Genomic DNA, 50,598 nt, shown 5'->3' with positions numbered 1-50,598 from the left:
TATAGGTTTAAATAAAATTAGTTAGCATTTAATTCATAATACAACATTTGGTAAGAAACAAGACTACATAGAAAAATGATTTTTTACCTTGTACATCTCTTTGCTAATACAGAGTAATCTTTATGTTTATATTTTTCTCAACTTAACTAAATATATTATTAGTCTACTTTTTGTAACAATTTTCAAAATAAGAAAAGTGTAAAAACTTTAAAAATAGAAACAAACCTCCTTTGACAGTTTTGTCATAACGATATAGAAATTAAAATCTCTTAATGATGTTCTTTTAGTCTCAATCGTTTGTAGATTAAATAAGGCATACATAACCATTCCTGTCTGCTATGATCTGTTATGATTGTTAAAGCTTAAAACTTTTGGAATAAAAAAAACATCGGCAAAAATATAACAGAGCCGAAGCCAAGTTAACATACTAAGAAAAAGGAAATAGTGTACCAAATTTCAACTATTTGAATGAAAATTATAGAAACAAAAACTTTTAATATTGAAATTTAGATCAATTAGATTAAAAACCTAAAAATTGCTTTATGGTGCAAACAGACTATTGTAAAGATTACTTCGAAGTACATTTTTTATTGTTAAAACTATTATTTATTACATCTAATCAACAAAGTTATGTATTTTAGTTTAACATAAGAAACATATTTTTAATTATTGGGAATATAAAAAAAATATTACATGTGGATTACTTAGAATAATTTTGCAGCTTGATGTACTAGTTATATTAAGTTTAATAATATGTATTAAACACAATTTTTTTTCTGTAAAAAAAATAAAAATAATGATGTAAGAATTAGTTATATACTTAAAATATTGCTCTTCAAAGATCAAACAACACAATTTTTCAGTAAGATTGTTAGGATTTTGTTATTATTTTAGAAATAAACAAAAAAATTAAGTTGGAATGGACAAATAGAAGCATTCACTTGTTTTCTAATAGAAAAAATATTGTAAGAGTAAAATATATGCTAAAAATGTATGAAATCAATTATTATCATACTTAAAATAATTAAAACAGAAATAAAATTTATTTTGAACTTGTATAAAATTGTTTAAAACCTATTTAAGCCAAAATAAAAAATAATCAAAAGAAGCTAGATAATAAATTAATGAGCTGTTTTTGATTTTCCGTAGTTAAAGAAGAAGATTATTAAAAAAATATTAGCAAGTTTTTATATAAAATTTGTTAAAAATCTTTAAGAAACAAACCTATTTTTGGCAATAGCGAAACTACTAAGCTTTGTCTTTTTGTTTTTCTTCTTCTGTGAATGTGCTTTTGACCAGTTTTTGGTGGTAAAATAATGGGTACTGGGAACAACAGCTATCAGAATTTTACCTGAAAAAAAATCAGAGTTTTGAAATTTTGGCTTACAAGTCAATTAGGTGAGCTATATAGTGAAAATTGCTTCATCTGACACTATTACTATTATAAAATACAGGGTTGCCACTCGTTTTTTTCCAAATTTTTTCCAGGTTTTCCAAATTTCTTTAAGGTTTTTAAAAGTACATATTTATGGGTCTATTTTTAGTTTAAAGTTAATATTAAGGTAAGAAACTGTGTTAAGTAGTAAAAAACATTGAAAAGATACTTTAAAGTAGGGGTGGGCAACGTACGGCCCGCGGGCCGGATCCGGCCCGCAGAGTGAAAATGACCGGCCCCCAAACCTTTTTTAATTTTAAATGGAATCCGGCCCGCGGACAACATTGATCCGGCCCGCAAGTAGATGATCCGGCCCGCTAAGCATTTTCAAAATTTATATAAAATCCGGCCAGCCAATTTTATTATCACAAAACTTGTACAAAACTTTTTTTGAACTATTTCATTAAACAAAACTGTAAGACTTTGACCCTGAAAACGTTTGTTAAAATGGCTTATTATTTTATGGTGATAAAACACTACTTTGTTATAGTATCTCGTTCTGTTTCAAGTCAGTTGAAGTAATCCTTTCTCAAATTATACAAAAGCAATTGTTTACTGAAGTAACTTTGATGATCATACCTACCATAATGTTTTCATAAAAAATAGACGTGTAAAAAATTGCTGTCTTTTCCAGATAAGTATTGAGTTGTTTTTTAAATGTTTAAAATAGTAAAAAAAATATCCTTTAAACATCGACAACTTTTTTAAGTCAAACTGCTCAAGTTTAATTTTTTGTCAAATGTTTTAAGTTTAGACTACAATTTGAACTTTTTCTGCTATTGTTTTTTCATTAAGGACTTTTTTATTAAATATATGGTTAAGTTTAGTGATGACCATTTGATGACAATAGTTTCACTTGATAATAAGCACAGTTGCCAGAATTTTATAGCTATTTTTGCCCTTATATAATTTTTAATGAAAACTTGACATACAAAATATTTTAACCGTTTGGTATCTCCCAAGAGCTAAGTTTGACTTACTTTGAATATCAATGAATGTTTAGTTTACTATTAAAAAGTTATAGTATAGTGCTTTTCTCACAAATTTAAAGTTTATGAAAGTAAACTTTTTCATTACTAAATACTTAAACTAAAGCCTTTGCATCAGAGCAGAGCAAATTCCTATACTGTTTTTTAGATGATTGAAAAGCAACTTTCAAAAATTATAATTTTTTGTTTATAAAACTAATAATTATTTCTAAATGGAGAATTTTGCGAGTTCGTACATTCGGTTAAATGTGCAAGTTATGAGTTTGAACTGCTGCTTAAATTTGCATTTTAAGAAATTGTGTTAATAAGTATTTTTTCTTTTTTTTGCTAAGTAAATTAAACTTGAAAACTTTTTTTTAAATGTAGTTAATTTTAATTCATTAACTTCTATTTAATATACTTGAACGAAATATATTAAAAATATTATGATACAATGCAAAAATTAATTAACATTAAATGGTCTAATCAACAAAAACCATTCGCTAGTTTGCAGTTTTAGCGATATTTTAAAACTAAATTTATATAAGTAATTAAAACTTATGCTTTTAAAAACAAAAAATTCCCTAAACACTTTTGTTTCTTTATTAAAAACTTACCTTATTTGTAAAAAATATTGCATTCAATGTTTACATTTTTATCAATACCTAAACTATTTTATATTACCTTTAACATTTATAAGCTCTCAGTAAAAAAAAATAAGGCTTTTTCATAGTTAACATTTTTATAACATGTGAAAGTCATGTAAAAGTTTTAAATGGTTAACTTTAATAAAAAAAATGTAAATTAACCCTATAGACAGTAAAATATATTTAACAACAACAGTATACATAGAAGAATTTTTAATTAAATTTAAGCTGGTCTTATAATATTTTTTGTTCATCATAACAATGAAAAATATAAGGATTAACGCTATTAAAAAAAGATACTTTTATTAGTACTTGTTAAAACTGAATCATAGAAAATAGAATTTCCGATTAACGGTTATTTTTTATTAATTATTTTTTAGATTCGAAAAAAAAAATTCAAATGGTATAAGTTAATCTACAAAAAACGCTTTAAAAAAGACTAATAAAAACTAAAGCTTTTTTACAAATAAAAATGAAAGAAAAATTAAATGTCAATATATAAACTGAAAAAGTTTAGAAACAGTTTATTATTTGTAACTTAGCAAACTAAAAGTGTGAATACACCCTAAAAACAGTAAAATCTATTAAACAATAAAAGATACATATAAGCTTTATTTTTAATTTGAAGCTGGTCTTATAATCCTTTATGTTCATCATAAAAATGAGAAAACATATGAATTAAAGCTATTTTAAAAATTACTTACATTGGTATTTATTAAAATTATAAAAAAAAATATATGTTATTTACATTCTTGTTCTAACAGTTTTATGTCATTAACTAAGTGAAAATGAAAAAAAATCAAACAACATCAGTAAATATACTTTGAAATGTAAAAAAGTTGATTAAGAATAGTATTTACACTGGTAATCATAATAGTTAAATTCTAATCAAAATGTAGAGCTTAAAATTACAGTTTTAAAAACTCAATTAAAAACTTTCAGTGTGTAATAAAAAAACTAACTTTTATCCATACTTTTAAAAATAAATAAAATCGATGGGAAGATATAGCTTAAAATACTTTGTACACTCATATAAAATTGAATATCAAAAACTACAACATTTATTGAAAGATTACACACTTAACCTCCAATGTACAAGGTAAAAAGTGTAATTAGTTTAAAGCATTCAAATATTACCAATGATGTTACAAAAAAAACAGAGATTAAAAAAAAAACAAATTTAATATTAAATGTTTTAATACATTACATGAGCTTACTTATATACAATAATTAACAATAAGGTATGTTCCTTTAATCTAACTAATTTAAAATTTACTACACAACATTTTTGATCATATAGTATGTATGAATTCTGTTTTAAAAGTTTTTTTGTTTTGAGATTAAAAAAATTAAACTACATGTTTCAAATAACTTACTACAATACAACTTTCAAATAAGCTTTGAATAACTAAGCTTTAAAAATCATTTTATATTGCAAGCTTGAGTAATTTTGTTTGTTCTACATAAATATGAAAATCAATTAAAACAAAGCATTTTGAAATCAATTTTTAATAATAAGCTTAATTAAATTTAGTTTAATAAAAAAAAGTATAAAAAAACACTAAATAATAGCCTTTTTGTCGATATTAAAGTTGACTTAAAAAGTAAAGAAACTTTTAATGCAATCAAAAACTAAATTGCTTTAAACAGTTACTTTTTTTTAGAGTCACCTACTTCTTTAAAAAAGCTTAAAGTAGCATCAAACTTAAAAGAAAATTCACACAAGTAGGAACTTTCTTTTGAAAATTTTACCTTTTCAACATAAAACTCGTTAAAATGTTATATGTTTGATTTGTTATTAACATGTAGAAAACAAAAAACAGCAAAAATATATTGTTTTGTTCAACTTAAAGTAGATTAACACACTCTTATAGTTTAATACAACAAAAAAATAGAATTAAACAGGAGATTTTAAGCACATTTTAAGTTAAAAAACAATACTTTATCTAATTGTTAAGATTTTTACACAAATCAGTGATTGATAAAACTATAATTCTAATAAAATGATAAAACAATAGAAGAACATGTTCTTTGTTTAAAAATAAATTAAGTTTAACTTTTTAGAAAAAAACTGTGAGTGATAAAACTACAAATATGTACTAAACTTATTAATAAAAAACATATCTAAAAAGTTTTCATTTCCTAAAAACTCAGATGAAATAAAACATTAAGAACAAACTATTTCAATATATCAAATATATTTGGCTCTGAAGTTTGTGATTTTACATTTAAATCTTAATAAAGATTGCTAAACCTCTAGGAAACACATTAACTTGTTCATAATAATACATACTGTTATCTTTATTTACAAGACATGTATAAAGGTAATTTAACTTTTTTTACAGAGTTTAAACTTTCAGCTTAACCATTTAAAAATTATTTTAGCATTGAAACATATTCTAAAAAAACGTTCAAACCTTTTGAATTATATTATTTGGTAGTTGAAGCATCTAATGTGGGTCTGCTGTTTTTTGAATTGAACTTTTTAATTTCGGACAAAGTAGCTTATTTGAGGTTTCTATCCAACCACTTTCATTGGTAGTATTTTTCATATCAACCTACAGAAAATAAAAAGTAATTATGCTCCCTTTAATATATATACTTGTTATGAAAAGTGCATGAACAAGGGCATTCAAGTAGACCAACTAAAGTCAAAAATAAAAGTCAAGCTATATACAATTTATTCATATAATTTTTGAATTTGTGATTTAAATAAATTTTTATAATAATGTTTAAATGTTCGAGATGATCAACAGAACTAGAATTGACTAATTTCTAAAATTATTTCATAAGAAAAGCGTTACAATTTATATGTATAATTTTTGTAGCTTGTTTTACTTAATTTGCTTTAAACAACTTTTACTGCTTTTTAATTTAGGGTAAATTAACAATTTATAATAACAAGCTTTTGTTGTAAAAAAAACTGTTACTTGGTTAAACCCATTCATATTACATAAGACTCTAAAAATAATTTTCAAAATGATTACAAACAAATAAAAACTATATATAATATTATTACAAACTTAGAAATTAAAAGCTGAAAAATTAAATAAGAAATTAAAACCTTTCTACTAAATAACTAGAAGAACTTAATTAAAATCTAAAAATAATAACTCATTACAAGCAGAACCAATATTACATAATGTTAATAAATTTGGTATGTAAAAAATAGTTACAACTTTTGGATGCTTACCAAAATAGCTGATTTCGCCAGCCTTAACAGTAGCCTTGTCAACAAAAAAGGGAATTATAAGTCATCTCCAGTTTTCTTTTTGAGTAATCCTTGCACATGGGCCAAAGGTCATGTTTTATTACAGCTGTGCACTCGGTACGCCTCAAACGAGCAACTCGTACTTTATCATCAAACATTTAAGCAAGCAGCTGTTTATGCCCAGTATTGCCTCAAGCATCTTAGCTTGAGTTGTAACGTTTATGACAGCTATTGTGAATGATGAGGGAGCCTGGTGTAGATTTGTTTTTAAGCCTCCACTACAAATAATTGATTGTAACTTAATAGTAATTATAATTTCAGAAATCTACTCAAATTCTCTTTATTGAAATTTAAAAAAGTCATACTACAATAACTTTTGTGAAAAAGTCTTAGAGGCCAAAAAAAAATCAGTAAGTTTAAAAAATGATCTTTGCACTTTTTCCAAGTATACTTATAATTTAGTTAATTTAAATTTAATTTACTTTTTTGAATTAAGTTTTTATATTCTAAGTTTAATTAATTTTGTGTTTACAAATTAAGCAACAATTACAACACTATTACATAATTAAGTTACAAAAATATTTTTAGAGTACTTTAAAGTTTCTGTAGGGTGAGGTTTGATTTACATTTAATAAACTTTTAATAAATAAAAACTCAATTATGTCAAATGAACACTCATAGTTAATAACACCATATTAAAGAAGGCGAATTCAACTAACGCAGTTTTACAAATGTACAAAAAATAACTTTACATAATAGTTATATTTTTATGAAATGTTTTTAGCTCAAAGTAATTAAGCTATAATTAATTTAGAAACTCAGATTCAAATCAATAACTATATAGATAATTTTATATTTTTTAAAGCTAACCAAAGTAGCTGTTGCGACCAGCCTTATCTGTAGCTTCATCAACAAAAATTGAAAATGGTCTACAGCCAATATCTTCTAACAGTTGTTTTTTGCACATTGGCATGAGAACGCTCTTCACAACCGCAGTGCATTTTGTTCTTGCAAGATGTGCAGACTGAACGTCCTCATGCCTTAAACAACTTTTAAAGCACTTTACCAGGCATGTGCTAGTTGCCATGTTTCCATGTATAGCAAGATGCATGGCAATTCTAGCTTCTATTACAGATGTTTGCGTAACTGATGTTGAAGAAGTAGAAGGAACCTGTTATAGATGTATTAAGATTTCTTTAAGCAGAAACTTGAAGTATATAAAGACTTTTTTTAATTGGGTCAATTTTTTTTTCCTTGCAACACAGAAATTTAAAGTATACAGTTTTTGTATTTAAAAAACAGCAAACGTCAATTTTTGTGATTTAAGAACTGGGCTTTTTAACGCCTTAATGAAAAATATATATTGTTAATTTAATATCAAAATATTGTAACAATTTGTTAAAAACTTTCACTTTAAATTTTATATTAGACATTTAACAAAAAAAAACTTTTTTTTATAAGTGATAAACATTAATTAATGAATATTTTTTTTCAAAAAGTGTTCCTGATATTTAAATATTTAATTATGTTTTTAGTGTTTTTAGTGGTGTACAAAGTGGAACAATAACTATATAACATCTAGATACATCATCTAATCAACTAACATTTGCTAAGTGCTTGGCAGATTTTGCATGAGTTTTTAAGCAATGTGATTTTGCTCTAAGGCGTTTCATGCAAAACTTACATTTTGCAAAATAAATGCTTGTGGGATCCGGTAAAATCCAACCTAGGATGAAAATAAGTAGAATATGTATATAAAATTTAAATAGAGTCAATAATTAAAATTACTTTTAAACTCTGGATTACTTTTCCATTTATTGGAAAATTTTTGCTTTTTAATCCAGCTAGGATCACTTATTTGTACAGTTATCATTTTACAACTAAAATGAGCTAAAAAAAAATAACACTGTAGTTAGTACAAAAATCTTTAAATTTATATATAATTTAAACATGATTATTATAGGTTTTAAAGTATTAAATATTTAATTCTACAAATGAGTTGGTCACTAGTTTTTGAGAAATTTCTTCCAGATATTGAAAGTACACAGTCTGTTTTTAAACTAAAGTTAAGGTTAAAAACTGTGTTAAGTAGATAACATCATTAAAAAGATACTGTTAAGCTATTTAAAATGTGTTAAAAAAAATTATGAGAGATTCTTCATGTCAAACCAAAATTTTACTACTTAATATGTAAAAATTGTTAACAATTACATGTTTTCTAGTAATTGGTTTTGAATATTCAAGGTTTTTACAGGATTCTAGATTTTTTTACCACTCTGTCAAAAGTTTATCTTTATGTTTTACGTAATTTCTATAATAATTCATTAATTGGGTTGTTGTACATTCCATACCACTTGTTAAAATATTTATATTAAACATGGTAGCCAGTGATTTTAAAAAAATTTCTTCCTGGTTATCTGATTTCGTTCTACATTTTAGTTTTTAAGTACAAGTTTAGTTGTTTTTTTAAGTATAAAATTAAACTAAAGGTAAAAAAATAATGAACAGATACTATACAGCTACTTGATATAAATGGGTTTTTTATTAAACAAAAATATGAAAAATATTTAAACATATTATCAGTATATAATAGTTCATTTTATAAAGAACTTGTTTAAATTTTTAGTTTAAAATTCAAGGTAAAATGGGGAACTAAATAAGTTTTCTTTTAAAATTTTTTGAGAAAATTTTATAAAGTGTGTAGTACTTTTATAATCAAATTGAAAAGTATTTTAAAAAACAGTGTATAATTAAGTGCAGGAGCACAAATATAGAAAATCAATATAGTATGACAAAGTGTTAGTAGCCTCCTAAAACAGATCAAACTTATTTTTAGTCTGGAACTATTTAAAAAATCATCAAAGTAAATTGTATATATAAAAATATAACAACTAGTCCAACACTATGCAAAATAATTAAATCTATTGTTTCAATCAATATTTTCCATTCACCATATAAAACAACTAACCGAACAAATAAGTTGCAAATGTTTAAAAATGACATTTAAAAATCAAGAAGTGGTTTTTGTATTTTTTTTGAAAATAATTTAAGGGCATAGGGCATATAATCATAAAACACTTAATTTCACAATTTAATATTATTTTATATATTTTTACTAAGCTACAAAATGCTTTTTACAGCTTTTAAAAATTCAAAATAATTTTTGAGATATAGCCAGTCAAAGTAAGAGGTAAAAATAGGTTCCTTTCAGGAGTTGCAGACTAAAACTGCAAAAATAGGCTATTTCACTAAAAATTTATCTTCTCCTACGTTTTTGAGGTTAATTATTTTAAAAATCTGGGCCAGAGAGAACCTTGTATACACTAAACAAATTTAATTTCGATTATAAAAACTAAAATGTGCAATATTATATCTACAGGTAGAATTTAAAAAACAAATTTATCACTTCTGTATCAAAACAGATCCTTTCTAATTTTTTTTATAAAAATATCCTTTAAAGACTATCCTTTTAAAACAGTTAATATTTTATAATCTTTAACTAATATATCTACCAAAAATTCAACTTCACAAACTTCATACAAATTTTGTCTTAAATATAAGTCCATTAGCAACCAGAGAAAAAGCACATTTTCAATTTATAACTTAAAATTAATTTAAAAAAGAAAAAGAAAACATGTGAGGCTCACAACTAAGGTCGATGGATTGGTGTGGTAAAAAACAATGGTAAGCACTTTTTTTTAACCCATTACTGCCAATATTGACCATGGAAACTATAGTCTACCATGGGCTCCACCCACACTGTCTCCTACCCTAGATTTTGATTCTTACATCATTTAAATTTTACTTTTCTCTTTCTACAAGAGCAACCAAAAAAATGCAATAAATAACTCAAAAATAAATAAAAGGAAAGAATTGGTAAATTCACTACAATAAAATATTTAGTATAATCATAATACTTAAGAGCACCATGTATTTTAAACATTGTCTAGAAAAGTTTTGTATATGTATGTAGGTAAAAATTTTAAATATTTGCTTAACTGTTTTATTGATTTGTAAACTTGTTTTATTGAATAAAACAATTAACATGCCCAACCAGCATAAAGTTTGTTTTAATTTAAGTAAATTAAATGAAAAAGGTAAAAAAATGTCTAAGTGCAAAAAAGAGTTAAAAAATTTACTTTTTCACATTGCTTATGTTTACTTATAGACCAATATTCAAGAAATTTTTGTTTGAAGTTTATAAAGTTAATTTTTAAGATATAATATGTATAAAATGAAATAATAAAATACTTTCTATCAAAAGGAATAGACATTTTTTAACTAATATACTATGAATTGAGCTGTTTGATTTTTTTCTATATGGTGAATAACCATCAGCCTCAAACTCTACTCCTTATTTTATTCGAACAATGAAATTATTTTAACTATCTTAAACTAACAAACAAGATTATTATTAACTTAACCTTTTTTATGACAGTTTTTAATTAGACTTCTAAAAATTTTTTAAGGAAAGAACTGATTGTTATAACTTTACTTTTATCATTCAACAAGAGTTTGTAAACAAAATTAAAAGCTAAAATTTAAGTTAATTTAAAACTCATTTTGACAAAAAATTTCATTATCATACATTAATTTCATTTTACTTATTATTTATGCTGTTTTACTCTTTATAAAAGGTTACTTTAGAGCAAAAAGCTATTACTAGATGAGCTAAATGTTAGAGTCATCAGAAACTAATTTTTTTTTTTAAAAAGGGGGTTTTATTTATTCAAACGGCAATTTTTTTATCAAAACGGCAATATTTTTTTTCCATAAGCTTATAGTGTAAAATCACTTATCGCAATTATTTAAGGGCTAAAAGCTAATTTATTACCACCTTCCAAAAAAGCAATTTTTTTACTAAGATTTATAGCTTTATAGCTACTTATGGTAACTGTGATAATAAGTTTGGTCGTCGTTTTGCAGACTTTTAACAATTAAGTAGAGAATTTGACATTGTTTCATCACCGTTGACGTTTGACACCGAAAATGTACTTAGTAATATTGTTAGAACTGTTAAACTTCAATGTGGCAGTACACAAAAAGAAAAGTTCAAAACTGAAAAATTGACAGATTTATGACTTACTTAACAAGTCAAAATTTGTTAATTTAATAAAGATGACAATGAAGTAATTTGTTATATTTTGGTCTACATATATTTTTGCAAACAAATATTCTTAACCATGTATATAAACAAAAGTAAGCTGCGTTCAAATCTTACTGATACCAATTTGCAGTCATTACTGAGAATATCTACTTCAAATAAACTTCCAGATTTTAAACAACTTGTTAAAAACTTTTATGATCCATAAATGTCTCATTGACTTCTTTTTAGTGTAATTATTCTTGCTAAATTCTTTAAACTAAATATTTAAAGTATAATGTGACAGTTTTATCATTGCGAAATCAATCTTAATTTAAAAGTCTATTAAACTAAAACATTTTTTATGCTAAAAATACATATTAATTTATTTTTTGTTTCAATATTTTGTTATTTTATGTTAGTACTCTTATTAAAGTATTTTAGGTGCACTGTTTGATAATAATATTTTTAAAGTACATAACTTAGTTAAATTTCGCAGGTTAATTATAACTATTTGATATTTTGAAAGTAAACGTGTTAAAATTTCAAGCCAAAGTAATTTTTTATCTAGGCTTAACTGCTTTTTAAATAAGTTAATAAGAAAATTTGAAACCAAACATATAATTTTTGTTGCTTTTATAAGATTTTTAGATACATTTTATGTATATTTGATCGAGCCAAAATTTTTCAACTTCTAAAGATGACCATGGAACTAGTTGTGTTGTTCGATACTTCATACATTTGAAAACAAACATTTCCGACCACAAGCATTAACAAGGATAAGCTAACTTCAAACCTAATCGGTATTTCAGTGCACTTGCAGATTTTCCAAAACTGTCATGCAACTAGATTTAAACAACTCTAATACATGATCAACCTTAAGTGTTTCATCGAGATCTTTAATTCATTTTTTTTGCTTTTATGGTAAAACTGTTTATTATATCAGAATTATTTTTGTTTTGTTTCTTTTATACATGCAAAAAATGTATTGAATCTTCTTTAGCTTAATTAAATTAAATAATAGTAGTTTAATAATGTATTGTTTAATAATTTTTGAACAAATATTATCAATATAAACTCCAGATAAGGATTTCCAAAATTACTTCATTTCGAATAGTTAGCAATTTTTTTATGTTTTAGCTTGAAATGTTAGGCTCGAGTAATTTTTAGTAACCAAATTATAATTTTTTTAGGACTAACTAGTATTAATTCTGTCCAGCGTTATAATATATATAGAATTATGAATACTTAACTAAATTTAACATAAAATTTCATACTTGACAACCTTGGTAATTAATATATTGATTCAAAATTCTAAAATACCCGATCAATAAGCATCTAACCGGATTCGAATCTTTTTGAAATTAGTTTCCATTCGGATCAAGATCTTTGTCTAAAATTAGTATTTAGGCGGATCCGGATAATATGTTTAAAATGGGATCCGGATCTAAAAAAAGGATCCAGCTGAATCCAAAAGATCACTAACTTGAAATGATCCGGCCCGCTGAGGACTATATTTTTCTGGATCCGGCCCGTCAAAAATTTACGTTGCCCACCCCTACTTTAAAGCTACTTTTAATGTGTTTTTAAATAAGAAAAAAATTTGAAGATTAAAAGTTTTTTTATTTATATGATAGATTTTTCGAGTCAAATCTCAATTTTTCTACTAAACATGTTAAAATTGTTAAAATTACAGGTTTTTCCATGTTTTTTTAGTGATTTTTGTTCAAAATTCCAGGTTTTTCCAGATTATTTTGCCTAAATTGTCAAATTCCAGGTTGTTCAAGGTTATTCCAGATGAAGTGGCAACCCTGTAAAATACCTACATAAATTAATTACCTACATTTTAAAAAGTAAGATTAAATCCCTAACGAATTCACATGGTAGTTTTAAAAACCATATAAAATTAGACTGCACAAAATCAAACATGTTAATAAATGATTAAAATAAATAGAATAGTTTTAAATTTCTATACATTTTGTTCTATCTTATTTAACTTGCGCCTTTTTAACCAGCTCATGAACAGAAATCAACATACTTTATGGTTTGTCGTTATTTCAAACAAAAAAGCCAGCCTATGTGACTAAAACCTAGCTTAAGTTACATCACAAACTGTTATATGTTCATGGTTATAACAAAACTATTCATAATCATGATTCAATACTTGAAAAATTATGTTAATAACAAACAAACTTGATATTATATAGGAAAAACACAGTTTTAAGAATAAAATTTGATATGTAAGCCTTGAAACAAACGTCAAACTGGCAAAATAAAAACACTAGCCTAAACTTTGGAGGAAAAATTTCAAAATATTTAAAAAAATTTCAAGTCTATATGACATTCCTGTTCGTCATTTAGAATTCAAAAACAAGCAGTAAAAAATAACTAATTTTTTAAGTAAAAAAAAACTTACCTGTTAAAAAACAATTAAAACACATGCTATAAGTTTCACATTAACCTTAATATTAATATTTTAATAGTTGAAAATAAATCTAAACTATGTTTTATATAAGAAATATTAACTTCAACATCTTAAACTTTCACATGGCATAACTTAACTAACATATATACAGTTTTGAAACAAAGCAATATTACAGTAAATTTGTTTCAAAGCTATATTCTCCTCTATCTTTGTAATGTATTATTGTCATTTGTTAATTTAATTTTCATTAGTTTGAATCGCTTGTTGGCTTAAATTGTAGTCTTTGGCAAATTACAGCTCAACTTTTTTATTTGTTTGAAAAGTTTACCTTACAAACCTAATGATTAGAAGTTTCTGCTGTAACCAATGATGTACCTCTGGAGATGTTATGCACAAATGACTTGCACTACTGAAGCCCTGTAGAAAAACTTCTGGTAATTTTTTGAAACTTTAAAAGAGATAAATAAAGTATTAAATTTACGATCATAACTTGTTTTCAAAACATTTTTACTTCAATGATAAACAATTGTCAAAATTATAATTTAAATATTAATGTTTATTTGATGTTAGAAACCATCCAATCATCTTTTGAATATTTCTTTAATCAAATATACTGATGTATTCAAAATATTACAATGTTTTGTAAAAGTTTAAACAAAACATCAAGATTTTTTGAACTTAATTTTGATAATTTACATTGAAATAGTTAAGATTCGCCTTTTTTACTATAATCATTTAATAAATATTTTAAACACTTACACAATAAATAAAAATAAAAATTATTTTACCTGTACACACACACAATGTTTAAACCGCATAAGGCTACCTTGTTACAGTGGCATATCTATAAAATGAGAATAAATAAATATAGTTTTAAACTTGGGATGAAAAATTAAAACATATGTTTAGTAAGTAAACAATGATACTGTTTTCACAAAACTATCAAAAAAAAGAAATCACTTTAAAAAGTCATATAGATAGTTTTAAAAAAATATTTAAAATAAACAACTATTATACCTTTATGTAATAATTCTCATCTGGAAGTTAAAAAACATGCCCATTCTGTAACAAAGTATTAGTTTAAAAAAACTTACTGTAAAATTTATTTTAATAATTTTTTTAAATAAAATCAGTTCAAGTGTAGTGAGAATCACTGTTAGCATTTATGCTTTGTAAATCAAAAAAAAAAAGTTAAAAACATTAAAACTTAGTACAAAGCTACCAACTCAATGAAACATTTTTACATCATTTTTTATTAACTACATTTTCTATACAAATATTTAAAACTTACAAAACATGATGTTTAGTGTTGCTGTGAGTTGTGAAATTCCAAATCTCATCAGGAAATTCTGTTTATTTTTTTGTTGTTTTCTTTCTTTGTAGTTAAAAAAAACATAAAAATTAAGTATTTAGTATACTATCATAGTTTTTTTTTTAACATTTTTACTCCAATGGTAAACAATAATTAAAATTGTAATTTAAACTTTAATGTTTATTTGATGTTAGAAACTATTCAATTATCTTTTGAGTTTTTCATTTATCAAATACATTGATGTATTCAAAATATTACAATGTTTTGTAGCATTTTAAACAAAACACCAAGATTTTTTAAATTTACTTTTGACAATTTACATTGAAATATTTCAGATTCGCCTTTTTATTATAATCATTTAATTAACTTTATACTAATATTTCAGTCTATGCAATATTAAAATCATATATTTTATACCTTTCACAATAGATGTTGAAAACTTAGCCAGGTCAATTTTGATTCATCAAATATTTCAAATTTCAGTCCTTAAAATTATAATACATGTATAAATATACTATACTACATACGATATTAAAAGTTAATTAAAAATACATAAACAAAATAAAAAATGTCACAGTTTTCTTTAAACTATCGAAGATTTTTCTTTATATTACTTTCATAAAAAACTATAAAAATTTTGAACTCAACAAATACATTTCATTTAAACAACTATTAATATTTATATTTACCTTCACACATTGTTGCAGATAACTTGTCAACTAGAAGTTAAAAGGTGCTCTTTTTAAATTATTAGTTTATAATACACTTTTTTAAATTGTAGGTTTATTTTGACTTTTTAAAATAAAGTCAGCTCAAGTGTAGTGAGAATCGTTGTTAGTATTTATGCTTTATTAATCAAAAAAAAAAAGATAAAAAATATTTAATTTAAAAGTTAAAAACGTTAAGTTTAGTACAAAGCTACTAACTCAATGAAACATTTTTACACCATTTTTTTATTAACAATATTTTCTATATATATATTCAAAACTTACAAAATATTTAGTTTAGTGTTGCTTTTTTAGTTGGTATAATTCCGAATCTCATCAAGAAATTCTGAATTTTTTTTTTATTTAGTTATCTAGTATAAAAAAGTTAACAAAATTAATATGTAGTTTATTATCATAACTTTTCTTAAAACATTTTCATTCCAATGATAAACAATTTTCAAAATAGTAATTTAAATACAAATGTTTATTTGATGTAAGAAACTATTCAAATGCCTTGTGAATACTTTATTTATCTTATATTTTGATGTATTCAAAATTTTACAATGTTTTGTAAAAGTTTAAACTAAACATCAAGAAACTTTTGAATTTAAATTTCATTGAAATATATCAGATTCACCTTTTTATTATAATCATTTAACAAATATTTCGGTGGTTAAGATAATAAACAAAAAATAATTGTTTTATCACCTCTAAACTTTTAATGTAGAAACCCTCAAATCAAATTCTAAGAGTCGAATTGGTTTGATGTAATATTTACAATCAACATAAAATTACTTTGTCAAAGTGCCTGTTATATAACAATAAATATGCTTAAAAAATCGATATCACAAGCATTGTAAATCAATGTATATGGTGAATAAAATGTTCAGTTTTCAAACTAATGTGAAACTAACAATAAGTTTTATTACATTTATTTATAACTATAATGTGTTTAACCTTAACATGTACATTTTAACTGAACAACTGTATTACCTGTATGTCATGCTTCAGTCCAGAGAACTTGTTAACTTGAAGTCGAAAGTATTTCTACTCTGTATTTAAATAATGGTATAAAATAACTTACTATAACAATAAACACTTTTTTATTAAAAAAAATCAGCTCAAGTTTAGTGAGAATAATTGTTAGTATTTCTGCTTTGTAACTGATAAAAACTAATCAAAAACATTTAAGCTATTATTTAAAAAAATAAGTACTTGTACAAAGCTACCAACTCAATGAAATGTTTTTACTTCATGTTTTTTTCCTTAATACTTTTTTGTATTACATATTAATTTAAACTAACAAAGTTATAGTTCATGCTGCTTATTGTGAGTTGTATTGAGCTTAATTGATATCACCAAATTCCATGTAGAAGATCTGCTAAAATATCTGAGTTAGTTCTATGGAAATTTATATCCTCAAAAAAATTATTTCAATGATAAACAAATGTCAAAATTGTAATTTAAGTACAAATGTTTATTTGATATTAGATATTATTCAATTATCTTTTTGATTATATCATTAATCAAATATTTTGCTGTATTCAAAATATTACAATGTTTTGTAGCATTTTAAACAAAACATCAAGATTTTTTGAACCTATTTTTGACAATTTACATTGAAATATTTCAGATTCGCCTTTTTATTATAATCATTTAAATAAACATTTTAAATGAACACTGTGATATAAATTCAAGAAAAAATTTTATAACCTTTTAAAACTAATGTGTAAATGATGAGTTGGGACAAAATTTGATTCATTGAAATTCAAGTTGATTTGTTACCAAGAATAAACTAATATTTTTATAATTAAAAGTTTAATAGTACTTTTAATTCTTACACAATTCTTATATGCAATGTAGCTTACTTAAGCTCCTCAAAAAAAAACATCTTATTTTTTATAAAACACTATGAGCAAGAATCTAATACACTAAACAAAGAAGCCTTTTTAAAATGAGTATATTTTTATTATTTTATAAATTTCTAAAGGCAGTGAGAAAGTATTTTATACAAGTGTTGATACAATTTACTTAACATTTCAATGAAAAGTTAAGGCCATAGGGGGGTTAACACTTTTTTACAAAAATTAAATTTGGCTTTTGTATGAAAGCTTCAAGTACAAACTACATGCCAGTTTTTATAGAACTCAAAAATATCATTTAACTTTTGAGATGTTTTATTTTTTGTAAAAAGTATCCAATACAAACCTCTGGACCGCAAATTTTTCGGGATCAATTTTCTCAGAAACTTGAAATTTTACTAAAAATCTATCTCCTCCTTCCTTTTTTAAGCAATCTTCTTCAAATTTTCAGGAAATTTCCTTATATTAAAAGAAAAAAAAAACGTTACTTATGAAATTTTATATTTTAAAAAATAAAAATTTTATCACAAAATTTAAAAAAAAGTATTTTTTTTTAAATATATTTTTACAAATTTTTTTTTAAGTCCAAAGTAACACTTTTTTTGTAATTTAGTTTTATTTTTTTGCTGTTGTAGTTTTCCTTCCCATAGGGAGCCTATTATGTGGCCCTAATTTTGACTGGTATATATCTCAAAATATAAGTCAAATATTTTAAAACGATAATAAGCATCTTGAAGCTTAGAAAAAACTCTATATAATAAGATCAACTTGTAAAAAACATGGTAACCCCCCCTATGGCCTTAAATTAAGTTTTAATTCCTCGTAGTGATTTTTTACTTAAAATACAAAAAAAAGTATACTAGTACCATACAAATTAGTATACAGTTCTCTAACACTAAAACAAATTTTATTCTGCAACTGTTAATTTTATTTGTATATAATTTATTGAATCTTAAAGTATAAAAATTTAAGTTTACTGACTTTAACTTTTCTCTTAATATCTATACTTAAGGAATAACATAAACCTGTTACCTTTAATTGATATTCTACAGAATTTGACAACTAATACAAACTAATGTTGGAAGTATATTCATTCTACATGATCAAAACTTGCTGTAAATTTTAGCTTGTCTCGCAGCACATGAAAGTCGAGGCTTTGACTTTGATAGACTTTAGCAATTTTTTTCTTTGATCATTCTGTATTTAAATTGAGCTTAAAGTTTTGTGTTAAGAAATCAAAAAATTACTTAAACGAATTGATAAAATCAGATCAAGTGTAGTGATAACCATTGTCAGTATATTTTGCTTTGTAAAAAAATGAATTAAAGCTAAAAAATAAAAACTAATACAAAGCCACAAACTCAATAATTTAATTGCATCATATTTTATTTAATTTAGTAAATTATATAAGACTCCAACATTAACTTACTTATTAAAAGACAGTTTTAAGCAGCAAAACTGGTGTGATGGCTATAAACTAGTATGAAGTGTTCTTTTTGAAATTATACTACAATACAACTTTGAAAACCATTTATAATTGAACTACTATAACATAAATAACTTTATAAAATTTCTTAATAGTGAAAGTAAGCTAAAAATTAAAAACAATAAAATCAATGTAAAATAGCTTTCAAGATTTAGTTTAAAATATACATGTAAAACCTTAAAATGGGTAAAAAGAGTTTTATTTTAAACTGATATAAAATATTTAAAAATAGTTTTACAATAATACATTGTTTCTACATTATATTTCATACTGTATAACTATCCAAATTGTCCTATACATAAGTTAGTGGTTCTCACTAATACAAAAAAGCATCTAAAGTCATTTTCAACTGTTCTAATTACACTTTTATCTTTTTAGCTGAAGTCGAATCTGTCTTGCTACCATTTTTATTCTTCTTAGCCTTTTTGTCCTTTTTTACTTTTTCAAGGTCAACATCACAACTCTTCACGGCCTCTACAAAGCCCAATTCAAAATTCTCAACTTCATCCTCGTCATGATCCAGCATCTCAATCAGCAAGTTCTTCTTCCCTGCTTTACTTTTGATCACCATAGTGCAGTATCTACTAAGGGGAGTCCCCTCTTTTTGCATGTCCTGCTACCACATCCTCACCCCGTCCTGATCGGTCACCCGGAACGTGACTTTAGACCTCTCCTCGGTGACAAACTTTATCTGCTCCTTCACTTTTTTTCCACAAGCTTGCTGACAACTTTACAGTGTTGGGTCACGTGGCACTCTTGCGCGAAACTTTCAAGCCTCACCACAACAGGGTTGGCCATTTCGGGGAAGGCAATGGAGTAGTGGTTGGCGTTGAGCCACAGCAGCAAAAGTTCCAAAGCTTCCTTCAGTATCTCCAGCTTGCATGACTTGTTGCCCGTCTGCGCTTGGGTGAACTTCAAAGAGCACTTGATGTTGATCTGCTTGTTTGATTTATCAGAGCTGCTGTCTTCATACTTGAAAGAGTTGAGGTTCAACGGGTGAAGTATGAAGCATGGCAGGGGCATGTAGGCTTTAGTCTCCTCTGACATTTTGATCAGGCTCCTCATTACGTGAAACCTCAGCGGGTAGTACTTGGAGTTGGCGACCAAGTTGACAGTGTGCTTGCAAACCTCAAACAGGGGATGCCTCAGCGGTTTCAACTTTGGATGCCTGCACATGAAGGAGCTGGAGAGCACTTTGCACCACAGATCGATGCAGGTGACAAACTGCCAGTTGTACACCTTCTTCCTCGTTCCATCATACAAAAATAATTAATATACTGTAATTTACTGCAGGCTAACTGATGGCAGTGAGTTCAGTTTTCTGAGGCAAACACACGGTTGCCAATCTAGTCAAAAAGCCCAATTTGACTTTAAACCTAAGTCATCTTGAGTTCTTAATCTTTAAAAAAATATTTGACTTTGGCACAAACTACTTTTATCTCATGTTCTTTTTTCTATTTAATAATTAAAAGGAAGGCTATATGTGTAATTGTGTATGCTTCTGCATTAGACAGGGTTCCAACTAAAATTTCAAAAAAAATTATCTATAAAATATAGCAAATTTATAGCAAAATCATCAAAAAAAAATTTTTTATGTTACCAGCATATTTTTAAGGTACATAATATAAAATATGTCATTAACTATTTATAAGCAGTCTTAAAAGAAAATTTAAAAAGTTTGAGGCATTTTGAGCTCTAATTTTAGTTAAATTTGCAAACTTTGGATGAATTGAATTTATTATTAAAAATGGGGGAAATTTATCCGTTAGGCTGCGCCAGGGAGTCCGTTTTGTACTGGGGTTGCATAGATTTAGATTTTAAAAACAATTAAAACCTTTTTATGTCTTTTTCACCACTAATTACCACTGTTTTGGCTTTCAAATTTCAATCATCAACAAAAAAACGTAACTTACAGGGATTTCTAAGAATTTTCACTTATTTTTCAATTTTTTTTGAGATTTATAGAAGTTATAGGGATTTATAAGGAAGTGGGAACCCTGATTAAGATGTTCACTCAACTTATCAGAAATACTGTTTTTTAAGATTAAACAACATAATTGATACTAGGGGAGGTCAAATTCTAAATGTAGGGCCTGAACAGAAAAAATATTAGCTTTAGGCAGGCTGGTGCATTTTTAATTATTAATTTACTGGATCCAATATACTAATCTGATTGGATAATCTCTTTTTAGATCTATACTTGTATACTGGATCCTAATTAGAAATTATTATCCAGATCCTGGCAAGATATCTTTCTTTCCATTATAAACCCAGTTGAAGTGTGTTGATTTGTTAACACACAGAAACATATGTTGGTACAATAAAGGAAGATTGCAGTATAAAATGTTTTTATTTATTTTCCAGTGAACTTGTTTCACTAGGATCTTTTGTTAGCAAACGATTAAGTCTACACTTTGAGCAGTTAAAAAGTGTTATACAATTTTTGGTATATTGACCTTATGGGTCACTTTCATTGTGGCCGTACATTTTCACCCATATCTATATTCTTTCTTTACTGAAAACAACTACTAATAAGTTATAACTTTTTTTAAAAACTACAGACATATGAAGCAAAATGACTTAACTAAACACGAGCATTAACTCAACTAGCATTTTTTTCAATTTTTAAAAATGGTCTAAAATTTAGATCCAACTATTTCCTTATCTTTAAGCTGACTAAGTTTTTTTTTATTCTATGGAACGCTCCTTTGCTTTTAATTAAAAGAAGTCCATTGGATTGGGTTTGAATTTTTGATTGGGGCCCCTTAGAAAAAATGTTTTTTTTTGAATTTTTCTCAAACCAATATTTTAGCCAGAAGAAAATTTCTAACATTTTAGTAATATATGACTAAGCTGAAGTTGGATCGATATATAAATACACAATATATACGTTTTACATCTGTCTTCACCATCTTAGACGTTTAACTTTTGTTTTACGTCCTATCGTTTCGATACTTTGCAATTGTGTTCTAATAAGTTGTCTTAAAATGGGTGCCAAATTGCAGATCAAACAAACTAATATTACGTCATAATCAACATATTAAGACAAAAATCCCGTACAAATCGTAAATTTTACATCTTATCTTAGACGTTTAACTTTTATTTTACGTCCTATCGTTTTGATACTTTGCAATTGTGTTCTGATAAGTCGTCTTAAATGGGTGCCAAATTGCAGATCAAACAAACTAATGCTACGTCATAATTGTCATATAAAGATGAAAATCCCGTAAAAATCATAAATTTTACATCTTATCTTAGACTTTATTTTACGTCCTATCGTTTCGATACTTTGCAATTGTGTGCTGATTTGTCTTTAAATGGGTGCCAAATTGCAGATCTACCAAACTAATATTACGTCATAATCAACATATTAAGACAAAAATCCCGTACAAGTCGTAAATTTTACATCTTATCTTAGACGTTTAACTTTTAATTTACGTCCTATCGTTTTGATACTTTGCAATTGTGTTCTGATAAGTCGTCTTAAAATGGGTGCCAAATTTCAGATCAAACAAACTAATATTACGTCATAATTGACATATAAAGACGAAAATCCAGTATAAACTGTAAATTTACGTCTTTTCTTAGACACCAAATTTTTATTTTACATTTTAGGAGCATAAAAAAACGCGTGTCTCTGTTTTGTACTAAAGACCTTATCAAAAACACCTTAAGATATCATGGCGTTTTTTTTAAATGTTTTAAACTTAATAAACTTTTTTGTGTTGTTATTCTTATAATCTTCATGGAATCATAGCAATAAGTTTTATAATAGCTTTTTACTTAAAATACTTAAATAAGTAGAGACTAGAGAGCTTAAAAAAGGCGTTTTAGACTTACAGACTTTATCAAACCATTTAAGATTCTACTACGTTTTTCTTACTCTTTTTAACATAAACTTAATGATTTTATTTTTATTTTATATATCTAACCTTTATAAAACTATAGCAACAAAAAAATGTATAAAATAACAAGTTTTAAATAATTTTAATTGGTATGATACAACCTAAGATAAACAACAAGATGAACTTTGTTGACAAATTTAGTGAAATGAAACATAATGCAATAAAATATCTACTTGTAACTAATTTAAATTAAATCGAGTTAAATATAGTCAAAATTAAAAATAATATTTTTCATGAAAAGAATCTTCATCCTCATTTTTTTAATAACCGCAATGTCCACAAAACCACTTAAAATTCTTAAAAGACTCGAATGGAGAATCATTGTAAGGAAGGCAATTAAAATGGAACCACTTTCTACAGTTCTCACATCCCAACTAAAAATTAAAGTTTGAGTAGTTAATCAATAACAATTTGATGTGATTTCATCTAAATTATGGTTAGTATTAAAAAGTTACTACAATTAACTTGCTGCAATTAAATGAAAAATAAAATAGTGACTATGCCTTTTATAAATTTTGTAGTTAAATGTAGATTTATGGATTCACATTAAGTTATGGGCAGATTTGATTGCAGCAATTCTACCCATAAAATAGTATCCATAAAAAGAGCAACCCATCAGAACACAATTGCAAAGTATCGAAACAATAGGACGTAAAATAAAAGTTAAACGTTTAAGATAAGATGTAAAATTTACAATTTGTACGGGATTTTCGTCTTTATATGTTGATTAAGACGTAATATTAGCTTGTTTGATCTGCAATTTGGCACCCATTTTAAGACGACTTATCAGAACACAATTGCAAAGTATCAAAACGATAGGACATAAAATAAAATTTAAACGTCTAAGATAAGATGTAAAATTTACGATTTTTACTGGATTTTTGTCTTTATATGACAATTATGACGTAATATTAGTTTGTTTGATCTGCAATTTGGCACCCATTTTAAGACGACTTATCAGAACACAATTGCAAAGTATCAAAACAATAGGACGTAAAATAAAAGTTAAACGTCTAAGATAGTGAAGACAGATGTATAACGTATATATCGTGTATTTATATATTAATCAAACTTCAGCTTAGTTAATAAATGCTCGATTGTAAATTTCAAAAACCTTCAATTTTCTAATAGTCACTGTAGCAAAATAAAAACTTATTTTATTACCCTTAGTTATGACTATTTTAAATGGTCAACGCTTTTTTTTATCAAAACTGCTTTTATGTAAGAAATGACCCATGCACGTTTTACTACAATTATGATTAATTGTGCATGAAATCCCTCATATTTCATTTAGGAGAAAAAAAATTGGCCAAAATTAGGATTTGTTTTTAACTTTGTTTTCATGTTTGATTGGGATTAAAATATAAATTCTTTCAATGCTGCTAACATAGGTGAATGGCTTGCAGTGTGTGGCAACTTTGGGATTCTATTGAAGACTTTGAAAACTCTCATTGTTGTAAGATCTAAGCCCAGTCATTTACATACATATAAGAATGTTTTTTTTAAGTTTTTTACCATAAAAAAAAAAAAAAAAAAAAAAGACCTTTAGGTTATGAAGCTACACAGATGTCAATATTTTAACTTTTATCAGCTAAAATTCAAATTTCAACCAAAATTTTTGAATAGTATTTATATAAAAGTTAATTTTATCAAATAACTATAGATGTGCAATTAGTTACTTATTAAACTGAATATTATATTAGAATAATTTTTAAGTTTTTAATTTTTGTTTTTGCAGTGGATTGCAGTATGTAGTTTTGATTTTAGTAATGTTGTTAGTTAAGATTCAGAGTTCAAAATGTCTAAAATGCTTGAAACTAATGTTTAAATTACAATATTTGAAAAAACTTAACAGCTTTGTTTTACAAAACAAAAGAGATGAAAAGAACATTTTCTGAGTTAATATTGTTGTTTCAAATAGAACACTAAAAAAAAGATTAAGAAAATTTAAAACTACATCTATGCGGTTTAAAAAACTTTAGGTGAATAAATATGCTCGATTATTAAATTTCGCTTATATTGATATTGTTTATTGGACGATAAAAAAAACACTCAAAAAGTTTGGTCTAAGGACCTGGTGTACAAAGGAACCTTTCGGTTATCGAGTTGTAAACAAATTGCTTGTAAATTTTTTACGTGCTATTACACATAGTTTTTTTATTACTTAAATATATAAATCTTTAGTAATAAAACAATAAGTTAAACGAAAAAAATATAAAAGAAAATAAAGCTTAACGAAAATTAATTGAATTTTATGTTTAATAATGTACTATTAATATTGTTTAGTAACATATGAATTAAAAAATATATATAACTTTAAATTGATTTTTAAAAGAAGATAAACAACATAAATAACAAACGATTATAAAATTACTCTCAATCTAGTTTTTACTAAGCTTCTACACTAACATAGCTAACTTATGCATTCTATTAAATAAGAGTTAAAAAATATTCAAACTTTTTGGTGTACAAAAAAGCTTTTCGGCTCGGTTTTAAATTTTTAGACTAATATAAAAAAAATTAAAAAATTTCATTAAGTTTTTTTTCAGTTTTAGGTTTTAAGAGTTTAAATAATTTGCAATTTTAATTTTATTCATATGCGTAATGTAGTACATGAAAATAATTACACAAGTATTTTAAAATAACTTCAATCAAAAGTTCTATATAGTTTGGATGGCCGACAACCAAAGTTCTATTAGTTTTAGTCATTAGTATTTTTTTAATTATATCTTTTAATCAGATTTTTTTAAATTTTATTTAACACTAACAAAAAATACTAGTTAAAGCTACAAATGCTTTAATTAAAATATTTAAAACTTTTTTTCGAGATATGACAAAAAGTTTTATTTTAATAAAAAAATTTAATTCATTTTGAAAATTGTCTTTTAAGAAATATTTCTTCAATTTTTGTTTATCAACAGTAATAAATAGTTTAACACCTCCTGATATAAAAAAATAAATACAGTAACCTCTCGCTTATTTACGCACATTGTGTCACCAGAAAAGATGCGTAAAGATACGAGAGATCGTAAAGATACGATAGGTACCAAATATACTTACTATAATGGATGTTTTTGATATTCCTTCTAGTTAAAAGAAGACTGGGTACTTTCTTACTTTTAACAATTTGTTAAATTTATTTATATATATGGAAACAAAAGAATAAACTATATATATATAATAATAATAAAGGATTTAAATTTATATAAAATAATAATACTTGTAGAAAAATTTAACACTTTTTAAAATAAGTAGACTTTATCTTTGTCTTTATTTATGTGTGACTTATTTGATACTTAGCATTTATATTCTATTCTAATTTGCAAATTTATTTTATAGTTAAGCATTTGTTTGCAATTAGTAAATGGTGTGGTGTCTATATTATTATTTTTTTCTATAGCCTTTTACAAAAATATGTATTTGGTGCTGTAATGGATTTCTTCTTTTGAACATAATAAATAAAATATAAGAAAATATTTAATAAAGATTGTTTATGTTACTACAACTTTTTTTAATTTGACCTTTGCCCACATAAGGATAAACTTGTCTTGCATTGTATTAAAGATATATTAACGAATTTTTTGAGTAGGAATTAGATTTTATGCCATGAGAACTTTGACGAATTAAAATTAAATTTTATATATTTTGAATGTTTTAGAATTCTAAAACACGTAACTAAACGAGAGTGCGTAACGTCACGAGTGCGTAAAGGTGCGAGAGATTACTGTACCAGTTACAAGTACATTGTCCTGTACAAAACATAAAGATTTTTCCATTGCCTAATCGAAAAAGCTGTAATCAACTATTTTTTCATGCACGTATGTTATGTTAAATACATGTCTAGTTATTTTGTTTTATTATTCAAATACTTAGTTGAAATTATTTTTTGGTAGTAATCATTAACTATTATTTATAGTTTTTTAATTGAGATATTATTGTTAAAGATACTTTTAATATTATTCAACTAATATTAACTTAGTATTTAATCATTGGCCTTAACTTAGTATTTTAATCATTGAAAAAATGGTTAAATTGAAAAATTTACTTTTTACTAATTTAGCTTATAATTTATATTCTAGCTCAGGGGTTAGCAATCTGCGGGTCACATGTGGCCCCTGAAGTGCTGATTTAACAAAACAATCGATACAGCTGATACTGTAGCAAATTAATCTATAATGAAAATTAACAGATTTGCTCTATGTTGCTTATAAATAAGCGAACCTGCCTATGTTTTGTTCATAATATTACAAAAATGTTTTTATGTTTAAAAAAGTTTTTTATATGTATCTTTTTTATATGAGTCTACCACTGGGTTTCGATCTTGCAATAATCAACTAAGATAGTTTTTAAAAAAACAATACTACGTGTTTTTAATAATTAAGCTATAATAAAGAAAACTTATCAATTTATGTAAGTATAAAAGTCTAAAAAAAATGTTTAAATATTTTCTTTATAAACTGAATTTGTATAAAAAAATATTATTTTATAATGCTAATAAAAAAAACAAGATTAACTACAGTTTAAAATCATCTTAAATTATATTGGCATAAAGAACAACAAAAAAAAAAAAGAAAGTAACAACATTTAAAATAAACTAATACTTTAGAAGTTTATACTTTATAGTTTATTATTAATGTTTATAAATAGTCTAGTGAAGCCTCTACTAGATGTATTGAAACTTAAATGTTAGCACTTAGCAGTGATGTCTAATTTTTTTTTTTATAAATTTAAAATAATAAAAAACTAAAACAAAAATAATGAAGAATTAAGATGTTAAAAAACATTTGATCGTCTTTAAGCTTAAATCTTTACTAAGAAACTTTTAATAGCCCAATACAAATGTTAAACCATTAGAAAATATTATCGAGTTTCAAAATTCTAAGCACACTTACTTGTATAAATAATTGAGTTAACAACAATATAACAAAATAACGTTTTTGGAAGGTTAACAGGTTTGATGGTATGGAATGGAGTTATTTATCGCTTTTATGATTCTTTAACTTAAGAGTTTTCATTTCAGATACATTTAAATTGTCTCTAATTGGATCGCTATAATGTACTTTTGAAATCGTTGTCGATTTATTAAATTTGTAGATGAATCACCAGTTTTAAGTCGAAATATCATAACAGTTTATTAATTTGTTTGTTATACGTTTTTGATAAGAAAGCCTGTAAACTATAAGTTATTTTTTGTTAGAGAATAAATAGTATGGTTTTGTACTTTTACTTATTTTTTTAATTTTGAAATATTTTTAAAAAATTAAATTTTTGTTTTAAAAAAATTGCGTAGTAAAAACAAGTTTAATTCTTATAAAAAAAAAACTTAGGTAGTTGACTTTATATCTCATAATCATTGAGATTAAACAAGAACAAAATCCGATACTACAGTAATAAAATCATAGTTTGAAAATGTTATTAGTAGCAAAAAAGTTAGTTAGTAAAACATGTGTAGTTTTTTTTTCTAATATGTTTCTTTTTTACTTAGAAGCTCATGGTTTTGTGATTCCCAATACATTCAAACTGTTTGATGATTAAAACTTTATTAAATAAAATATTAGTTAATTCAAAACAAGTATTACTTACCATGGTATTAAACAAGCATAACCTTAAATAAATACTAATGTAGATAATTATTAATCACTAAACAACTTTTACATATTTTTGCATAGCTAATATTAATTGGTTTTGACCAAAAAATAGTTAACCACACACATTAATAAATTTTAGATTATTTACAACTTTACTTAGTAAAAAACAACTGAAATTTTATAATATTTTATAATCGTAGCAAAAATATTGTATTGAAAAATACTTCAAAAAGTAAATACTATAATAAATTTGCTGCAAATAAAATATCTACACTAACAAAAAATATCCTTTTAAAATTTATTTAAAAGTTAAACTTCACAGACAGATGCTACTTTTTAACAAGTTTTACCAACTATATACGTAACTATATTAGAAAAGTAAACAGCTCTATACTTTATAATTCAAAATACAGCCATGCTTAAAAGTATCTGTAAAATGTTTAAAAAACTGCTCCAATAGCGTAACCAAGCAGTCATAAATGTTAGAAAAATCAAAATAAACTTTGTTTTCAAACACATAACTCAATACAAAATAGTAAGAAATGCATAAGCGCCACTTTTGCAAGAACCGAAACTTTTGTCCAATTTTGAAATAAATTAGGAAAATAGTAAAGTATTTATTGAAGTACAAGTTGTTACAGAACAAAGCTTAAAAATATAAACTGAGTTTCATTTAAAGCTTGCAAAAAAAAACTCCGTGCATTTGTGACCTTTTCCCATTTAACTAATATATATCTAAAACAAGTGTATGATACTCACTAAAAAATAAAGAACTTTTTAAAGCTATGGTATTCTAAATTTAACTTAAAACTTTTTTTTTCAGTAGCAAACAAAAAATATTGATTCAAGGATGAAGTTTGTATTTTGTGGACTTTATAAAAAACATTTTAAGTATCAAGTATACTTGATAACCAACTTAATTAAGTCAAAAGTTATTGATTAAGCACCACATTTTTAAAAACTTAATAAAAAAAACTTTAATATTTTGTTTATAATATTACTTTTATCGACTTAAATTAATGAATAACATTGAATTTTAGTTCAAAAAAGTAAAATTCTTTAACGTAGCAAACACTTTAGAGAACATTATTCATTAATTTTTTAATACATACACTTTTCTAAAATTAAAGTTTCGTACTGCTTTTTTCCAAACATAAAGAATAAATTATCTAGTTTGTTATAATGTAGAAGTGTGTTATAATGATTTGTCTTAATGTTAGTATAGATAGCGTAATATTATGAATAAATGTTATACTTTTTTTGAATGTTTAACAACGGTTTAATCTCAAGAATCAGAATTTGTTGAACTTTCATGTGAGTGCTTTATATTATGATTTGTTATTTTATTTTGTATTTTACTTAACTTTATCATGGTGTAGACATAAAAATCACAAACATTGTATAGTTTTCTAACAGTCAGATTCAACATTATATATTGTTTCTTTTATTAACCATTATTATATAATAATCTATAGTATTTATCCATTTTTTACTAAACACACACACACACATATATATATATATATATATAGAATTAAGTTATTTAACTTAATAAATTAAATTTTTCACACTGAGCCCACCTTGAGGGCTTTATTAATAAAAAGGTTTATTTAAAGATGCAAAACTCAAAGAACTCGAGTTTCGTGATTATTCACTCATCAGCTTCAAAACAAGTTTAAAATAAAGCACAAAACAAAATCACTAATGAAAGTAAAAAATTTTTTGCATAAATAGATTATGACGTAATTTTGAAACTATCAAAAATCGTACAAAACGGCTTGTGCAAAAACTAATCTACCAACAGACAATAAACTAGCAAAAATTCATATAACTTCAGTGAGTAACTACATATTAGGACAGATAATTGGAAGAGATAAAGATAAAATTAAGATGCAAATTGAAATTTAGGTTATTTTAAGATTTAAACTTAGAAAATTATTAATTAACAACATTACTAAAGACTATGTAAAATGTAATATAACAACTTTAAATGAAATAAACTTAGAAGCTAAAAATTTAACAAAAACACTTAAAATACACGACAGAATAAAAAAACTGCCGTTAAAAAGTGTATATATAACGGTTAAAGACCACAAAGAGAATTTTTTAACACACCCTAAATGTAGATTGATTAACCCAACTAAGTCTGAGGTAGGACGTATATGTAAGGTCAAAATCGACCGCATCAACAAAGCTGTGCGTCTGAAATCCAAACTTATGCAGTGGACCAACACAGACCAAGTCTTAAGTTGGTTTATTGGATTGGAGGAAAAGAAGTACAGCTTTTTCAAGTTCGATGTGGTCGATTATTATCCTTCTATTAGTGAAGAGTTGGTGATTAAATCACTGAACTTTGCTAATAATTACATTAGCGTACCTGCCGAGGACTTAAGTCTGATAAGAAATGCCTGCAAATCGGTACTCTGCGAACAAGGAGCTCTGTGGCGTAGAAAGGGAGTAAATACCACCAACTCACTTTTTGACGTAGCACAGGGATCTTACATGGGCGCAGAACTATGCGAACTTGTTGGACTTTTCTTGTTAGACGGGTTAAAAGATATCTTCGGTTTAAGTAGAGTTGGGCTATACAGAGACGATGGTCTAGCTGTATTGCCCAACTCTTCTGGCTTTAAAGTTGAGAAGCTAAAAAAACAAACCCATGCCTTCTTCAAATCTATGGGGTTGAGAGTCACTGTGGAATCTCCACTAGTGATAACTGACTTCCTAGATGTGAAGCTCAACTTGAATGATATCTCTTTTATGCCTTACAGGAAACAAAACGCTAAAAATATGTATGTCAACAAACAATCAAGCCACCCTAAAAACATTATAAAACAAATTCCTAACATAATAAATCAACGCCTAAATAAACGATCAAGCAAAGAAGAAAATTTTTTAAAGACTAAAGATGAATATGAAAAAATAATGAAAAAATGCGGATACGACAACAAACTTAAATTTGAAAAACCTGAGCAACAACCTAATAATCAAAAACACAAAAGAAAAAGAAATGTAATCTGGTATAACCCTCCTTTTAGCAATTCTGTAAAAACTAATATTGGAAGAAAATTTATAAATCTAGTCAAGAAACACTTCAATAAACAAAATCCGCTAACTAAAATCTTCAACAAACATAATATGCGAATAAGTTATTCGTGTACGGCAAATTTAGAGAATATCATTAAGGCACACAACCAAAAACTTTTAAATCAAAACTCAGGAATTCAAAGTCAATGCGGCTGCGCTGGTAGCTGTAAATATAATTTGAAAGGGGGTAATTGCCGTTCAGAGAACATCGTCTACAAGGCCACAGTTAACTCTGGCGTTGAGACGAGGTTCTATGTCGGCTTGTGCTCGACTCAGTTTAGATTCAGGTATGCCAATCATAAAAAATCTTTTAAAGGCGGCATATATGAAAATGACACTGAACTTTCGAAGTATGTTTGTGGCTTAAAGCGCAGCGGCATTGACTACGAAATATCCTGGGAAGTTATAAAAAGAGCACAGCCTATAGCCGACGTCAATAGCCCGATATGTAGGCTGTGTCTCAAAGAAGCATCAGCCGTTGTATATGCACTGAAAGACAAAATATGTTTAAACAAAAGAAGCGAGTTTGTATCGTCTTGTAGACATATAAAAAAGTCGCTTTTAAAGTTTAACAAGTTTTAATTTCATCTTAAAATAACCTAAATTTCAATTTGCATCTTAATTTTATCTTTATCTCTTCCAATTATCTGTCCTAATATGTAGTTACTCACTGAAGTTATATGAATTTTTGCTAGTTTATTGTCTGTTGGTAGATTAGTTTTTGCACAAGCCGTTTTGCACGATTTTTGATAGTTTCAAAATTACGTCATAATCTATTTATGCAAAAAAATTTTTACTTTCATTAGTGATTTTGTTTTGTGCTTTATTTTAAACTTGTTTTGAAGCTGATGAGTGAATAATCACGAAACTCGAGTTCTTTGAGTTTTGCATCTTTAAATAAACCTTTTTATTATATATATATATATATATATATATATATAGATTTAAGTTATTTAATTTGATAAATCAAATCTTTCACACTGATCCCACCTTTCGAGCTTTATTTATAAAAAAAAATTATTTCAAGATGTAAAACTTAAAGGACTCGAATTTCGTGCTTATGCACTAATCAGCTTCAAAACAAGTTAAAAATAAATTTATTTTGAACTTGTTTTGAAGCTGATGAGTGCATAAACACGAAACTCGAGTCCTTTAAGTTTTACACCTTGAAATAAAACCTCTATATATATACATACTCTAGTTTCTATTCTTTCCGTACAATTTTTATATTTTTACAGAGCTACATAGAAGTCTTAACTTGTTAGCACACAGAAACAGTTATAAAGTATAATGTGTTATTGTAATAAAGAATACTGTTAAATTTGTTGTTATTGTATATTCTAGTGAACTTGTATTACTCAGACCTTTCTTAAGTTAACGCTTAAATTTAAATTTTTTGAAGAGTAAAAATAAACTTGAGCTATTAATAAACAATAATTGTTAGTAATTATAAAAATAATAGTTACAACAAACAACTTATTTTTTTTTTATTAAACTTTCTAAAAGGCCTTTGAAAACATAAAATCTAATTAAATTCATTATGCTTCTTGCCTATCTTGCGTCTCTTCCGACGGCTCCGCCTCTTCCGACGGGTCCATATCTTCCGACGGGTCCGCCTCTTCCGACGGGTCCATATCTTCCGACGGCTCCGCCTCTTCCGACGGGTCCATATCTTCCGACGGGTCCATATCTTCCGACGGGTCCGCCTCTTCCGACGGGTCCATATCTTCCGACGGCTCCGCCTCTTCCGACGGGTCCATATCTTCCGACGGGTCCATATCTTCCGACGGGTCCGCCTCTTCCGACGGGTCCATATCTTCCGACGGGTCCACCTCTTCCGACGGCTCCGCCTCTTCCGACGGCTCCATATCTTCCGACGGCTCGGTTGTTTTGGTTAAGTCTTCTGCGTGAAGCTTCTTGTCGCTTTTTTCTTTCTTCTTCTTGAACTACCGCTCTTTTTTGGCGTCTGGATGTCTTTTTTTTTTATGATGCATTTTATATGTGAGTTTGTGTTAAATTATACAAAGAATTAGCTGTTAAAACAGCATATGGTGGTTTATTTTAGTTGTTTATAAATTAACAAGATTAGTTGTTAAAGTATAATGATATATTTCTTTAAAATAAATCAACTAGGCATTTTAATTTTCTTATTAAAAAATTTAGAGATAAAATATGTTAGAATATTTTGAAAAAACAATAAAACAAAAACATTACAATGCTAACTTTTTAGTTTTTAGTTAGTATTAGGTAAATAGTTTTTTATTTGTTTTAATAAACTATCAAACTTAAATAAAATGTACAAGGTTAATAAAAAAAATTCATTTTTACTATTTTTTTTGATTTTTTTTAAACTTCAAATGAGATAAAATGTTGAGAAAAATGTTAAAAAATGAGACATATAATATGAGTTTTAAATTAGTTATATATTATACTTTAACTTAAAATTATGATTCAAATAATTAAATGTATCAATCACATTTAAAATAAAACTGAAAGCTGAAAGTCTATACTTATAAGTGCTTTATTTATAAACTGAATATTAGTACGTAGTTTTTATATGACGAAAAAGAGTAATTATTAGCTTAGTACACTTGAGATTTGATTATGTGTTATACAAATGATCAGAGTTTATCTACTGTAAACTAACTATTTATTTAAATTAGTTTACTAACTATAATTTTTTTGTATTTTAAATTTTTATTTGTTGTGCCATTAGTCGGTTTTTATATTTAAATTTTGTAGTGATAAAACATATAAAGTATAATTTATTATTTAGCTAATAAAAAGATTTAAAGTCTACAATAAGTTTTTAGAGTAATCGATTTTATAATTATTTATGTTTTGATTTCTTTCATTAAAAAGTAAAATACAAAATTTAGAAGTAGTATAAAGAAAATGTGTTTCTAGCAATATTTTATGATTTGGTACTTCGTTGTTTTAAACTTAGTTATAACTAAATACTAATAAAATAATTCTAAGTTTAGTTGAATAAGTTTACGCTTTAATTTTACCCCTTTTCAAAAAATCTAAAAATAATAAGTTTTATGTTTAGCTTTTTATTAGTCATTTAAAAAAATATATAAACATTTCATGATACAGTTTTATATAAAATAAAAATAATAGTAATTTGTTTTGTTTAAACTATCAATTTTTTTATAAAATTGATAAATAAAAACAAAGCTTTTTTAAAGAAATTTAAAGCATTAATCTTAATACTAATAAGAATGCACGTAGCTTGGTACGTTTAGCACTCCTAAGTGATAATTTTTACATTAACTTTACTCTCTAGAACTTTTAGTGACGTAAATATGGAAAAAATTGAATACATCTAAATTGTATACAAATTGCTTGGTGTAGGTTTCTGTTATCAAATAGCAATTTATTATAAAAAATCTATTTAGAAGCTGTAGATTTGGTTTAAATGATGTAAGAGAATAAAAAAAGTAAGTTTGAGAGAGGATCTTGTACTATTGCAACGTTTGTGGTGAGTCAAAAAGAACTTAACATATTTTTTGAAATTTACATTTTTTTTGTTTACAAACGTTCTTGATTAAATTTTATTTTTTGAATTAACAGATTGTGGCAACTATGTTCATGCTCGAGTAAAAGTGTAATCATTTTTTGAGATTTTAAATTTCTAAACATAAAATATTTAAACTTAGATGAGATAAAAACAATTTAAAAAAAAATATTGGGTATTTACACTGAATCACCTAGATTTTGCAAAAAAGTCTCTTCAGAGTTCTCTTAGTATTAAAATCAGTTTATTTTTAATAAATTTACACTAATTAGTTATCAAAAATTTGCGTTTAAAAGTATTAAAAAAACAGGGAGAATTAAAAAAAAACAATAAGCATCTTATTTATTTTATTTTTTAGGGATTTTAAAAGTACAAGCTTTATTGTCTCTATTTGGTTTAATACTAAGTTAAATAAACTTGTAAGTATTAAATTAATAAAAAAAAAAATCACTTTGTATTTTAAAATAAGTAAAGTTTTTAACGATATATATTTTTTAATATTACTTATTAAGCCATAACTTCTTATTTAATCTGAACTTCATTATATTGGAAGTAAAAGTTGTTAAAAATTCAGGTTATATGCGTATTTTAATGAGTTCAGATCAGATTTCCCAAAGTGGGCAAAGTTTTTAAAATTTTTTTTTAAATACGGAAGTTTTTGCAACAAAAATTTTCAATCATTGATATTTAGCCCTGGGTTAGATTAAAAGTGAGCTTTGCATAAGTTAATTTAAATTAAAACTTTAACGCTCAACTTTAACTTCTTTCAATAAGCTCAAATTTTTGCTTATAGTCACTGCTTTTATTATATTATTTTTTTATATTATATTGTTACTGTTTTGTTATACTATTTGTTTATCAAAGCTGCCAATCCATTTAATGCCAACAGTCTCGTAACAGGATGTACTTTTGATTCAAGTATGTTTTTTATTTTTATTTTTAATAAATAATATTTAATTAAAACTAGTTGTACTGAAAGGTCTGTCTGATATTCCATGTTATTTTCAATTTTATTTATTAAAGATTTTTTATTACTTAATATTTTTATAAGCTTGGGTAAGGTGGGTTAGGGATAAGAGCATGAAAAAAAATACCTTTAAAAATAGTTGTCTCTGCAAATATGCAAATCAGGCTGACTTTTAAGTATACTTGCTATTGAAATTTGAAAATCAAACATAAAATTAATTTATAATAATTTAATAATGTAAACAACAATCATTTTTTTAAATGTGATACCTACTCATACTAATATTGTAAGTTTTGTGTTTATGGTTGCCGTTGCACTTACAAGTTATAAAATTGTAATTTCAGCATATTAAAAATTAACGTGCCTAATTTTTATAAATAAACATAGCTTTGTGCTATGAGTGTAAGTTAGTTTAATTTTAATTTTTATTTAAATTAGGTTTAAAATTTTTTTTTAATAACCGAAATAACTAAATAGTAAGGATTCTTAATTATAATTCTTATTTGATATTTCCGATAAACACGGACTAACTCTTTTTTTTATTGCTTATTATGAACTTTTTTTTTTACACATGTTTGCTTGAGCTTAATTTTGTACAATTTAAACTTAAGATAATTCAAATTTTTAAAATTGATCAAAAGTTTTTTACAAAATAAATGTTGTGAGGCTCATGACATAAATGTTTTTTCCACAACAATCCATTGACTTCTTTAATATTTAAAAAGACATGAACTTTTTGTTGTTGAAACCTAGTAAAAAAAGATAGGTTATTGAAACTTTTATCATCACTTTAAAATATGTTCAAAGTTAGTCAAGGAAATTAAAAAAAAAAAAATTACTAAAAAAGAAAAATGTGTACAATTACAACTAAGTAATCAGATTTTATTGATATTTGTAAAGATTTGTATTTTTTCTCCCTGAAACCTCGTAAAAAATACAAAATTTATTTTTACTTACATTATCATTAAATAAGCTCTTTACTTTACAGTAAATTGAGCAATATTTTTAAGTTATTACAAATAAGTATACATATATTTTTCTTACTAAATCATACGATGAATTTAAATATTTTTTTAATCACTGTTACTCGGTTTACTTTACATTACACTTAACATACAGAGTTGCCATATATTAAGGACATTAAGGATAAATTAGGACATTTTGAAGTTTTTGAAAATCTCAGGATGACTCAGGACAGCTTAGGATAACGCATGGTGTTTTTTTTTTAATTTAGGCTATTGTATACCATATTTATTTATAAGTAATTTAAATTGATACTATTATATCTTTAGCGGGTATAAATAGGTATAGCAACTTAATTTAGTTATAAAATAAACAACAAAAACTATGTACAATTTATTGCCTTCACAAACAAAATATACAAAAATGGTGCGCGACGCTTAAGTTTTCTAGACATTAATTCTATACGAACTTCAATATCGATAAAGGTGGAAAAGACGATATTTATGAACGTAGAAATCCTATCAAAAATGTTTCATATCGTACCACAGCTTACGTCGTCGGCCTCGAAGTCTCACGTAAGCTGTTTTATATCGTTCTCTACTTAACCTCTGCGGCCGCGCAGTCCCAAGCCAACTGTTTTGTATCGTACTGCCATTCACGTCTCCGGCCTCGAAGTCTCACGTGAAAAGCTGCAACTACTTCCACGAAGGAAGAGTCGCCCTGTTGAAGCGGCCTAGGTCCGCTCCGTAGGGTAGTTGAGGTATAATAACCTGTTTGTAGATGTGTTTTACTGTTTATATACATTTTTACTCTCTCTTTTACAGGTGGCTTGTCATGTTGACAGTTGCAGGTGGCTTGAAATGTTGACAATTGCAGGTGTCTCGGCATGTTGGAAGCTACAATTGTTTCGGCATGTTGGAATATGCATGTTGGAATCTGCAGGTGTCTTGGCACGGTTTTGATAGCCAGCTTACATACTCACCTGGCTTTGCACACGGAAATTAATGAATACAAAATTCTATTTATTTTGCCTTTGTCAATCAAAAAATATCGAGTAGAATTTAAAATATAAATTGGAGAACTGCTGTTAATATTTATTTGAAACTTGTCTTTAAAAAAATAACTTAACTAAAAAAGTTTTAAAATTTATTCTAATGCATGCATCGATACATGGACGAGTGTGGTGAAATAAGTATAATTTCACATAAATGTCCAACAAGGCTGACTTAGGATAGTTTTCTGATTTACAATAATCTCTAGACAGATTTTTTTCAAGTTTTTTAATGAAATTTTGCTTCAATATTTTTTTCTACCATAACCAATTTTGTAAAATAACTAGATTTTTATTAACTTATAAAAAATTAAAATAATTTTTTTGTTAAGGATTTGAAATAACACAGGATGACTCAGAACAGTTTAAGCTCGCTCAAAATAGTTTGTAGTCTATGTATTTTTAACTTACTAATACTCTAAAAATACCAAAAATTTTCTTTACTAATTATGTGTATGAAAAATAAAACTAGATAGGTAAATATAAAAAAAATAATATTTAGCTTAAATATTTGTTTTAACCTTTCATTTTACTGTTTATTAGTCCCGGTGGCGTAACTTAAAAAAAAGTTTCTTCATACTTTGATTTCTGTTGTTTATTATTTAATGTTGAATGTATTTTTTTGCTAAATCAAAATCTATGATGCACTCATTACTTCGAACTCTCACATGTAAAATTCACATTTAAGTCTTTTACTACTTGTCAAAATATCAAAATTCACAATCCTAATTAGATTTGATTAAAAAAATTAAAACTTATTCTACAGGACTTCAGTTTAAAAAAATTTCATATCCAGTTAAGCTAGGTAAAAAATTTCAAAATACTTGTCCTGATGGTGTTGGAGTCCTAATGGTGGCCTTTAACACTCTGAGTTGAACATTGCTAGAAGATAAAAACCCAGTGGTTAACACATATACAAAATAAATTTTAGGTTGATCAAGATCTTTAAACCAAATTGAGAACCCAACAGAACAAGATAGCAATTTTTAAAAAACTGAAATCAAGCCAGAATTGACTTCAATTTTTTTTCCAATCTAAATCTGATGAGATCTGAATTTTGGAGATTCAGCAGATGTAGCATTTTGGTAGACCACTAACTTTAAGTAATCTTAATTAGATTGGTTAAAATAAGAATGAATCATGATTAAAGCATTTTATTTTTATAAATGTTTAAAGTAAAAAAAAACAAATTTAAAAAAGTAGCTTTCACAATTGATATGAACTACTAATTAATGGTACAATTAATAATCACAATTTTCAGTTATTTTAGTTAAATTTAAAAGATGCATACAAAAATTGACTTCAGAGGTAAAAATATTTTAGCTCCTATGGTCAGAATAGGAGTTTTGCCAACAAGGCTGTTAGCCCTGCAATACGGAGCAGACATTGTTTACAGTGAGGTAAGTAACTAAGCTAGTTTTGTTATTTTTAAAAGAGCTAATTATACTGCACAGTTGCTTAAAAAATCTTTCATTTTTATTTTCTTTGTTTTCATGACTTATTGACAGTTTTGATTTAAGTTAAGCCTAATGTCTTCTATATGTTTACCATATTTATTCCAGAATTGGTCTTTTTTTCGAGTGAAACTTTGTTTTAAAAATAAAATCCGAAAGTTTTAGAATGTTATTGAATTATTTTATTTTAATTTACTAAATGTTTAACTTAATAGTAAATTAAGGGCATAGGGGGGGGTAAACACCCTTTTTTGGTTTTTGATCTTATTTTATATAGTTTTTACTAAGCTACAAGATGCTTTTTACAGATTTTAAAAATTCAAAATAATTTTTGAGATATAGCCGGTCAAAGTCAGAGGCAACAATAGGATCCTTATGGGAGGGGCAAACTAAAACGGCAAATAACAAGAAATCACTAAAAATCTATTTCCTCATAGATATAGAAGGAGAAGATAGATTTTAAGTGAAGTAGTCTATTTTTGCCGTTTTAGTTTGCGCCTACCATAAGGAACCTGTTGTTGCCTCCGACTTTGACCAGCTTTATCTCAAACTTAATTTGAATTTTTAAAATCTGTAAAAAGCATCTTGTAGCTTAGCAAAAACTATATAAAATAAGATTAAAAACAAAAAAGGGTGTTTACCCCCCCTATGTCCTTAAAGAATATGTTTTTTTATTTAGTCAACTTAAATTTTTATTTTTGTTCATTAATGGTATGGTATTAAAGTTTTATATATTATAAAAATAGGTTATATTATAAAAAGTGTTTGGTTGTCCACAACTTTTACGCCTCATACAGCAGTAAACTCCAAAATGTTTGAAAGTATAAACTTTTTTTTCCATTTTCTCAAGCTAATCCACTTCATTAAAATAATGACAGCTATGGCTAAAAAAAATTCTTAAAAAAGTTGCCCTTGCAGTATAAAAAGCAAAAAAAAAAAGGATTTTGTACTGCTTATATCAGTGTTGCCACCAATTTAAAGTATTTGAAAATAATTTGAAATTTAAAAACTTAAAACTTGAACTTCTTTAAAATAGCTTAGTATAGTTTTTATTTTCTAGAAATGAGTCTACTGTTTACTTTTTCAAATGACTTCAAAATAATATATTCTAGAAAATTTTTGCAGTATTTTAGAATTTTTGTTTTTGTTCTTTTAGTTTTACAGTTATAAAGCTTAATTGATAATTTAGTTTTCCAAATTTTAACAGCTGATACTTTTATTAATCTATAAGTTTCATTTTATTTTACTCATTACTAACTAAAGATAGTCAGTAGTGACTAAGATTAGGTTTTTTGCTTTAAATATAGAATTACCTCTCATAACAGTTTATACAATTTCTCTGAGTGATAAATATTGAATACAACCAAGTGTTTTAATTTCTATAAAAAGTTATGATCATATATTTTGTTTTTATAAGTTTGTTAAAAATCAAACTGATATGATGTTTATAAAAAAAGTTAATGATCTAATTGCGTTTAGAGAAGCTTGACAAATGATTAATGTTAAATAAGTAGCTAGTCTACAAAATATATAGTTCATATAATTTTACTCCTTGGCACTAAAATTTAGGAGTATTGAAAGACAATGTAGTAGAATTTTATTGAATTACAAGCTCCAAGTTTTATAAAAACTAGAGTCTACATATATACTAAGTTTGTATTGTTGTAGTTTGTTAGTTTATTATTAAAACCTAACGATAAAGTTTTATTTATAAATAGTATATAATGAAAAATATTGATTTATTATAAAATATTAATTTTGTTATTTAATTTTTAAATTAATTTAAATAAAAAAGTTGTAACGTCTAATAGTTAATAAAATGTTACAGGAAATTATTGATCATAGATTTGTTCACTGCAAGCGTATAGTTAATGGTAAGTTTGTTTTTTGTTCAAAAAAACTGTTATTAATATAGATCAAATATTTAAAAAAATTAGGTTAAAACTTTAACTTTTAAATTTTTACTATATTATATAATATAAATTTTTTATTTGCATTTATTTCTTGATTTTTTTGTATTACGTTATAAATTAAAAAAATTTAAAATGAAAATTTTCGTGATAACATATTTGTATCAAATTTGATAGAACAATATGGAACAATTGATTTTATTCATGACCATGACAGCAGACCAATGTTCAGAACTTGTGAAAAAGAAAGGGGCAAAGTAGTTTTTCAAATGGTAAGAAAACACAATTTGTTATTAAAAAAAAATAGTTTATAACTTTTTTGAGTGTATTTACATTACTTAAGACCAAAAAAGTTGTTTAAAATTAATATTATATTTTTTATAAAGTCTTCCAAATAGACTTTTTTTTGTTATTTAATTTTAATGATTTCAGTTAATAACTGTAATAAGTTTATTTACACTACTTAGGATCTAAAGTTATATTTTAGTTAAACATCAAAAAGACTAAAATCAGTTACAAATGTTGTATGTTAGGTTGTGTGCAGTTTTGTTTTAAATTAAAAAAGTGTTTATTTTCCATCAGGGTACCTGTGACCCCGAAAGAGCTCTCAAGGCCGCCAGAGTTGTGTAAGTTGTTTTAGTTTTTTTATTAAAAGTATTAGTATATGAATTTATTTAGACATTATCTAGCTATTATTAGAAGAAAAACCTGAATAGAATTTTCTACTAGTTTATTTTTTGTTACATTAACTAACAGTTTGAAAACTAACAGTTGTTTTATTTTTCAAAGTTTTAGTGTGTGAATTTGTTTAGATGTAAATAGCTATGATTATAAGATAAAACTGCATAGCATTTCCTTCTAATTGTTTTTTGTTAAAGTAAATTAACAACAAAAAAACTAAAATAATAGTTAAGTAGTAACCTATACCATCATTTTAATATATATTTTCTAATCTTACAGTGAAAACGATGTGGCAGCTATTGACATTAACATGGGTTGCCCTCAAGAATACTCAACCAAGGTTTGTGGAAATTTACAATATAATAAGTACCTTATGACGTGTGCTAAGAAAAGATTGTTAAAATTTATTGAAAGCAAGAATTCAACTCACAAAAACATAATCTTTTTTTATGCTAATCTCTTCAAAACCAAACCATTTATTTTGGGTTTTATTAACTAAAGCACAATTTTGCTTTAAAGTTACAATTTTACGTTAATGGCATAGAAGGTTCCAACGTTTTTACAAAAAATAAATTGGCATTTATTTGAAAACTTAGAACATATGCTATTGGATACGTTTTATCAAAAACAAAATTTCAATTAATTTTTGAAATGTAATCATTTTTTTAAAATTTCCAATACAAACATATATAATTGAAGTTTTTCATGGCTTATTCAGTTATTTTCTTGGATTTTTGAAAAAAAAGTTGTTTTCTTTATCTTTAAAGCAATTTACTTCAAAGTTTTAAGAATTGTTCTTTTTACATAACAAACAACTTATAAAAAGAAGGTTTCGAAAAGTTTTTTGAAATTTAATGATCAAATTAAAGAATATAATCGAATAGTTTTGTTTATTTACGATGAAAAAAGTTAAGTACAAATTAAAAATGTCTCTTTTCTAAAAGTTGTTCATATTAAAGATTAGACTGAGAAAGTTTAAAAGTAATTACTTCAACACTGATTGAAGAGATATATTTTTACTGAAATAGTCTACTTTGCTTTTTTGGTTTCCGCCTTTTATATAAAACCTGTTGAACACTCTAACTTTGATAACTTATATCTAAAAATTTACTTTGAATCTTCAAAACAGTTGCTTAGTAATCAATGTAAAAAGTAAGACTTGCTTTTGAAAAAAAATAATTTACCTTCCATGCCCTTTAACGCGCGATAAAAAAGAGTGCTGTTTTTTTTCTAGCTAAATCATTGTAAAAGTTAAGGAGTTATTGTTACAATTTATTTTTAGTAACAAATAAAATTCAACAACGCAGGGAGGAATGGGAGCCGCCTTATTGCAAAAACCTCACTTGATTGAAGCCATTCTGAAGAAACTCGTCGAAAATCTTTCAATTCCCGTCACCTGCAAAATAAGAGTTTTGCCAAGTGTTAGTCTTTTTAAACATATAATTTATAGTGTAAAGAATAATTTTCAAAATATTTAGAAAGTCTTAATTAAAAGATGAGTAGTCTCTATGTGCATCAAAAATGCTACTTAGATTTAATGATTTTCTACTTTATTAAAGATATGTTACATTGTTTATATTACTGTTTTACGTAGTTTTTTGTTTCAAAAAGTTATAAATGAGCTTTAATTTTTGTTTGATTTTATTAGATTTTTTTAATTTGATAGTTTTTAAAACTTAATCTATTTTTTGTAGGATTAAGAAATCGGTATAATTTTATAAATTTTTATCTTTTCAAAAAAAAAAAAATAAGTTTTATTTTATTATACTTAACTAGATTAAAAAGCATAAAATTGCTTTATTTTTGGAGGTGTGTATTTTTAAAATATGTTTACAAAATATATAGTTCATAACTTAATCTACTTTATGCTACGTTAATATGGTAAATACCGTATAAGTATTATGACCAAGTTTTATCTTTTAAGTTTATTTATTTTAAGTGTTGTATGACTTTTTTTCTTGAAATTTCTTTTGTTTTTTATAATCCAAAGTATAATTATCATTTATGTTTTTATTTTGCCTTTTATAGTGTAGATGGCTAGTGTAGATATATATCCTAACTCTCAGGAAAGTTTTTAAGACTTGAAATGTTTTAAGAATAAAAATTTTGATTATTTTAATTACTTACTTATCATTTAGTGTTTTTGGACAGCTAAAATTATGATGAACAGTTTTTTTCAGTTTTGGCTAAATTTTTTAATAACCAGAGGCGACTAAGGCTAACTTTTTTGTTACCCCCCCTCCTAGTTTTTGGTAAGTCAGGCTGGCCTTTTAGCCTCAAAGAGTTGAAACCCTGAAATGTTTTACTTGAAGTTTGCTTTATTTTATACTTAAATAAGAATTGTAAGTTTTTAAGGTCGTTTAGAAGTTATACTAAGAACCAATACACAGCAAGTTGCAGTATAAAAAAGTAATTAAAATAATATTTGTCTTGAAAGTTTTAAATATGTATTACATTATGGTGTAAAAATTTTCAGAGCTTTTTATAATTTAATATGTTTTTTTGTAATGCTTACACACCTTGAAATACTTTAAAGGTTAAATTAACAGTAGTTAACAATTTTTTTTTTAAATTGTATAAAAATACTATTCTTTTATTTTGTAATGAATATTTCAGTAGTTGTTTAGGATTATTAAGAAAATATTTTTCAATCATAATCAATTGTCAATGAAAAATAAAAATAACCAAATTTTGTTACTTTTTTAAACTGTTTTCTCCAGAATAGAATAACATAATTTGTTAAAGTAACATCAACAGTTTTTTTTTAACGGTTTTATTTAATCAAGTAACAATAAATTTTGTACTATTTTTTTATTTTAATTTCTTTTTTTTAGAGTAAAATCATGTTTACTCATTTAAATCTGCATACTTTGTTAAAGGTTCACTTCTATCGTTTGTATCTGAAAAAACTCAAATGTTTAATAATGTAAAGCTCTTAAGCTATAAAAAATATATTTAAATTTTGTTGTTTCATCTATAAAAAACTGTTAAAGTAGTGTAGCAATCTTATAGCACTGTTATGATTCAAGTAAAAAAAAAGTTTATATCCAATTTAATAATATTTACAGTTTACGCCCATAAAATTGACAGTTTCTAAAAAATCAAAGATTAGTAAAAAAAAACTGAACAATCGTAAGCAGTGAAAAAGATTATGAATTAAGTTTTAGTATTGTAACAACTTGTCTGTCTATGAGGGCTGTTAATGTAATCTTATAGTACTTTAATAACGTTTCAAGTATCAACAAAGTACAATTTATAAATGATTTAATCTTTTCACTGCTGGAAAATACAGTCAACAGTTGTGAGCTTAAAAAAATTAAGCTTAATTCAGTTTTTTTTTTGTACTAAAAAGTTGTTTATTTTTCTATGAGAACTGTTTAAGTAGTTTTGTAATCTTATAGTGCTGTTATGACTTAATCATCAAAAAATGTGTAAATGTAAACGGTTTTATAACTTCGCAGCTTGAAGATAAAGTTAACAATCACAAGATGTAAAATAAATATTCCTTTTAGTTTCTGTAAATTTAAGTTCTTATTTAGTAATACTTAGTTATCTATGAGGACTATTTGAAGTAATCTCATAGTGCAGTTGTGATTAAAGTATATTAATTTTCTTTCTCAACAGCTGGAAGACACTCTGAGCCTGGTGAAGATGATCGAAGCGACGGGGGTGTCGGCCATCGGGGTGCACGGGAGGTTGAAGGAGGAGAGGAGCCGGCACAAGTGCAGGGTCAACGTCATAAAGGCGATCAGCGAAACTTTGAGCATACCCGTCATTGCCAAGTAAGATTTCGTATTAGATTTAGTTTGTAAGTGTTTTCCGTAATTACTGATCAACGCAGTTACAGAGGTTTAGTTTCGGATCAGATTAACTTTGAATGATTTTCTATGTGCCTCTGCATACTTGCTAAGTGTGTTGCGATTTAAGATGAATTTTTTTTTTGTTTTTTTTACAACTTCTTGGCAAAACACAATTGCAGATCAACTATTACTTTGAATAATTTTTTTAAATTTTAAGGGCATATAAGAGGGTTCAACTTTTTTTTTTTACAAAATATAACATTGGGTCTTAGTTGAAAGCTTACAGTATAAACTATAAAAAACTTTTTATAGAATAAGAATAAATCAAATAACTTTTGAGATATAACTTATTTTGTAAAAAAAAAACCGATACAACCATATAAAATCAATAATTTTCAAGGCCTATTTTCTCAGAATTTTTAATAGTTCACTAAAAATCTATCTTTTCCTTGATTTTTAAAGCAATTTACTTCAAATTTTCAGGAAATATACTTTTCAATATACTAACAATTTGTAGAAATCGGATTATTGAAAAAAACTTTTAAGAAAAGTTTAAAAATCTGTTTCTTACAAGTTGTTCAAAATTTATAAAAAATTACTTCTAGAAAGTTTTAAAACAATTTCTCAAAAACTAAAGGAGATATTTTTTTTATTAAATAGTCTAATTTTCTCTTTTTAGTTTGGCCTCCCATAAGGAACCTGTTGTACCCTCTAAATTTGATCGCTTATATCTTATATATTTCTTTTAATTTTAACAAGTGGTAAAAAGTAACCGGTAGCCCATTTAGTTATGTAAGTAAAAAACAAGACTAAGTTTCAAAAAAAACTTTTTTACCCCCCCCCCCCCCAAAGCTCTTAACGATTATATACTGAAATGAACTTTCATTAGTCATCTATTATTATTTATATCTTATTTTTACTATGATATTCTTATTTTAATTATATATGTTGTTCACAAACCCTCAACTTTCCACAGCGGGGGCTCACGTGACCACATCACGTGTTACAACGACATGATCAAGTTCCGTGAGCTCACGGGCGCCACCAGCGTCATGGTGGCCAGAAGCGCGCAGGACAACCCTTCAGTTTTCAGGAGGGAGGGACCATTGCCAGTTAATGACGTCATAAAGGATTACCTGCACGTCGTGAGTTGTTATTTTTCATGTTAAGTTGTTCGTTCTATACTTAGCATTATTAAACGTTCTGGTTATTTTCTATTGTAATTTGTTCTAATTTTTTATGGTGTAGTCACGCTTGCCAAAAAGCATGAAATCCTGGAATTTCACATCTTAGGCTGAAAAACCTGGAATTTAAGAAATTTTGAAAAAAAAACTGGAAAAACTTTGAATTTTGAATAATTTTTACATGTTAAGTAGTATAGTTTCGCTTTGGCACAAAAATGTATCATATAGATAAAAACATTTTTGTCATCATCAATAATGTTTTTATTAAGGCCATAGGGGGGGGGGTAGGCCATGTTTTTTATAAGTTGATCTTATTTTATAGAGTTTTTACTAAGCTTCAAGTTGCTTTTTACCGTTTTTAAAAATTCGAATTAGTTTTTGAGATATAACCGGCCAAAGTCGGGCCGCATAACAGGTTCCTTATGGGGAAGGAAAAACTAAAACGGCGAAAAAAGACTAATGCATTCAAAATCTATCACCTCCTTCATTTTTTAAGCAATCTTCTTCAAACTTCCACAGTCTATTCTTTATACAATAACAAAAAAACGTTATTTGTGACTTTAAAAAATTTCAAGATAAAATACCTTTTTTTTGAAAAAAAAAAATTCTATTTTTCAAAATTATTCAAATTCACGAATAACGTTTTTTTCTCATAATGTAAGGAACATTTCCTGAAAATTTAAGTAAGATTGCTTGAAAAATGAAGGAGAAGATAGATTTTAAAGCCCGTTTTTAAAAACTCGAGAAAAACGGCTTTAAAGTTACCCTTTATAAAGACAACCCTTTATATAACCGGTCATAAAAAAAAAGATATTTAATATTATCTTAATATAAAGTTTTTAAAATCTAAAAAAAGCATCTGAAAGATTATAAAATTTACTATAATATAAGTCTATATGTTATTTTTGGTCAAAAAATGGCTTCTACCCCCCCCCCCCCCCCCCCATGGCTTTAAAAAGCACATTTAAAGTAGCATCACAGTATCTTTTAAATGTTATGTACTATTTAACACAGTTTTGTACCTTAAACGTAACTGTAAACTAAAAATAGAACCAAAAACGTGTACATTTAAAAACCTGGAGGAAATTTTGAAAACCTGGAGAAAATTTGGCAGCCCTGCGTAGTTTAAAATTTTTTAAATAAAAAATATTTGTTTTTTTGTTGTCAGCATGGTTGCCGTTTTTCCGAAAGAAGTTTATTTTCAATACAGAGACATTGTAAAAATAATTATTGTTAAATACATTAAAAGTACTAAATTTTATTATTTTTTAAATTTATTCGTCAATACTAGAAGCATAACAATTTAGGTATAGGGAATATTATAATTTAAAACTTCTATTAAAAACTGAAGTTCGGTAACTCTGCTATGCCTAGATATTTTAGTTATCATTTGATTTATAAGAGATTCTATTTGTTATAGTATTTTATATTACCTAAAATAATCAATTGTCAAAGCATATAATATAATCTATGATTTATTTTTTTGTCTAAGTTGTACTTATTATTAAGTCTATGAATTGTAAACACCCAAATACCTTCCAACATAGACTGAATCACAAAACATTTTATAATTAAAGTTATGTGCTTTTGCTTATTTTCGACCTATTTTTTTGGATTTTTCAGATAGGTTTAATGTTAAAAATATAATTTGTATTGAAGTAGATTAAGATGATATATATAATTGTAAACTAAATAAATTTGTAAAACGTGAAAAATTTGATTTGTTTTACTGTGAATACATTATAATAAAAAGTATTTCTTATACAAAATTTTAGAAATTGAATTTGAGTAATTTACAACATCAATTTTTAGACAAAAGTATTTAATTAAAGTCCTAGTATTTTTCTTAAACAAATGACAACAAAAAAAATTAATTAAGATGTTGATGTAAGTAATACAGCAAAAAGACAATGTTTGAATTTGTTTTATTTTTAACTTTTATGAAGGCAATCTCACTGAACAACCACTATGTGAACTGCAAATACTGCATACTGCAGATAATGAAGGGACTCCAGGAAAGCCCCGAAGGAGTGGTGGTGAGGGCAGCTGAAAACCTCAGGGAGATCTGGTTGGTAATTATGATATCAAAAACAAACTGAAAGTTAAAATAAAGAAAAAAAAATGGTGTTACTATAATAATCTATTTTTATTACAGTTTTTAGCTAGTGCAAAGTGCTTATTTTTTATCTGTTTGAAGTTAAAAAATAAACTTTAGGCTAATTATTTAGCTTCCAAAATTAGTCTAATTTTAATAACTCAGCTTTCTAAACAACAGATAATTTTTAATTGTAAATATTTAGCCAAGTTTTCGGAATGGAGGATTACTTCAACGAAAAAATAGGAAAGTTCGAAAATGTTGATCTGCCGCCGGATAGCAAGAAAAGGAAATTTGATGATGACGTCATTGAGCTAGATTTTAAACTGAACAAGTTTGTTTTTAATCTTTTATTTGAACAAACTGAATATTATTGAGAAAATGTATGACTGTTTAACCTGTTTTAGATTGACATCTTCTTAATTAAACGTAACAAATTTAAATTCTGTTTTTTATTAATCGACTCTTAAGTTTTCAAATATATGGGTGTTTTACGAGTAGTATTAGTTTTATGTGTTTTCTGAAATTAATTGATGAAATTTAGTTTAAAAAATATTTATTGTTCATTTCATTAAGTGTTTGATAAAAATTTTTGAAATAATTTTTTTATTTATGATATACTGTACTAATTATTTAAGTATAAAGTTTTCAAATTAACAACAGGGGGGATTATGTTCTCAATGGAATCAGTCCGAAAACTTTGTTATTGAACTGGAGCAGAGAAAATGAAAAAGAACAGCCCAAATACGACACGGTAAATAGATTTATATTAATAAAATGTTGTGCTTTGTTTTGATGTATAAAAAATTTATATAATTCCACACTTTAAATCTGTTCTTTTGCTGATGTATGTTTTTATTGTTCAAAGTACAAAGTACGTTTGTCATGTTTTTTGTAGGACATTGAGGAAATGCAAATGTATAATGTATAAAATTTCAGCTTTATTCAGTATTTTTTATGACTTTATTTTTGAAATCAATTTTCATTTGTATATATAAATATTTTAAAATCTAGTTCTTTTAAGACATAAATGTAGTGGTTTTATCTTTTATGTATCAAAAACTAAATAATTGTAATTTAAATATCCAAAGAACCTTTGCTAAAAATTTTACGTATAAAAAATTGTCTGGTGTAAATTATTCTTTAATATAAAAATGTTTTTAAATATGGTACTTTTTTAGTTTACACTGTTAACTGTACACAAAATATTTTAATGGTAGCTTGTATACTGTTAAGTAATTCTCACAGTGAGCACTT

The 50,598-nt window shown here is 25.6% G+C and overlaps 2 protein-coding genes and 2 long non-coding RNA genes across 4 annotated transcripts in view; 1 reads left to right on the top strand and 3 right to left on the bottom strand.

Annotated features, from left to right (window-relative positions):
* Positions 1-274: 274 nt before the first annotated feature.
* On the bottom strand, positions 275-15,100 carry LOC145837052 (uncharacterized). The gene is made up of 6 exons (XR_014369904.1): positions 15,061-15,100; positions 14,787-14,831; positions 14,558-14,613; positions 14,107-14,186; positions 1,225-1,351; positions 275-343 (listed from the first exon to the last, which is right to left on the bottom strand). It is a non-coding gene; the product is annotated as an uncharacterized LOC145837052 (long non-coding RNA).
* A 972-nt stretch (positions 15,101-16,072) lies between these two features.
* On the bottom strand, positions 16,073-16,806 carry LOC145837053 (uncharacterized). The gene is made up of 3 exons (XR_014369905.1): positions 16,782-16,806; positions 16,497-16,596; positions 16,073-16,134 (listed from the first exon to the last, which is right to left on the bottom strand). It is a non-coding gene; the product is annotated as an uncharacterized LOC145837053 (long non-coding RNA).
* Positions 16,807-19,835: 3,029 nt separating this feature from the next.
* On the bottom strand, positions 19,836-20,312 carry LOC145836702 (nucleolar complex protein 2 homolog). Its single transcript, XM_082944484.1, has one exon. The coding sequence runs from the start codon at positions 20,310-20,312 to the stop codon at positions 19,836-19,838; it is 477 nt and encodes a 158-aa protein (XP_082800610.1).
* A 19,168-nt stretch (positions 20,313-39,480) lies between these two features.
* The window catches only part of LOC145835473 (tRNA-dihydrouridine(20) synthase [NAD(P)+]-like), a 12,633-nt gene continuing 1,515 nt past the window's right edge, over positions 39,481-50,598 (top strand). Inside the window, exons 1-11 of the mRNA XM_082943082.1 lie at positions 39,481-39,617; positions 41,500-41,545; positions 41,759-41,853; positions 42,164-42,207; positions 42,542-42,602; positions 43,570-43,683; positions 45,887-46,044; positions 47,039-47,207; positions 49,193-49,314; positions 49,547-49,675; positions 50,005-50,095. Coding sequence (XP_082799208.1) covers positions 39,501-39,617; positions 41,500-41,545; positions 41,759-41,853; positions 42,164-42,207; positions 42,542-42,602; positions 43,570-43,683; positions 45,887-46,044; positions 47,039-47,207; positions 49,193-49,314; positions 49,547-49,675; positions 50,005-50,095 — 1,146 coding nt within the window. The 5' untranslated portion in view covers positions 39,481-39,500. The remainder of the gene's footprint in view (positions 39,618-41,499; positions 41,546-41,758; positions 41,854-42,163; positions 42,208-42,541; positions 42,603-43,569; positions 43,684-45,886; positions 46,045-47,038; positions 47,208-49,192; positions 49,315-49,546; positions 49,676-50,004; positions 50,096-50,598) is intronic.

This window comes from Thalia democratica, chromosome 5 (assembly GCF_965202585.1).
Source record: "Thalia democratica chromosome 5, ktThaDemo2.hap1.1, whole genome shotgun sequence".
Classification (NCBI taxonomy): domain Eukaryota; kingdom Metazoa; phylum Chordata; class Thaliacea; order Salpida; family Salpidae; genus Thalia; species Thalia democratica.
This window is presented reverse-complemented; position numbering and strand designations above follow the sequence as displayed.

Bases quoted from the DNA above. Each gene is read 5' to 3' on its own strand.
- LOC145836702 (XM_082944484.1), bottom strand. From the start codon at position 20,312: ATGTGCAGGCATCCAAAGTTGAAACCGCTGAGGCATCCCCTGTTTGAG.